General features: G+C 40.9%; 1 protein-coding gene and 1 non-coding gene across 3 annotated transcripts; one reads left to right on the forward strand and one right to left on the reverse strand.

Annotated features, from left to right (window-relative positions):
• Nucleotides 1-15,295: 15,295 nt before the first annotated feature.
• TRNAI-UAU lies at nucleotides 15,296-15,389 on the reverse strand. The gene is made up of 2 exons: nucleotides 15,352-15,389; nucleotides 15,296-15,331 (listed from the first exon to the last, which is right to left on the reverse strand). It is a non-coding gene; the product is annotated as a tRNA-Ile (tRNA).
• Nucleotides 15,390-20,852: 5,463 nt separating this feature from the next.
• HAAO (3-hydroxyanthranilate 3,4-dioxygenase) lies at nucleotides 20,853-41,588 on the forward strand. Of its 2 annotated transcripts, XM_042463231.1 has the most exons (10): nucleotides 20,858-21,030; nucleotides 24,047-24,125; nucleotides 28,250-28,333; nucleotides 30,533-30,639; nucleotides 31,426-31,515; nucleotides 32,378-32,421; nucleotides 33,095-33,240; nucleotides 36,297-36,365; nucleotides 38,653-38,735; nucleotides 41,358-41,588. In XM_042463231.1, the coding sequence occupies exons 1-10, from the start codon at nucleotides 20,948-20,950 to the stop codon at nucleotides 41,434-41,436; spliced, it is 864 nt and encodes a 287-aa protein (XP_042319165.1). In that variant the 5' UTR covers nucleotides 20,858-20,947; the 3' UTR covers nucleotides 41,437-41,588. The 2 variants fall into 2 exon arrangements, with proteins under 2 accessions (XP_042319171.1, XP_042319165.1); XM_042463237.1 differs by lacking the exon at nucleotides 28,250-28,333 and having other exon boundaries at nucleotides 20,853-21,030.
• The last annotated feature ends 30,501 nt before the right edge of the window (nucleotides 41,589-72,089 follow it).

Here is a 72,089-nt window from a genome sequence, read left to right on the forward strand (position 1 = left end):
CAGCCCCGGCAGACTCCGCCCCCCCCAGCCAAGCCGGGGTAGAAGCCGCCACCACCCCGGAGGAAGCAGGAGGTAAGCAGGGAAGGAGGAAGGGAGGGAAGGAGACAGGGAGGGAACAAAGGAGTGTGGGAGGGAGGGAAGGAAGAAGGAGGGAAGGGAGGAGAGGAGGGAGAAATCTGAATTATCTGACATTTTTGGTTATCCAACTATCAGCCGGCCCGTTTATGTCAGATAATCGAGACTCTACTGTAATTGCATTTGCAACTCTGTATTTACTCCCTGGTTGTTGTGGTTACTTTAATTGTTTTCACCTCAATCTGGATGTGATGATTCTATGTAGCAGAGAAGTTTCAACTCATTTGAATTTTAAAATGGATATCAAATGAGAATTCCTTTCCAAATGCTGTATTCTGTGTGCAGGATTTTTCTATTGGAATGAAATTCAAACATTCAACATCCATACCTACAATCTTAAATGATCCAGATTTATTACTCAATACTGCTGAATATGTAAATTCAGTTTAACTGTCCACATAGTACTGGAAGTGCCAGTTCTAAGCAGTATTGGGTTGCTACAATCCACACACCCTCCCTTTATCCAAACAGACTACTCTGGTGTAAACAGCTTGTGTCAATTTAATCCCGTCTGGTTCTCACTGCAAGGAAAAACCATAAAATCTAATGCATGAAGTGACTTGCAGTCTTTCACATATGATCTTTATTTTGGATATTCAAATCTTTTAAGAAAGTGAGGCTGAGGGAAGGTTAATGCATTGCAGATGAGAGCACTCTATCTAAATCTGCTATCTCCTATAGTTTCCTGTGCTCAGAGCAATTTTTCAAACATTTCAGGCACACAGCTTTGTTCTCAATTTAGCTGTGTGGCTTTGACTTGAAGACATTTTTAATGCCCCAAATGATAAATTTCCAGGAATGACAATTGGGAGTTTCCCCCTCCTCTTTCCAAAAACACAATTAGCATAATCTGCTAAAATCTGTTTTGTACAACATTTTCCAAAAGGGTTTGGATTATTACTTTTTGACAGACTGTTGCTTTTAGAAGGGCCATAGAGGAGTTAAAAAGAGGCTGTGGTTTGGTTTGTTCAAGAGGGGAAACACTGGGAGATGATACAGAATGCAATACTGCCATCTATTGGGTTCTTGCCTTTTTTCTACAAGGAACCGAATTTCCAGATTTTCTTAAAAGAGATATGAAGATATGATAGCTGCCTACTTCAGTCTCTTATCACTTTCATACATATCCCTTGTACCATCTAGTAAAAGCAGTGAGTGATGTGATGTTGTCATGTATGGCATTTTCCCACTTCCAGTAAAAGGCAACAATCAATTGCAGCTGAAAACAAGCATGCCTCCTCTCGCATTTGTTTTGCTAGATGTCAGCTCAAAGACATGTCAGGAAGACATGGGCTGGGATAACCATCCATTCCCTTGTAGCATCAGGGATCTTTTCACACTACATAATTGTAGCACTGTCATTCCACTTCAGTTGTCATGGTTCCATCCTATGGAATCCTAAAATTTGCTGTTTAGGGAGGGGAGAATTTTGTAAGCACCTTGGGATATAAATTGAGAAGAAGGAGAATTTTCTAGACATGTTCAAATTAAAAAGCTAAAGATGTCTTAAAGAGAGCAGGAATCAAAGAGTTACAGTAGGCCCTCTACATTCACTAGGGTTAGGTACACAAGACCCCTGTGAATGTTGAGGCAGGGAGGGGCCACACAAATAAAAAAAAAAAAACCCCTGAGAAACATCTCTCCAGGAATCTCTAGGACCTCCAGAGCAATTCTGTGGTCAACATCCTCCTGATGTTAACCATAGAATTGTGCTGGAGAACCTACAAATGCCTACAGAAGTATTCTCTCTAAAAATCTTTAGGTCCTCCAGCGCAAAATCTGGTGAAAGTTGGCCATAAAGTCACACTGGAGTACCTAGAGATTTCTAGCGTGAAAGTCTTGATCAAATCTGCAAATAATCAAATCCACAAAAGTCAAAGCTGCAAACGTGGATGGCTGACTGTACATAGTTTGAGTGATGCAAAGTCCCCTCATGACCACTTCACCTTACTTTTGTGTGATGTAAATTGATATTCATAGGTGCGGTACAAACCGCCATAAAGCAGTGTACATGCTCCAATACTAGGGTTAGGGAGCACGCACCAACTGCATTCTTCCTAGCCCTAGTGTGTGTGGACGGCGCCATTGTTACGCAGCACCATCCACACGGGGCACGTGATGATGACGACATCATGCACGCGCCGCATCCAAACAGACGATACATGTGTGATGTCTCCGCATCGCTTCAGGCACAGAAATGAGCTCTAAAACACAGCTCCTTTTCATCATGTGCATCATTCCCACGGCAACCAAATAGCCGCGGGAACAATGCCAAGGAGAAAGGGGCCGGGCGGCTCCTTTCTCCCATGGCTGCAGCTCCCAGGGTGTCCGGGGACATGAAGCCCCAAGGACACCCCTTTTCCGGACCATGGAGAAGCAGCATTTTGCCACTTCTTTGTGGCCCAGAAAAATGGCAGATTGGGGCTGCAGGGCTGCCAGTGAGGGTGCCCTGGCCCCACTCCGGAGTGAAAAGGGGCAGGTGCAGGCCACTCCTTTGGGGCAGTCTGTACCGTGCCTTAGACATCTTTCCACTGCTTTTCTCCATATTTTCTCACGTCCACCAAAAGTGAAACTAGCTTAGTTCAGTGTTAGTTTAGCATCCTTAGAGATGCTTTCCTATCTTTAATGGAATTTTTCCATTAAAGCCATAGTGTGTTTCTTAATCACCATTGCTAACCACTGCACACTTGCACTCTCCATCAATGGGAATCTCAGCTTAAGAAGACAAGGAGATTCCAACAAATGCAGGCAAGAGTTTCTTGGTTGTGTTGGGGTACAACACAGGTGTACAGTCAGACCTGGAAGAAGCACTGGAAGGCCATGTCTACACTGAAAAACAGAAGCATGGACTGGATCAGAAATGTAATGGACTGAGAGTCTATATAAATACTGTTTCAGAAAAGATGGAACTACAGGGAAAGAAGGGGACACAAGGAAGTTAATTTGTTTATTTCTTTTTGACCATGGAAACATTTGGATATATTAAATTGATTTTCTTGATTAAAATGTTTATGCAGAGTCCTCCAGCATGATCAGTGATAATGAGAAGGAGAGGCATGGGGGGGGGGGGCAGGGAATGCTCTCATCCACAGTACTGTTTGTCACTTTATTTTAAATAAATAAATACATAAACTTAAAGTCAGGAAGTGATGTGAATTCTGGACCCTAGCCCTGGCCATTGGAGAAGAATCCAATAGGTTTGCCTTCTCTTGCTGTCCAAAGGGCATTGCTCTGAGACTTTCTTTGGCTGAGTTAAAACACATGATTCTGGGGGGGGGGGGAGAGAGAAGGCATGGAATTATAACCAACCCACAGATCCAACCTACCATTTAGGCACCAGAAACATAGAATTCATTTCAAATGTGATGACTATTCCCAAGGAGTTGCAGCCAGTCTCTTTCTGGCATGCCTACATTTTAGGAAATCACAAATACTGGAAATGGAACACACAGTTAGATCATCTATACTAAATTAGCTTAAAGGTTGGTCTGTGCTGATTCCAGCCCAACTTTGGCACTATGTTTGATCTCTTGTAGAGGTCCTGGCTGCCAAAGGGGGGTGAGTTAGGGGGGGAAGAAACTTGAAGAATGTCTGTCTTAGTGTATTCAAACACTGAAAGACAGAAAGCCTTTTTGTGTCAGTTTCTGGGGCAACGAATGCAGTTTAGTCAATGAAACAATCCCATTTGAACCTATTTCTCCATCACAGGGTATGTGTACTACTTCACAGAGGACAGCCCTCTATTTGAAGGGCTATCTTACAGTCCTCTATGTGCAAGCTTTTAGCGGTAGGGGAAAATATTAGACAGCAACTCAGCTCAACCTCTGCCTTCATGGTTATGCTGGATATGGCTGATGGAAGTTGCAGTGCAGCAACATTTAACAGTGACAAGTTCCCCATCCCTGTTCTGTTTGAAGTTTAAAAGACAAATAACTTAAGGACAGAAAGAGGAGAAAGGAGGAATCTTGAACAGGGATGAGAATACAAAAATAGTTAACACAACTACCCACGTTTCTCAAGTGCTAAGTATTCAGGACTGACAAGAATCTTTGTGATTTGGGGCTTATTCTCTGCAAAATTCTCAAATGTTTTGCCCACAAAACAGCATTTTTGACACACAAAAACCTGAAAATGCTGTTTTCTGCACATAAAGATATGTAGATTTTGCACAGTAAGTCCCTAACAGCAAATAGTCTTTGAAAATCCTACAATTTTTGAAGACCTTCTCAAAGTAAGTAGTAAATTACTAAAATTACTTCTTGCTTCCTTTGAGAATTAATTTGACAAATAATTACATCCATAAGAAGGCATCCATCAACAGACAGCATTTGGACAACAGATTAAACAGGCACACAAATCAGCTAGTCACATTCTACCCCACTGTAGAGGTGTTCTCTGTCTGGTAAATCATTGATTATTCTTGGTGATAGGTAAGTCTCTCTATTTCTTTAAGTGCTCAGGCAAAGCATATGGACCATTCCCATTTATGTGTGTTAAGAACCCTACGCTATCTCTCTAAAAACCACATAGACTTTGAAAAATCACAGTTTCATCACACTCAGTAATGTTCCAAGTTTCCTTCCACATTAGAAAAAACTCTCCAATGCCACAGAAAGCTGCCATAGTTATTGCCAGCTAATTTAGTAAAACTGCGAAAGCAGCATTCTGGTAGACACCATGGTATGGGCAGGGCACAGGAGGCAATATCCAACAACAGCCCTAGCTTAGTTACCCATTGAAATCAGTGGGAAATCTGTGGGATTTAAGTTAGTCGTGGCTAATTTTACACTTATTCATTTCAATGGGTCTAATGTAATGGCTAAATCTCTCTAGATAGACAGACAAACAGACAGACAGACAGACAGACAGACAGAGGTATTTGTGAGTGTGCATATGTCAGTTTGTCTAAGCAACGTGTGGAACAACATGTAATGTCACACCACCCTGGGGGTGGAGCTGGGGTATGCGGCATGTGGACACCACACCCCAACTGTGCCCCCAAGCTGGTCTTTAAGGCTGGTCTGCACAATCCCTGAGAAGGGCAAGATTCCACCCCGTTCTCTCCTCTCCTCCACATGCATGGGTTAACTGAGTGCACACTACTTTGACTCTTTGAAGTCAGTTTGCATCAACTGAAGTAAGCTGAAGACAAAGGAGGACAGTGGATAGAGGAAAGAGAAACAGACATTTTAAAGGCTGCTGAGCAAGTAGACAGCAGATATTAAACAGAGCTGTCCTTGCCAAATTGGGACCGTTGTGGGGGATGTGACTGTATTGTGAATGGGCCCTTTGAGAGTGTACTGTGCCCATAGTTAAACCATACTAGATTGTAATATAGTGTGAAAAGCCCCTATAACTGCACTCACTTTATCATGGCCTAACGGTATAACACAGAAAATCTATACTAGATGTTGATCAAACCTGACTTGGAGTGTTTAAAAAGTCAGAGGCATGCACACACACACACACACACACATACATGCAAGCACACGTTCTTTGAAAAATAACATAACCTCCAAAATCCTCCAAAATCCCATTCCCAATACAGCTAACAAATATGTCCAACAGCAGCAGGTCTCTCCAGCACCATTCAGTTTCCATTGTTGTTCAGTTTCACTGGTTAAAACCCAGACTTCAGGCAAAGGGAGTCTTTCTCCAAGCCTATCAACATGTGCCCATTGAATAATGCTAAAGTCATACTGAAACAAATAAAAATGCCATTCACAATTAACAAAGTTTCCATCTGTCTAGTATTTGCATTTTTACAAGACACATAGCAATCAATCGGTTTGGTTGGACAATCTTGATTTTTAAGTCTCTCTCTCACACACACACATACACCATGCTCCATTTATTGCTCTGGCTTTCTTTCTGACCACTGGAATGTAGGCCTATTGTTTCTAAGGAACAAACATTGCAGTACTTGGCAAGAGGCCTTGATTATTTTTAGAAAGCTTGGAATGGCTCTCTCCCTATATTTTGCAGGATGAGCAGCCTAATGCCATACGATTATGTGGTCACAGTGCCATCTATTGTCAAACTTTTAGACAGCAGGTGATTTGCAACAACAAATACCATGTGATTCTGAAAAGTTTCATAACTCAATTGCACTCCCTGCCTTTGTAATAGGCACTCAACCCATCATAACAGTTGCTGTTGCTCTTGTTGTTGTGTGCCTTCAAGTCGTTTCCAACTTATGGCAACCCTAAGACCCATATCATAAGTTTTTCTTTCAAAATTTGTTCAGAGGCAAGCACATTAAATATATTTCAGTTAATGCATATCCAGGAGTAGCCATATTGGCCATATTGCAAAGTACAGTATCATCCAAAGTCAACAAAACAGTGGCACGGTACAGACCGTGCAAATGCGCTGTGCTGGTGCCAATTTTAGGGTTAGGGAACACGCAGCAACCGCATGGTGCCTAACCCTAACATGGCGCGGCAGTGTGACAATGGTGGTGTCCTGTGTATACGGGCACCGCCATCATGATGTAAGAGCCATGCGGTGTCCACATGGCATCTGCATGCGCTTCCATCACAAGTGTGTCATTGGTGCACTTGTGACGTTCAACCTGCAGCACAAAAAGAACCCAGTTTTTCCGGGTTCTTTTTCCTCCAGGGGGAAGCCACGCAAGTTTGGTGTCTGTGGCTTCCGTCTGGAGGGAATTAGGCAACCAGCAGGCCGCCCCTTTAGGGCAGTCTGTCCCACTCAGGTGATTTCTTTGTTGGACCAATCAAAATGCACATGATACATGTAAACTTTCAAAGCTCCACTGGCTTCCTCATCAGGCAAAGGTGTGAAAGAAAGAAAAATTAATGATGTTAGTCATAGTCCTACATTTGGTCAAAGCATTGTGGTTGTCCTCAGTTCAGATGGTACAGAAAAGTATTCTTCCTTCTGTCCTTGTGGGTACTGAGAGATTCAGTCTAGGAAATAAACTTTACATTAGCAATACAAAAAGATATTGCCTTTGAGATCCAATTTGTCTTGTATCCTTCGTGAGGCTACAAAACCCTTGTTAGGAAGAGAGAACTGAATTTCTCAGGAAACCTCCATGCTTTTGCATCAAGGAAATGTTTAGGTCTTGTTAAATTAATGCAGTTAGGGGTTGTTAAGATAATGCTGTTAAGTTTACCTGTTAATGCAGTATGTGTGTTCCTGGTCTTTACTTCTTTAATAGGAAATTTGGTACCAGAGGCAGAAATATCATGGAAAGAAGAGGGATAAGTTCCTACAGCAGAAGCAAAGAGCAATAAGGCTCGGTACATACCTGTAAAATGGTCCGGGTTGACGGTGGCCTTTTTTCCGCCAGAGGGAAGCTGCAGCCACCAAATTGTGTGGCTTCCTGCTGGTGGAAAAATAACCCACAAAAAGTGGGTTCTTCTCAAGCCACGGTGGTGGCGTAACAAGTGCACAGTGGCACACTCGTTATGTAAGCGTCGCATGACACCATGTGGAAGCCATGCAGCGCTTACATAACAATGCCAGCGCCCATGTATACAGGGCGCCGTTATTGTTATGCCCTTGTCACGTGCGAGGGTTGCAGGGTGTGTGGGCGCTCCACCCCCCAGGCAACAATCATACGTGATGAGGGTGTCAGAAAGGCCCATCTGTTCCGGGCCTTTGACAATTTTAATCAGGTTTTTGTTGTTGTTGTTCAAAACTAACCATATGTACACATGTGAAATGAATCAACCAGGTGTTATCAAGTCTGGAATTTTATAAAAATACCCCCACAAATCCCTATCCCAAAATGCATCTGTGGAGGTAATCAGGTGGCCCCTATTCCCTGGCATCACTTGATCACAGAGGCCTCTAAGCAAGTCCTGCATCTATAGGGTGAAGTATGTCTCCTTATGATCCTAATGGAAAGGCATTGTGGGAGCTGCCCCTTGGCTGCCATGATCTGAAAGCGGAGAGACCACGTAGGCAGCAAGCCTTCCTAGGAGTTACATACAGGCAGATTCCTTCACACCTTTGAGACAGATTTATGCCTGGGAGATGTTTCACAGACACAAGCCATTCTGGCAACAATCATTTTCCCATGGCAGAGGATGCCTGTGGATCAAGTGATGTGTAAATTTGGTTTTGCTTTGATGTAGGACAACAGCCTCCACTGACTATGTGACTAGGAACCTATTTAAGGTCCAGTTTTTCCTTTGTTCGAAGCACCACGTCGGTGGCAGGCAGGTCAGTCTGCTCCTCCTTGGCATGGTTCCACACTCCCCTTTCCCCGTTTCCCTTCAGTGTTGCTGAATCTACCTGGATTCCGAGGGAAACCATCTCAGGCGAGTATTTCCATTAGAAGGCCTTGTGTTCTCTTTCCATTTTTCCTCCCTTTCTTCTATTAGCCTTAAGTGATTGCATGAGTGAATGTATGTGTATGAGTGTGTCCCCCTGTGCATCAATAAACTAGCATAAAATTCAAAGACTTTGCCTTTGCATCAGTTCCTGGAAGTCCTGGTCCCTTGGTAAACACTGCTGGGATTCAGTCTGAAAAGGGTACTTGTAAGGAGCCCTATATTGGTGTGGTGAGCTAATTAATATTCCCCAAAATTTGATCAGATATCCTTACACGGGTCAAGTAAAATATTTTGAACCTTCTAAAGATCACTTGAAAACTTCTTCAAAATGCACAGAAGGATGATTTCTCTCCCCTTTCCCCCCCCCTCAACAGTCTTTGCTTCTCTTCTTATTTCCATTCTGGTAGTCAAACCTATACATCCATGTATCTTTAATATGTTGGAAATAGCAGGTAAGGCAAGTTTAACTGCTCTCCCTTTGGAGTTTATCACACAGGAGGAATTACTCTTAATTTCAAATGAAAAGAAAGTGGGGCCAAAACACATTCACGTGAATTCATTAGTTCAGCAAATTTACATGAATTTGAATTGCGTTTGGACTGACTTCCCATTGCCTGAAATTGCATGTGGTAATCTATCACACAATAATGTTAAACCCCATGATTGCATTCGGATTGTCATTGGATTATACTTCCAATTTCCCTCGTCTGATAATGTCCTTTTTCTTTCTCTCCATTCATGCTCTGTAAGGAATTCTGGAGACATCTGCTATTTACTTTGTCTGTTGTAGGCAAGCACACACAGTTATAGTATGATGGTCTAGAGCAGAACCCTATTATTCCTCCCTCAAAACTTAATTAGATTGTTTACTGCAGATAAATTGCTGCAAACTATCACCAGAAATCTGTTTCTCCAGCCCTCCTTCATTATCTACTTAGTGTAGATATGCTTAAAAAATCAAGCTAGATTGACAAAAGGGAGCAGAAGAGTGCTGGGAGGCATGAAAAGACTGTAAAAAGGAGGTTCTTTATAAAGTGCTGTTAAATGTGGTAGATCTCCATGCCTAGTTTTAGAAAGGCCTGTGATCAACATCATAACTGGTGTTTTTTTTTATCCTCCTGTATGATTTTTAAGACCTTTCTCATGAAGAAGCCAATGGAGTTTCAAAAGCGTGCATCATGTATTTTGTGCATTTTGATTGATCGAATAAATTTATCACTGTTTTGTGGATTTTGTATGTTATTGAACTTTGCTACATAGCCAACACGGCTACCCCTGAATATGTTTCCTGTTCTAGAAATGTACTAGCAGCAAAGCTTTGCTCTTGGGGAACCACACTAGTTTTGGTAAATTATGCATGTGCGCTGTATTGCTATGCAAATGTAGTGATAATTTCCCACACTAAAATGATACAAAGAATAAAATCACCACATTATGTGTATTCACTCTCTTTTTTAAAAAGTACTTGGGCACTTCTTAGCTAGAACAAAGGAGCATATTTGTCTCCAATTCTTTTTTTCTTCTTCAAATTTCTGACATAAATAAATGTAAAGGGGTATTCTGCAAATGCACTGTTAGTTTTGTTTCTATTTTCAAAAATGAGTAAATAAATAGATGGCTCCCTCTCCTGGGAAAAGAAATGCATCGCATCCAGATGAAAACATATACTTAGGAGGAGTTAAAACCAAACAAACCTTATAGCAAAACTTCAAGAGACGGAAGTAACATAGACTTTTTGTTTTGTTTAAGACAATGACTTAATTTTGTCTTTTCCAGATGAAGCACGTGATAGTGCTATCTGGAGAGGAAATGGAAAACTACCCAAGAATGATATATTTTTCAAAAATATAAATAATAATAATGAAAAGGGTTTTTTTTAAAAAATCCAAATAGTGCCTGGATCAAAAGAACTGTGTTGATTCTTCTTCTTAGTGATGACATGAACTCTAAATCATAGAGAGGGAACAAGAGGGAAGAGCCCATGTGTCTTGTAAAAATGAAACTCAGAGCCAAAATTTTTCAGTAAATTCGACTGATGAGGACATCTTAAGGCTAGTCTTAAGGATGTCTTAAGGCCAGAGGACATCTTAAGGCCATGGGGTGGTGGTGCCAGTGGTGGTGGTGTAGACTGCACCAGGTTACTCCCCAGAGGTGGAGGGGGTTCACCAGTGGGGTAGTATAACCCTGGGGAAGCAAAGGGCTTCCTTCTGGGTCCTGTGTGCCCATGGGCATTCAGGACTTGTAAGGCTGGGGGTCTAGTGAGAAAGCCGAGAGGGCCCCTCTTGCTGCCGCTGCACCAGTCTATATGCCACAGTACTGAGGTGGGGGGAGTGCCCTTTTCGCCGTGCCCTCAGAAGTCCCACCCCCAAAAGCCCCACTCACCACCCCCCACATTTAACCTCCATTTGCAAAACAGAAAGGTACTTCCTTTGCAATCCAATATGTCTCCATCCTTTGTGAGGCCACAGACCCCTTTCTTAGGCAAATTTCACTGAATGTCAGATGACACTGAAGACTTCTTGGGATGCAGACACATTGGATTGCAAAGGAAGTATCTTTTTGTTTTTGCAAATCATTAAGGGACTAGGGTTGCCATATCCCGCCTGGGGGCGGGACTTTCCCGGTTTGGGGCAGGGCCACACAGTCCCACCCCAGTTTAGCCCCTCCCCCAGGACCTCCCCCCCAGCAAGGCCCTGGAGGCAGCTCCACCCCTCCCTCCCCATGGCTGTGTGCCACCCTCCCCACCTCCCTGCCTGGCTTAGCCTAGAGAGCAGGTCTTCAAGACATCTGCCACTCAGAGCTCTTGCCAGCCCACTTGGTATATATACCCTGCAAGAGGCCTTACTTTCCAGGTTACAGTGAGAAAAGAAAAAAAGGCCATAAATCATTCATGTTTCACTGGGAGCCTAAATGCCTCCTCTTTTCAATGTCTACCACTCAGTATTGTTGTAATTCTTTATCACAGGATCGTTTTTGAGGCCTTAAACACCTTTCCTTGTAATATGCAAATTTCTCCCGAAGCTGACCAATGGGAAAGAAGCAATCAGCCCTCCATTTGGGTTGGTTTTCAATGGCTTGGTGAAGGAAGAGATTTTGCCTTGCAAGTTGCTGGTAAATAATAGAAGGCTTTGGGGTAGCAAAAGGCTGCAGAAATAGTTTGACCCCCCCCCCCTTAAACATCCATGGCTCAGTGCTATGGGATTCTGGGAATTGTAGTTTCTTGTGGCACCAGAGCTCTTGTGACAAAAGGAAGCTGAATGGTCCACAGAGGAGGTGTTGCCTGGGGGGTGGAAGAGAGGAGGCTGATGGTCCTGGCCACTTCCCTTGGCTCCCTCCCTCCCTCCCTCCCTCCTCCTCCTCCTCCTCCTCCTCTCAGAGTAGTCACAGCCAAGATGAGCTTCTCATTCACTCTCCCTGGCTTTTCTCCCCCCCCCCCTCTGCACTTTGAGACCCCTTTAACTGCCAAAGCTCAATGCTCTGGAATTCTGGGTCTGTGAGGCATATGGCCTCTCTGTCAGAGAGCTCTGGTGCCACAATAAACTCCCAGGATTCCATAGCACTGAGCCCTGGCAGTCCAAGCAGTGTGTTTTGGACACAGAGATCCTCCAAATGAATCCAGTCCCTAGCTTTTATATCTCTCTCACACACTGCAGGAATAATAACCCACTTTGAGACTGCTTTAACTCAGTGCTAGGGAATCCTGGGAATGCTAGTGTTTGGGAGACATTGAGACTTCTCTGTCAGTGATGGCTCTGAGGCCACAATAGACTACAATTCCCAGCATTCCCCAACACTAACCCAGGACAGTTAAGTCACTCTCAAACTGGATTATTTCCTCAGTGTGGATGCAGCTTTGGTGAGGAACTCTGGGCATTTCAGTCCAGCATTGTTTTATTTCTGCAGTGTATTTTGGACCAGAGACAAGGTGACCAGGCATCCTCCTCCTTTTCCAGGATATGCCCTCTTCTGTCAAATTTCAAAATGTCCTCCATTTGGATCATGGCTAAGAAGCATGGATTTATAATTACATGGGTGTTTTTTAGCTTTTATTTTTGGCCATGTCCTACATATTTTTGCTTGGGTGCCCTACATTTTGGGGTGAGGGCATTGGTCACCTTGGTCAGAGAGCTTTCCAGGGGTTAACTGGCCATTCTGCTGTGGTGCTGGAACAAACCACCATTCCCAGAATTCCATAGCATTCAGCCAAGACAGTTAAAGTGGTCTCAAACCAGATTATTTCTCCAGTGTAGATGCAGCCCAAGCCTTTTGCCTCTCTTATGCCTGAGATTTCAAAGCCCAGCCTTGGCACCACAACAAACTACAAATCCCAGGATTCCACAGGATGGAGTGATGAGAGTGAAAGCAGTGTGGCAGCAGCCTAAGTGTGCTTAATGCAGTTCTTAACATGGTGCACCTCTTGCCTACAGAGTCTCATAAGACTTTTTTGTTTAACAACTTGTACCCATTAACTCCATTTCATGTCTCCTTTATTTAGTGGGGAGGAATACAGACAAAACAAGCCAAAATGAAGAAAAAACCAAAGTCCCTTGACCAAAGGGTTTGGTTGTGGAATAAGCCTCTGAAATATGCAAGAGGCAATGTTAAAATAAAGCCATGTTCAATGCTCAAATGTGCTGTTTGGAATGGGGAGAGGGGGGGGTGGCCAGAAAGGGAAGTACATTTCCGTGATCTGTCTAGGAATAATGTCAAAATGGCCTCCATTTTGATCATGCCTAAGAAACATGCATTTATATTAACATTTCTAAAAAAGCCTCAATTTTTTGCGTGTCCTCCATTTTTAAAAAATGTGTCCTACATTTGAAAATGTTGTCCTGCATTTGTCCTACATTTGTCCCGGTTTGGAGGTCCTCACGTATGGCAACCCTACCCCAAGGCAAACCTAATATGGGGTTGTCTTGGCAAGATTTGGTTAGAGGAGGTTTGCCATTGCCTTCCCCCATCGAGGCTGAAAGAGTGAGACTTTTCTAATGTCACCAACTGGGTTTCCATGGCCAAGCAGGGAATCAAACTCAGGGTCTGTAGTGCAACATTCAAACCATTATGCCATACTGGTTCTTATCACCTTTAATTTCATTTTTTTTAAAAATGGCAAAAAAGTCCAGAAGTTCAAAAAGCAAGTGGAAAAATGCACAAAGGTATTACTTAGGAGGGAAACCTTTTCAAATTATCTACTCTTGCATGTGTGAATAAAATAAACAATTTTACATTTCTAATGGGTGCGTGTGCTTATTAAATTCAAAATCACGAGTTTTAATAAGTGCAGATGAATATTCGAATCTTTGTTTATTCTAGGACATGATTAGATGACCATGATTACTTAGAAATTAGTTAGAAATATAGGAAGATAGTTAAGATAGTTAATACATGGATTAAATTGACTCTTAAAATTCTTGATAGCCTGAAATGTGATACATAATATTTTATGCATTTTTATACATAATATTTTAAATATTTTTGTTCATGAAACAAAAGTTTATGCACACTAAACTACCTCCACCATCCATGTGGACAGCTTTTTGTATTTTGGAATATGTTCTATTTCGGAATTCCTGATAAGGGATACTCAAGGTGTAGTATTCAAAGATATAGCCATGTTAGTCTGTAGAATCAGTATGTAGAGAGATCTCGTAGCAAATTTGTGATTAAGGTCCAAAACACACTGTAAATAACCCAGTTTGAAACTGCTTTAACTGCCCTGGCTCAGTGCTAGGGAATTCTGGGAACTGTAGTTTTGTGAGACGTTGAGACTGGTAGGGTTGCCATAATTGTCCACTTTTACTAGGGACAAAATGTGGAACAAATTCGAGACCAAACTGTAGGACAACTGCAGGGCAAAACTCAGCCCAAAATGTAGGACATATAAACAACAATTCTCAGGATTATCTAGCACTGAGCCAGGACAGTTAAAGCAGTCTCAAACTGGATTATTTATACTGGATTATTCATTTGGACCTTAAAATGGATTGTTTCTGCAGTGTGTTTTGGACCTTAACTAAACAAAAAAGGCAGCATGAGCTTTTGTAGACTAAAGTCAACTTCCTCAGATTCATAGTATAGTGGTAGTAGTAGCAAGAGTATCATAGTGTTATGCATCTGAGGAAGTAGATTTAAACCGAAAGCTCATGCTGCCAACTTCTTTCAGTTAGGGACAAAACACACTGCAGGAATAACCCAGTTTGAGACTGCTTTAACTTCCCCGGCTCAATGCTAAGGAATTCTGGGAAGTGTAGTTTTATGAGGCGTTCAGCCTTCCTTGTCAGAGAGCTCAGGGGCCACAATAAACTACAATTCCCAGGATCCCCTAGTACTGAGCCAGGGCAGTTAAAGCGGTTTCAAACAGGATTACTTCTGCAGTGTGTTTTGGACCTCACTGAAACTACAATTCCCAGGATTCCCTAACAGTGAGCCAGGGGGCAGTTAAAGCGGTCTCAAACTGGGTTATTTCTGCAATGCGTTTCAGACCTACAAGATCTCTCAACTTGTAGTATTGTTTTTTAAAAAGAGGATTATTAAAGAATTATTATTAGTAGTATTATCAAGAAAAGAAACTCTAATCCCCTGTGTTTACATATTTGTTATTATTTGCTTGCAACCTCACAGCTTGGGTCATAAAGATTGCATCCACAGTGAAGGCAAAGAGGTTATGTAGTGGGCTCTCGCTTCTTTCCCCATTTTCCTTTTTATATTGTAAGGTCCACAGCCCTGCTGCAACCCCAAAGCGGAGCAACTCTTCCTTCGGAACAATGATGACTCAGCAGGCGTTTCTATTTCTTTCTTTTATTTATTTAGCCTCCAAAGCCTCCCCTCAAAAGCGAGGGGTCCCAAAAGACATGTGCTCCAGGTGAGGCTCGAACTCACAACCTCGGCATCGCTCTGCTGTGTACTGCTGTATAAGTACCGCGCGCTAACCGATTGCGCCACTGGAGCCCTGACACCAACTCCTCCCGAACGCTTTATGAAGGGCTGAGGCGACGCCATTTTGAACCTCCTTTCTCCCTTTAGAAAAAAAATTCCTTTTTCTTCATTTCTGCTGCGAAGTTCATGTTGAAGGGGCTAACATAAATAAATAAAAATACACAGAGGAGGAAGGAGGCCAAAAGAGAACGAGTTTTTATTTCCTTCCCTCGCTTTGGGGTAGGGCCTAGGAGGAGGAATGACGGCGACGCGACGCCATTGTGGGGATGAGATGAGGGAAAAGGCGTCGGCGCTTTTTTACCTCAGAAAACAAGAGAGTCGTTTGTTATTATTAACTGTTTACTCATTTTCCTCTCAGGGGGAAAGCAGGAGAAACAAGTTGGAGATGGAGAGAAAGTGGGGGGGAAAGGACGAAAATAAACGCATATAGCCGTGTTAGTCTGTAGAATCAGTATGTAGGGAGATCTCCAAAACATACTGCGTGATTAATCCAGTTTGAGACCGCTTTAACAGCACTGGCTCAATGCTAGGGAATTCTGGGAACTGTAGTATTGGGAGACATTGAGCTTTCTCTGCCAGAGAGGTCCATAGCCATCACAAACTACATTTCCCAGAATTCCCTAGCACTGAGCCAGGGCAGTTAGAGCAGTCTCAAGCTGGATTATTTCTGCAGTGTGTTTTGGACCTTAAAACCACTTTCAACCGCCGTGGCTCAAGGCTGTGGAATTCTGGGAGCTGTAGTTTGTTGTGGCACCAGAGTGCTTCCTTCAGCTCATTTCTCCTGCTTCTCCCTGAAAGGAAAATTAAGTAAACAGAGCTCTGATACACCTCTGAGAAACCTCAGGAATCCTTTGATCTCACTTGAACACCATTTTTCAGTCCATCCACACTACAGAAATAATCCGGTTTGACACCGCTTTTAACTGCTGTGGCTCCATGCTTTGGAATTCTGGGAAGTATAGTTTTATGAGGCATTTGGCCTTCTCTGTTAGAGAGAGCTCTGGTGTGTCACCACAAACTACACTTCCCAGGGTTCCCTAGCACTGAGACAGAACAGTTAAAGCAGTCTCAAAGTGGATTATTTCTGCTGCGTGTTTTGGACCTATGAATTCACCCACACTGCAGAAATAATCCAGTTTGACACTGCTTTTAACTGCCACGGCTCCATGCTATGGAATTCTGGGAAGTGGAGTTTGTTGCGGTGCCAGAGCTCTCTGACAAAGAAAGCTAAATGTCTCACAAAACTGCAGAATTCCCAGAATTCCCTAGCATGGATCTAGGGCAGTTAAAGTGGTTTGAAACTGGATTGATTCTGCAGTGTGTTTTGGACCTAACAGAAAGAAGTTGGCAGCATGAGATTTCGACTTAAATCTACTTCCTCAGATGCATAAGATACTACTAGGGCAGCAACAAACTACACTTCCCAGAATTCCATAAAATGGAGCCACAGCAGTTAAACGTGGTGTCACACCGGATTATTTCTGCAATGCAGACGTAGCCCTAGAGAATGAAGGGCTGCCTGAGGGAAGGGGGCGAAAAAAGGCTGACTAGAAGCGCCTCACGGGTGGAAAGGCCAAAGCAGTTGCGTTCGTGGAAAGAAGACACTCAGTACCCATGACATCCACATTCACGTCAGTGTAAGTGCAATGGCCTCAGTTGCATCCGCACTGCAGAAATAATCTGGTGTCACAACAAACTCCGATTATGGTGGGATTCAATGATGGCTTTTTCATCCAAGGTCTTACAACTGCCTCTTTTAGAAACTTTGGGACTCTGTCTTGTTGTAGAGAAGCACTCACTACTTCCTTCACCCATTCAGCAGTTCGAAAGCGTGCAAATGCTAGTAGATAAATAGGTACTACTTTGGTAGGAAGGTAACAGAGTACAGTGCAGTGCTGGCTACATGACCACCAGAGCAGTCTTCAGACAATGATGGCTCTTCAGCTTAGTAATGGAAATGAGCACTACCCCCTACAGTCAGCTGTGACTTGAAATTCATGTCAAGGGACTACCTTTACCTTTACCATCTCTGCCATAAATTTACTTGACTCCAGAAGTTTGAACAGCTTTGTAAAAAAAATGACACAAGCTTGGGCCCGAGTTACTTGAGGGGCCGCATCTCCCCCTACGAGCCGCCCCACACACTCAGAACATCCGGGAAGAACTTATTGGAAACTCCATCGTCCAAATACGTCTCCTCTTCCCAAAGGGCCTTTACAATAACAGCCCCGCGGATCTGGAACAGCCTTCCAGAGGAGCTCCATCTCACGACCTCTTTGGAAACATTTAAAAAGAGATTGAAAACCACACTCTTTTGCCAAGTGTCCCCCCCCCCCGAGGAGTGATGTCTACATGACCAATATGCCTGCCAATAATGAGATTCTGTCTTACCCCTGGATGTTGGATGCTGTTGGATTGTTGTATTTTACTGATGTTTGTATAGATGTACCATTTTGTGTTTTTATAGTTTATTGTACTGCATTGTATGTATTGATTTTAGTAGTCTGTAACCCCACTTCGATCCTTGGGAGAGGCGGGGAAACACAAATAAATTTTTATTATATTATTATTCTTCAACCTATGTCTACCAAACTAACAAGCAAAAAATCCCCACAACCATTTCTTTTTTGACTTCAAATCAAGACATGGCTTTTTATTAAAGCCTTTGGATCCGAATTTACATTGAAACCTGCTCATAGTTGCAACTTCTTAAAAAGCCTTTTAAAGCTCTTTTAACTTGTTTGAGAATATGGTTTTATCTTCTTTACGTTATTTATTTTTAATATGGAATCATTTATATTGTTTATAATGTTTTGTCTGTTTGCCATCCTGACATTTCACAGAAGAATGATACAAATATTTTAATTAATAAATAAAAACACGGCATTCCTTAGATTCACTGAGGCAGCACTCACTGTCATTTAATTTCATGGTACTAGTTGTGGGAAGAAATTATCAAGGAAGACCTGTACAAGAAAAGAAGGGGTACAATAACAGGAATGGAAATCTTTGGCCTTCTATACATTGGTCAAATGGCCCATTCTCCTCTCCTTCTGGTATCATCCTGTTCAGACAACACACAGTTCAAACCCTGGATCTGGTACAGACAATCTGGATGACTTCCCACACCAGAACCAGGTCATAAGAAGGTGTTGTGTTAGCTGGCGGGAGTGTGTTGCACTGTTGAACAGCTCTTACTGTCAGGAAGTTCATCCTAATGTTAAGGTGTAATCTTTTTCCCTGTAGCTTGCATCCATTGTTCTAGGTCCTAGTCTCTGGAGCAGCAGAAAACATGCTTGCCCCATTCTCAACATGATGACACCTCTTCAAATATTTAGCTGCAGAGCCAGGATATTCCAGGCTGCCCCTGGAGTATCTTGGCCACTGCAGTGTCTGCCTCTTTCTGGTGAGTGATCAGGGGGAAGATACTTCTCCTCATTTCAGGTCTGCATATTATTAACCAATGTAATTATTTGCAAAGGAACCTTGAACTGCAGAAACAACCCCAGTCGGCCCTGTTGGACACCAGCCAGGATGATAGGGAGAGGACACTCCACTGACCAGATCACTGGAAAAATGCTGCAGTATGCCACTTTTTCCTTCTGTTTTCTGTATGGCTCTTCAGATGTGTGTGCAATGCTATAAGGTACTCAAAATGTCAGGAGAGTGTGTTGCTATTGACTGAATTAATTTCTTCCAGCAATAAAAGACAACTGTAAACAATCTGTTGCTTCCTTCTTCAGGAGCAATAAGTTGTAGCAGGCATGGCAGTGGAGAGAGAGAGAGATTCCAGTTCAAAAGTGTATTTTAATTCAAAAATAATATAAAGGAAACAAATAAAAATGGAGGAAAACAATAAAGAAATTTGTTACGTTTTGGCTTTTGACAGAAAACAGTGGCTTTACAATATGTTTCCCTGCTTATCAGTTATACAAATAAAATCTACTGGTACTTCAGAAATTGTCTACATAATTCTTTATGTTACCCAATCATGTTTAATTTCTTGAGCCATATGAGGAGAAGCTTGGATAAATATCTATCTCCCTTATTTGTATATGATTGGAACAATACTGTATGGTGGGAAAATAAAATATTTTAGATGTATCTTCAGTGTACTTATATATACAGTACTTATATATGTCAAGTGTTCTGCCATGTTTTGTTAGAGTGCTGGGTATCGGGTATTTAACCTTGAAAACTCTGCACTTTTCCAACTTTTGCTTAACATCCTAAAAGCTAATGGGGAAAGTGGTAGCATTGTTTAAATTTACTTTGCTAAGAAGCCCAGTTGGTTGTTCACAGGTTGCAGGTGTAGTGATGGTGGAATCAAAAGAAGAACGGATAGGCACACCCAGCTCAGCAATGTTGCAGCACCTGTTAGTATTACACTAAAATCTTCCATTCAAGATCATAGGTATTAGGCATGTATACCAACAGAGACTGTAAAGCCCCAAACAGGCCAGCTCTGTTGGAGTTGCTTGTCCCACAACCTGCAATCAACTAGCCTTGTCAAAAACCCAGTAGACATTCATGGCTTAGACTGAGCAGGGAGCCAAGACATCAGGTAAGGAAATAGTATCCCAATCTAGTTTGACAGAAATAGGTTTTAAATGGTCAATGATTGCCACAAAGAACTCTGTCTAGTAAGCATTTCCCCAAATACACATACCTACACACACACCAACCACATATGCTTTTACAGTATAGATAAAGAACAGAACTTGGAAATGTTAGTTTGGGATGTTCCAGTTCCTAGAAATCCACAGCCAGTATGGCCACTGACCAGATTGACTTCAGAATTCTGGAGATTGCAGCCCCTGCCCTCAAAACATACTCAACCTCTGAGGAGATGATGTATACGTTCCCACAGTGTAGTCATGTTCATTTGAGTGCAAGAAAAACAAGAAGAATCGTTTGGCGCTGTGAAGATTTAACACTACTATTATGATATTTGCATGTTATACGTATGTCATTATCTTATAACACACAGGGGGACAAAGTGGGTCTTACTAAAGGAGTAGGCCAGTGATGGCGAACCTATGGCATGCATGCCAGAGGTGGCACTCTGAGCCCTCTCTGTGGGCACATGTGCCGTTGCCCCAGCACAGAGTTTGCCAGAGTGTGTTAATAGAAAGCCAGGGGGACATGGCACTTTGCAATAAATAAGTGGGTTTTGGGTTACAGTTTGTGCACTCGGCCTCTAAAAGGTTCACCATCAGTGGAGTAGGCCATGAAAATCATGCGTTATGCTTCCACGTGTGCATTGTTACGTTGGACAAGCTTCTGTGAGAATGAGGTTTCAGACAAGCATTTTCAGGGGTTTTTTTTTCTCACAGGTTGATCATTGTCTAAGCTACTGAGATACCCTTTCTTGAACTAAGTAACCTTTGGAAGATCAAATGTAGCAAGATTATTTGGCCTTCTACCAAAGAAGGGTACAGTGTTATAAACCAATCATTTTGTGTATATAGAAGGAGGAACTTTCAGCCTCATAAAGACCTAACTAGCACTTTGCAAGGCTCAGTAAATTTGCACAGTATATCATCTGAAACGCTTTGCTATCAAGAATCATGGAAACAATGCTTGTGAATATCAAGAAATGGGTAGAAGAAAACAGAGCTGCTTTTCTGCCTCCAGTATGCAATAAGCTTATGTAAGTAAATGGTATTCCTTTAGTTTCCTACCCAATCTTCTATGTAAATATTAAAATGTCTATTGTAAAGCTCTGTGCTAATGCAAGAGTAAAATACTTCTCTTCAATGTCCTTCTCTTTGGCCATGAACATTTTTTACAAGACTGAAACAAACAAGCTTCATAGCCACCTGCAGGTATAAGGTTCCAATTGTCAAAAACACATACTCAATAATTCTTGATTGAGAATGTTTTCTACAAGTAGTTGAAAAAATAAATCTTAAAGTACCTTTGTATTACAAGTCACATGAACAGATGATGCTCCTGGATTCTGTGTGTTTCAGTCTACGGATTGTCTGCTTGTTGTTGTTGTTTACATCTTAAAATAATGTCCAGGTTTACAAGTATATATCTGCATGACACAATGCATTTGTTCAGCTACCATGACTCTAACTGATTAAATCTTGGGTTTTACAGTTTAGTAAAGAAGTTTGAGTTCTCTGTAGATAGACTTTAGAGTTCGATAGGAGATAATTCTACATCTCTCACCAAAGGACAAATCCCAGGTTTCGATAGGATAGAGTCATGGTATGAAAGTGGTATAAGTATATAGTGCAGATACTCTACAAGAATTAAGTTACAACACTAGAAAATATAATGAACTGTTTCAGTTATCAAGGTGGGAATCTAGTCAAATTAGAGGAAATTTTTAAAAAGAAGGATTTGAACACTTTGTAGCAATCTTTGAATTGTATTCTATGCAGTAGAAGTATGCATTAAGGAGCCCTGGTGGTGTAGTGCTTGAATGCCTGTACTGCATCCACTCATCCCAAAACCACAAGGTTGTGAGTTCAATCCCAGCCAGGGGCTCAAGGTCGAATCAGCCTGGTATCCTTCTGAAATGAATAACCAGCTTCTTGGGGGCAATTCGCTTACACATTGTAAATGGCTTAGCAAGTGCTTAAGTGCACTGATAAGCAGTACTGAAATGTACTTCCTACTTGCTATGGCTATGAAGTAACATACATGTCCTTCTCATAGCTCTCCACTCCAATTTAGGAAATATATATTTTATGGCTGCTTGCCAACCATTCTATTTGAATGATTATTGGAATAGTCCAGGATGGTTGATGATTATCTCAGCAATGGAAAAAGAGGTAATACTGAGCAGAAGAGAGAGAATGTTTGTTTGAAAGGCCAAATCATATTGGACTGCATTTCAGATTGGAGGGAAGTCATGAGCAGGATGTTTAGGGTTCTGTCCTGATGCTATCACTCTTTAACAGTTTTATCAATGGCTTAGATGATGGGACAGAAGGAATCCTTATCAAGTTTGCAGAAAATACAAAACTGGGTGGGATAGCTAACACACTGGTAGATAAGCAAATAATTCAAAAGAATCTTGATAAACTAGAAAATTGGGCTGAAACTAATACAATGAAATTCAACAAAAAGAATTGCAAAATTCTATACTGTGGCCACAAAAACCAAATGCACAGTATAGGAGGGGGGATTCTTGATTTAGCAAATATACACGTGAAAAGGGCCTTGGGATTATTATTCATCATAAACTGTACGTAAAACAGTAGTGTGATATTGCAGAAAGGAAAGCAAATACAGTGGTACCCCGGGTTACGAAAGTAATCCGTTCCACGGAGCCCTTCGTAACCCGAAATCTTTCGCAAGCCGAAATTGCCATAGGCGCTAGCGCTGGAAGCCGCGATTCCGTGTGAAAAAGCGCCGAAAAGCACCAAAATTTTTTTCGTAACCCGAAAAAAAAAAAACGTAACCCGAAACAGTTTTTTCTAATGGATTTTTTTCGTAACCCGGAAATTTCGTAAGGCGGTGATTTCGTATCCCGGGGTACCACTGTAATAGTTTAGCCTGCATTAATGGAAACTTAGGCCCGGTACAGACCGGTGCTTTGTGCCGGCCTGGGGATGAAATTAAGGTTAGGTAGGTCTGGGCATCCACATATGCCCAGGTCTACTATTGGTGTGCGGGAGCCATCTTGATGCGCCCCCATCCACACAGTGTGTGTGATGATGATGTCCGCATGGCGCAGCACCCAAACAGCGCCGCACCGCACAGATGTCATGATTGCACCAATGGTACCCCATGCGTGGTGTAAAAAGAACCTGCTGGGAGCGGGTTCTTTTTAGGCCTCCTGGAGGCCACACCATTTATCTGCTGTGGCCTCCATACTTAGTTTCCACACCTAGTTTCCAAGACCAGAGAAGTAATAATGCCAATATTTTCTATGCTAGTCAGGCCTCATCTGGAATAATGCATTCAATTCTGGGCACTTTTTAAGGAAGGATATAAGAATGGGTTCAGAGAAAGGTATCAAGGACAATAAGAGGTATGGAGAACAAAACATATGAGACAAGACTTGAGGAAGTTTGGTATGTTCAGCCTTTTTAAGAAAAGGCCAGAGGTGTGACATGATAGAATATCTCTCTTTAAATATCTCCTTAAATATCTAAACAACTGTCACTGAGAGGAGGGTATGTTTGTTCTCTGCAATCTAGAGGGTAGGACCAGGTCTACTGGTTTTAAGTTACAGCAGAACAGAATTTGACTGAGCATTAGATGGAAATTCTTGGCAATAAGAGTAGTTCAGCAATGGAACCAATTACCTGTCTTCAAAAAGAGGTTGAACAGCTACCTGCTGAGGATGCTTGAGTTAAGTTCCTGCTTTGAGTTGCGAGGGTGAGGTTGGCAAAAACAAGGTTTGTTTTTTGGAATTAAAAAAAAATCAAGTTGTGGATGGTTGAATCTATGGATGCAGAATCTGTGGATATGGAGGGCTAACTATATAACAAAAATCTCTACTTTGCCAAGCTTTTGTAATTTCATAATTTTTAACATCTGATTTATATTTTATGTCAGTTTTTTATGCTTTTCTGGTTATACTGTTTATTTACTTTAAAAACATTTAATTGTTGTGTACTATTCTTTGTATTAAAAAAAGAATGACAATGTACAAATTGTTTAGATGAGCTCTTTCAAAGATATGGGTTAAAAAATTTCTGCAGGCATCGCCATCAGCTCAATGTAATGTTTGTTGGAGGGCCAAATCAAAGGAAGGATTATCATATTGAAGAAGGAGAAGAGGTAACTCATTAAGTTCTTAATTTCTTAGCTTTGATTTACTTTGCAGATAAGCATAATGTTCGGAGGAGTGTTTCTCTTCCTTAGACTATTAGAATAGTGTTTTTGCACAAATAGTGTGTTTCCTTAGTGGCACACGATCCATGAGTGCCTCTCCAATGTGCTCTCTTCCAACTGTTTACTACAAGTTCACATCATCCCTAGACAACATGGCTCAAAGATTGCTAAAGAGATGAGGATTGTAGTCAAACACATTTGGAAGGCTCTGGATCAGGAAAGTTGATCCATAATGGTAATTTCTTTCCTTTTGTCTCTACCTCATCTCCACCATTCTCTCACCCAGGGTGGGGGGGGGGGGGTTCCCAGCAAACAATGGAACAGGCACAAATCCTCTTTGCATATCTTCCCGCCCTGAGGCCTTGCTATTCAACAATAGAACAATACAGATTAACATGGAAGTCACTCCTCCCAATCCAGGGTCATACAGTATACATATATACCCCACTCACTTCCATGCCAACATTCTCTAAAGATGCCAGCCACAGATGCTGGTGAAACGTCAGAAACAAACTCTTCTAGAACATTGCCATATATCCCGAAAAACCCACAAAAATTTATGGATGCTGGCCATGAGAGCCTTTGACTTCACAGTCTGCCTAAGGCTGGTTTGTGGAAGCAACTTGACTGGATATTATCTCACATTCTGTAACCTGTCTTTCTCCTAACAAGATACATGCATATTTAAGTGCCAAGACGGGTCTTACCGCACACTCACCCATGACTGGGCATATGGAGCCCATCTGCTGCCTGGGCTTATCCCATGGGTTTTCAAGGATGGGAAATGGTAAATCCCATTTTTGAAAAGCCATGGAATAAGCTTGGGTTGCAGATGGGCCGCATACACCTGGCCAAGGGTGACTATGGTAAGACCCATCTTCGGCACTTAAACACGCATGTGTACCATCAAGAGAAAGATGGGACACAGTGTGTGCGCTAATCTCCTCTGTTTCTTTGCCTGCATTCCTATGTCCAGACTCCTGTCACCGGACTTTAGACATACAGTAAATAGACCAAGTCTATGGAAGCTTATCCTACAACCTCTTTCACATAGTTAAATCTCAAAGGTGCTACAAGATCTCTTTGCAATCTGTGTTGTTGTATAATTTGTTGTTAATTATTGCACATTCATAATTGTGGTCTCATATTATTGAAAGAACAAATTTTTTTTCAAGTCAGCAGTATGTTATCCTGGCTATCCAGAGTGTGAGCTGTTATATGAAAGTCAGAAACATTAACACACACACATACACACACACACAAGCAAGTCAGAAACCCACCACATCAGTGGTTCTCAAACTGTGGGGCAAGACCCCCCCGGGGGGCAAGAGTTACCAAGGGGAGCATCAGACTTGGAAGCCCTGATTGCCTTCTTCTTACCAAATATTTTCTGTCCTAGAGGAGAAGAGAAAGAGGCAAGAAGGCCGCTTGGATCAAATGAATATATGCATATACATAATCATATACATCATATACATATACATAAATGTAGGAACAAAAATATACACACTAAACAAACAAAATATTTTGATTCATACACTATGTTGAAGGAGGGCAAAGTCCACATGTAGGTGTAAAGGGTGTCAGAAGGGCAAAAAGTTTGAGAACCATTGCCCTACCTGGTTAGCCTACAATTTTTCATATATCCTGTAGGTGTCACTGCATCTCCTTATAATTGAATTGGTTTTAAAAATTATGTTAAAAATGCAGTTTAATACAGTAATAAAAGATAAATGTAAAATTAATTTAAATGTTATATTGACACTGCTTATTTGTAATAAATACAGGGTTTTAATAGCTACAGAAATTAATTCCTAGACTGAATTAATTTCAATATGAACAGGTCAATCCTTTTATGAATTTTTTATAAGCAGAAAAATGTAGTCCTGTTTTAGGACTGAAATTTGCAAAGTGCCAGCTTCATTTGATTGCATTTGGCATACCTTGTAATGCCACCAGTATTCTCACCCTGTCCAAGTTTCACACAATGTTGTGAGTCTCCATCCACTTTCTACACAGACATTTAAGTAGGTTTCGTAGGCACTTTTCTTAATGTAGATATTTTGTTATAGTGTTCCCCCTAAATTTAGATCTATTTTTCTCATTACTGAAAGCACATTTGTGCACATTTTTAAACACTTCATTTTTTCCAGTTATCAAAATTCACTTCCATATAATTTGAGAAGAAGAACAAAAAATTAGGTGCTGCAAGTGAGGAGGGTGAAGGTATCCAGAGATGCTTCTTTTTTTCCACATTACAAAAAAAGCAACTAGGCTGGCTGGGCATTTTGGTAAGAAAACAGCCTGAGATAAAAGGCATCTCACCCCAATTCTTTTGTTGCATTGTGAAGGCTGCAGTTTCCTTTTTTAATTTTTGTTTTGAGAATGTGGTATTTAGAAAGTGTCTGAAGAAAAACATTCACCCAGCATCATATTGTGTAGGATTGATGTTGCATACCTTCAAGTACTTTCTGACTTACAGTGACCCTAAGACAAACTTATCATGGGGTTTTCCTGGCAAGATTTGTTCAGAGGGGGGTTGCCTTTACCTTCCTCTAAGGCTGAGAGAGTATGACTTGCCCAAGGTAATCCAGTGGGCTTCTGTGGCTGAGTGGGCATTCAAACCTGGTCTCCAGAGTCATAGTCCAGTGCTGAAACCACTACACCACAATGGCTCTAATTTTACATGTTACAGCAGGTTTTCCCCCACCCAAAGTTCGTGTAAGAAAAGAAAACAAGGAACACACGTGATCAGGTGTTGGCATTGAATAATCATGTTTATTTATTCCCTAGTTATGGTAGTGAAGGAAGAAGGGAGGGTAAAAAAGGAAAGTGAAACTCTGTATGGAATGCAATTGTTTTATTTATTTGTTTATTATTTATTATAAAGTTTTAAACCATTCTTGATATCAGGGTGACTGCCGTTCCTCTCTCCCTGAGGCAAGGGTAGCGGCCGATGGGATGGAGCGAAGAACCTCTTGACAGTAAGAGCTGTTTGACAGTGGAACACACTCCTTCAGAGAGTTATTGAGTCGCCTTTTTTGGAGGTCTTTAAACAGAGGCTGGATGGCCATCTGTTGAGGATGCTTTGAATGTGAGTTCCTGCATGGCAGGAGGTTGGGATGGATGGCCCTTGTGGTCTCTTCCAACTCTATGGCCTGTTACAGACAGCCAAAATAAAGCTGCTTCGAGTCACAGTGGAGGTATGGTGTTTCAATGATGCATGCATCCTAAGAGTCCAGAAGTCGCACCAAGCCACGCTCCAGTCCTTAGGGCTGAGCATGGCTTTGGTGCAACTTCTGGACTCTTAGGACGCATGCATCATTGAAACACCATACCTCACTGTGACTTGAAGCTTTATTTTGGCTGTCTGTAACAGGCCTATGATTCTGTGAGGACCTGTCATCTGCTTCTGGACTTAAGCATGACGGAGCTGTGTCTGCCTCTTCTTACAAGGGCAATGGCAGTAGGAATGGAAGGTGTTGGAATGGTTACCTTTTACCTTTCCCATTTCTGAAAAATTTCTCAGCAAATTGTTTTAATTACAATACTTTAAAAAGACACATCTGAAAGCCTATCAAATAAAAAAAGTCTTTGCCTTCTGCCAGAAAGACACTATAGAAGGTGTCCATCTAGCCTCTCTACAAAGGAAATTCTAGACATAACTTCCAAAGGGCAAACATCCAGCCATTTGCAAGGAAATTAGTGGGATGCCCCCCACATGAATTTTGCATATACCATCAAACCTAGCTTTTAAGTCATATCATCTCAAATATATCTTCCAAATTTGATGGACATCTGTCCAGTTATTTGCAGGTGAGATGATAACAAGTATACAGATAGAAACAGTTTTATTTATATGAAAGATGACATAGAATGCAGGGATGCAATGTGGATGTTCAAGTTCATATGATGCTTCCATGTTATTAAACTGAGCCAAGAAACTTGCTGATGATTTTGCAGTCTCCCAGAAGGGATTGTGTGAGAATGACAGGCTAGAGGTGCACAAGGCATATTCACATGTATTTTTCATTGCCTTTTTCTTCCCTCCCCACCTCCTCATCCTGTAGTTATTTTACCAGCTGGAGGGAGACATGTGCCTGAAGATAATAGAAAATGGAAAACACAAGGATATTCAAATTAAAGAAGGAGAGGTAAATACAGGTTTGAATCAGGGATAGTATTTGGATGGTTGGGAAAGAATTGCACATATATAATGGGGATTGGTTGTTGCTGAAAAGACATCACATTCTTAGCACTGACTTGTGGCTTGGCTGTTCATTTGCTAGATGTTGTGTAGCAAACAAACATAACCTTGGATACACACATAGCTCTTCCCTGCTCATGAATATAACCTCTTGAGAATCTAGTCTTATTTTATAGGTCTGGCAGTTCAGTAGCAGCCACACTTGTAAAAAAATTTCAGCAGCATACACTGCAAAGAGAAAATAAAACTTAAAAACGCTCTACAAAATATAAATTACCAGTGAGTAGAGACTTTAAAGATGCTTTTAGTCTCATTTCTTTCCTGATAGAAGAATATTTTTGAAACACATTAAAATAATCTTTAAAAACTCCTAAAAGCAGTCTAAAAACAATCCTAGCATCCCATTTTAAAACAGTTAAACAACACAGTTGAGGTGCTAATACAGAGAAAGTCTGTTATGTGTAACCACCAAATGAAAATCACAAGGTGTTGGGACATGCAACAGGGCCTCCTCTGAAGATTTCAAATTTCTGACAAGCTCATATGGGTGGAGGTGGTCTTTCAGATATCATGGACCCAAGTCATTTAGGGCTTTGTAGGCCAACAACAGCACCTTGAATTGGGCTTGGAAGCAACTTGGAAGCCAGTGCCATTCTTGCAGGACCAGGGTAATGCAGTCTTTAAAGTGCATACTTGACACCAGTCTTGCTGCGGCATTTTGCACTAACTGCAGCTTTCAAACACTTTTCAAGAACAGCTCCACATAGAGCACTTTGCAATAGTCTAATCAGGAAGTGACTAAGGGACTATACAAACAGCCCATTCAGGGGTAGCTCTGTGCCACCCCTGGAAGCACTGGGTTGAGAATGCAGCAGCTGCATGCCACATCCCCAACCCAGAAGCCATGAAACATGACTCCTATTTGAGCCCTAGAAGAGGCGCCATAAAGGCTGTGGCGGGGCCTTATGATGCCCTTTGTGGGCACCGCTGTTTGGACACTGTGCACGATGGATATCATCATGGTGTGCACTGTCTGAATGGGTGCATGCCAAGATGGCAGACAGGCGTCAGACTAGGGTTTCTGAGCATGTAAACACTCAGCCCTTGTCTAGCCTTAGTCCGTGCACAGGCCGGCATAAAGTGCCAGTCTGTATTGGCCCTAAGACATGAACAACTGTGGCCAGATCTGACCCAGTTCTAATGTCTTTGCCACAGGATGGCTTCTCCACATGTGTGCAATACTAGCATTGGCTGTTCTAGTTAAATATTTAATTTTTCCTGCTTTATATCATCTGATAGGACTGAAACAGGTGGTACAGAATTCATCCCACAGTATAAAATCCAATGGGTGTCTTCTAATAGTAGAATGGACAACATGGACTTAGTGGATTTATCCTCCTCCCTGTGCATCCCATCCCCATAGTTTGCTCTGGAAGGTTGCCAGAGGGAAGGTCCTATTGGGTATAAACAGAAGCATAGTCATTCAGTGTTGGATGCAATTTACATTTACCTTGTCTCGTTTGTAAAATTTTGATCATAAGCCTGGATTTCTCTGGCAACTATACTTGATTTTATGTATTTATTTTTCTCCAGTTTCATGGTTCTAACATGCACCTATGTCTAAACGTTTATATGGTACAAAACAATGTCATCCTGCTCATTCAACCCAAAATCTAACAAGTACATGCAATGATGAAGAAATATAATTATCTTTGAAATCTCCTTGTGTGAGCAACATCTTTCCCTTTAGTTTATGTTACTGGAAGACAAATTATATCAGCTTCCAGTGTGTTCCACAGTGCAGAGATAACATGCTTGGCTTTTCCACTTAATTGTGTCTAACTGCAGTTATGTCTTTTAACTATAGTGGAACATTGATATATCCATATGCAATCTGTCTACTGAATCTGGGAGTTTCATTAACAGGCTGGGAAAAGCAGCAGTGAGAATGTCTACTTTGTTGGTAGTGTTAATGAGAGCATAGTTGCCAAGAAATACACATATGTCTGCAACAGCTGAGAAAAAGCAAGCTAAAACAAGAGATGATCTAAAGTGGTGGGAGGAGAGGAGAGTAAAATTCCAACTATTGTTTTCTGTACTGTTTTCTTTTTTTCTTCTCCCTCACCCCACTTTTTCTTCTGGGCAGATGTTCCTCTTACCAGCCAGGATACCACATTCTCCTCAAAGATATGAAAATACTGTGGGGTTGGTTATTGAGAGGAAACGATTAAAGACGGAAACTGATGGGCTGAGGTGAAAACATCATTTGCCTGTGTATCTGGTCCTCTTACTATAAGCTACTTTGGAAATGACTGGACTGGGAAGCAGTAAACAAATTGTTTAATAAATAAATGTGATGAAGACATGGAAAGTGATGTGTGGTAGGAAATGCTATCGCTTCCACACAGAGACCTGTGTTTGCCTGTATACAAATTTTAGTGCATTTTGTTTATCTAGTTCAATTCAGTGTATGAAGTTACCTGTTCCCAGTGAAATTGCTCAAGTTAGACCTAGGGATAGAATAAATATTAGGAAAAGCATTGAAAATGTGTTTCTTGAGTGTCAGGAAACCCTGTGCACAAAATAGAATTTTCTGTTCAGGAATTGTTGTTTTCTGCACAAAACATGGAAATTTTGTATAGAATAACCCCAGAACTGCAAATAGTTTTCAAAAATTGTGTTTAAAAGTTCTCAAAAATATTCTCACATCAGGAAGAAAATTGCTAAAATTACATAATACTTCATCTTTAGTTAGGCCATTGATCCCTTACATTCATTATTATCATCAACCTGCATGTGAACACATGGTTCTGCTACCATATAGTTCTGTGCTAAGAGTAAACTAAATGCATTCTAATGTGAATTCAGATTCCTAAATCTGTAGTAAGTGATGAATTTTTCTATTCTTCCAAGTACAAATATTTAAATCAAGTTCAAAACATAATGTATTTGATTTTAAGACATAATACTCAATACAAAATCCAGATAGCCTACTATATGACAGAACTATTTAATAATAGATTTTTTTTCCTTTGTCAGATACTATGTTGGGGAATCAGCTGATGTCCTTTTTGAAAGATGGTTTTACTGTGATGACCTTGGTACCCAACTTAGCCCAATAATGCAAGAGTAAGTCCTCTTTAATTTTGTTCACATGGAATGCAAACTGATAGAATTAATATATAATTTTTCATGGTTTTGATTGGTTTTAGTTCAGAAGTGTGATTGTAGTGTGATTTTAGTGGTTTTAATTCAGAAGTGTGATTGTAGTCTTTTACCAAAGCAGACTGGAAACCAACTGTCCCATGAATTGCATGGGGCCTTTAGGGCCTATGGAATGCATGATGAACCCTCCCCCCTCCCCTGCAAGCTTTCAGAACTGTCTCAACATTTTAGCTGGGGAAAAAGGTCAGCCAACCTTCCCACTTCTTTATGCTAACAAAACGTTTAAAAGCATGCTGGAGGACATACTCCCCAATAGCCAAAACCGCTCCATACTGAAATCCCTGAAGGCAACCATGTGTGGCATGGCATTACTTGTGGTCATCCAGAATGGCAAGCATAGCATCCCAGTGTGGCCCTTCAGAGCTGAAGAGGCAGTCAAGTGGCATAGTGCATGCCTCCAGGATCCAGAATATGCCATACCATATAAAATAGGCATACACAATGTGTGGTTCTTTGGATTTGGTTGGCTTGCAGTTCCCATCCGGTGTAAGAAAATTCTAGGTATAGAATGTTAATTGACTCTTGGGAAAAGTGAAAAAGAGCAAGAAAAAAGAATGGAATGGAGTATATTGGAGGTGCCCATCGGTGGTTAGCTTGATTTCTGAACAGGAGCAGCCTAGGCAATATATCAAGTATCACTTGTAGCAATCAGGTATCCATAATTACCATCTCTCAAATAGTCTACACTGTAATTCTGTTAGTATCATAAACTCTGGCAGTAGTGGGAAAGATGGGTGTTAGATATGCTTAATGTTTGTTATTTCAGATTTTTCAGCTCAAAGCAGTATCAAACTGGAGAGCCCAATCCAGGTAATATAAAATCAACAAGCACTAATTATTTTCTTTTTTTGGCTGCTGAAGGAAAGACAACTAGGAGGGAGTCAGGCTAGACTCTCTCTGTGTGGAATACCATAGAATGGGATCAGCTTTCCAAAAAGTCATCCTCTCACCCATCAGGCACATAGTATTGGCCAGTCAGGTTACTTTAGCATCTGAGAAGGTGTTTCCACAGGCAATTATTGATCTCACTAACAGAAAAAAATGCACAATAGCTTCAATGACTGTTTACTTCCATTTCATTTTATCCAGAATCTGCTTCCCAAATTGCCTCATCCTGAATAAGAACAGGACCCGTCCTGCAAATTAGCAGTCATCTCAATGCAAATCTCCAGAGACTTAATACTCCAATTTTTCATACTGTTCTTTCTAATGTTTGCTGAATTATTCTGCTCTGCTTTACTCATTCTGTTATAACAAGACAAGACAATTGTTAGGTTGTTGCAGATTGGTTCATCGATTAAATTTTAATTCTTTTGAATTAGAATAATGTTCCAATCTTCTAAAATATAACACTGTATCAATAATATCGGGCTTAACTTTTTTGATTAGCTTTCTGATAAGCAAATGTCAATACTAACATATGAAACAAATAGGGTATATTGCTCTCTTCATCACCACCCTGTTTCCCTTCCTGTGTTTGTAGATGAACTTTTAAAAGAAACTCCTTTCCCACTAAATGACACCAAGGTTATGAATCCCTTTTCCTTGCAAGTGTGGTTGAACAATCATCAAGAAGATCTAGTTCAGAAGAAGTCCTTGAGGCTATTTGAGGAAAACTTTGAAACTGAGGTAAAATCATTTCATTATTCAGGCTTGATTCCTTTTCAAGTGAACACATAGTCCCCAGTTCAGAGAGAGCTCTTGTGTTTTATCTAAGGGTGCATCTACACCAGGGGTAGGCAACCTTTTTGAGCCGGGGGCCGGGTTGCTGTCCCTCAGACAACTGGGGGGGGGGGGGGGCGAATCCAAAAAATAAATAATTAAATATTTTTTTAAAAATTAAAGAAATAAATAAACCAGGACAAACGTAGGACAAAATTTTCAAATGGAGGAGACATTTTTTAAAAAATGGAGGACATGTGAAAAAATTTGCTGATTTTTTAAAAAAATGTTAATATAAATGCATGTTTCTGAGTCTTCTATAGACAATTGCCCCCCTTGCCCACCGCTTGCCCCCCCTTGCCCGCCTCCTCCTGATAGGCCAAAGGCCCCACACCCTCATGCGAGAGGCCAAAGGCTCCGGCGGCAATTGGCGGCAGGACCAGGCTGGGGCCGGTCTCAAGGCCTTGCTGGGCCACATCCGGCCCGCGGGCCGCAGGTTGCCTAACCCTGATCTACACTGTAGAAATAATGCAGTTTGACGCCACTTTAACTGCTGTGGCTCCCAGAATCCTGGGATCTGTAGTTTTGTAAGGCACTAGTATTCCTTGGCAGAGAAGGCTACAGACCTTGTAAAACTACAAACCTCAATTTCCCATAGGATGGAACTACAGCACTTAAAGTCTACATTCCTACTATAACTTAAAGCGAATTGCTGATCAGGTTATAATTGTCATTCCCATTTGAAACCGGTTCCAATCCTATTGTGATCGATTTCAATTGCGATGGAGCAATGCAAACGTAAAAAACCCTGTGCTTTTCTGACTCTTTCTTTGGCAGTTCTTTTGGGGGGGAAATGATTCCAAAGTGTGTTCAACAAGTGGGAACAACAGATCAAAATCGCATCATTCTGGAGGGGAGGGACTAATGGCAGAGGGATATTTACCATCCCTCCTCAATTTTTGGTAGATCCACCATTTCCCCCCCACTCTCAGTGCTGCCTTTGTACTTGTGGCGTGACCTATGAGTGTATGATTTTTAAAAAAAACTGATAGAAGATTCGATTAATTGATTTTGCAACTACTTGTAATTACTCAGGCGGCAAGCCAGGCAATCAGCAGCTCAGTGAGGCAAGTAGTTGCAAAATCAATGAATCGAATCTTCTATCAATTTTTTTAAATTAAAAAAAAAAATTCCAAGCCGGGCTGCTGCTTACGTCACCGATGATGTGCAGATGACTGACATGCATTTTGAATTGGCACAAACAAGTGGGGATGACAACTGTGCCAAAAAAGAAGCGATTACAAGGGGATAATGAAAACATCCACTTTCAAAGTGGGAACGACAGTCCTTTTGGAACTGATTCACCGACACTGAGCAAAGGCAAATCGCAAACCGATTTAAATATAAGTGGGAATGGGGCTGAAGTGACATCAAACTGCATTATTTCTACAGTGTAGATGCACTGTAACACACAAACAACCCAAGTTATTTTGCTGCCCAAGATGGGAGGACAGCAAATGCTACTCCCGCTCCCACCCCAGACTCTAAAGCCCTATTACTTTGCAGAAAACTTCATGAGCTCCTCTCCCTGGAAATAAGACCAAAATTAAATTAATTAAATTAAGAAATTTATATCCTCCCCCAAATCACCTCACCCTAGTCAACAGCAAAAGTGTTCCCATGGGAATGAATTTTCGGCACTGTCCCATTAAGCACAATCTAAACTCTAGATCACAGCTTTGAAAGGTTATTTGTTTGAATTACAGTTTGAAGAACTATGTAGCAAGGAATTCTGGGAACTGTAGTCTAAAAGTAAGGTTTCCAAGCTCTGCTCAAGAGTCTCAACTCTTCCAACCATCTAGGAGAAACTTGTCAGCTCCTTTGCAAACGGGAGTCTTATCAAAAAGCTATACAGAAGCTTTCTATTTTTTACTAAATCCATGGTGTCCCAATACATTTGTGCAGCCTGAATTCAGCCATCAAGATTTACTAGGCAATACAAGGCCTACAGGAAGAAGCTTTGGTTACTTTGTGTGAGAAGAGGTTTTTGGCATAATGAAACAGTATCAAGAAGTAAAATGTGTACCAACAACAACAACAACAAAATCATCATTTATTGTCCACTCTGTTTTATGTTACACAGTCCCCTTGCATCCCACCAATGGCTGAAACAGTTTTTGTGAAGGAATAGTCAACAAGAATTTGCCAAGAAATTATTTGCTGCATCTTTAGCTCTCTTTTCCCCTTTCTCCTGTATTTGGTTCATCATCTAGCTCAGTGTTGTTAGGCAATCCCATATTGCTACCTGAGACATGGAAATGCATTGGGTGAGCCTAGGCAAGACACATTCTTTCAGTCTAAAAGGAAGGCAGTAGCAAACTTCTTCTGAATAAATCCCACCAGTAGGTATCTGTAAATCAGAGTCAACTTGAAGGCACATAACAACAAACCCTGCATCCCCTCAACTGAAGATGGAAAGTAGATGAAACCGGGACATTTTACATGGTCATGTATGCTATCCTATTGAGCTATGGGTCCATACATGTTGGAGGAGCAATTAATACAATCTCCAGAACTGGATAGAAATATGCAGAGTGTTTTTCTAAAGACCATTTCTAGAAATTTTTCACCCAGCTTCCAGAATGCAGTAGCTTCTGGAAGAAGATGGGGGAGAATTCATAGTGTTATACATCAAAACATTTATTCCATTACAGTTCAGATTGCAAGCCTATAGTTAATGCTAAGTGCACTCATATCCCAAGAGTGGTATGAAACAAGGATAAAGGTATAATGCATTGAGTGGAAAGATCAGAAGAATAGAGGATGAGAGAATGTTAAGGTAAAAAAGAAGTATGTGCTCTATTATAGGTTTTATTTTTTACATTCTTATAGGAATTCTATTAGATGCACATTCTTCCAGTTTATGTAAAATAATGTTGCATTGCAGAAAATTATTTCACAGTAACATATACTAAAAATCACAGGCATAAAAATTTATTGTGTGACTTTGGTTTGTTTCCCAGGTTATAATTTGGGGACCAGGAATAAGCAAAGAGGAAGGAAAGAATGCAGATATATGGATATGGCAGATGGTATGTAATGTTTGTTCTACGTCTCACCAACTAGGCACAGTATTGTACTGTGATCTTATCTGAAACAAATCCACAAAACCAGAAATTCAAGTAAAGAAAACTCATTCAGATTTTGATTCTTCTCTGAGGCGGCATCCGCACTGCAGAAATATTCCAGTTTGACACCATAGCAGAATGCTATGGAATTCTGGGATAGTAGTTTTGTAAAACATTTAAACTTCTCTATCAGAGAACTTTGGTGCCACAAGAAACTACAAATGCAAGAATTCCATAGCATGTTTAAGATGAGCTAAATAGACACACCTACCTTTTCAGGACTGTATTGTCCTTGTGAAATGGTTCAGGAGGTAGAGTGTTCTATCCCTTTCAGTGTGGCCAGGCAATTTTAAAGGGACTTTTTAAAAAACCTTTAAATATAAAGTAGCAAGAGAGATGTTCTCCTATTCCTTTCTTTTTTCCTCCACTCTTCAGAAGAAGTGTGAGCACGTTCATGTGCTAGTGTTAGTGGCTTGTACAATATTCCTAGCATAGATTAGAACTAAGAACAGTGTTATATCATGAAGTAATGCCTGCTTTCAGAACAGGCAAAGCAGCAGAAAATCTCACTGGTTCAGTTTCATTAAAGGAAATCTTGACTACCTTTTATTTAAAACACCACATATTCTTAAAATATACCTTGATGATTGCTGAAAAAAATCCCTGCAGAAGAAACAGGTGAATAGGTAGTGACAGGGGTGAGCAGGAAGTGTAATGTACACATATATAATAACTCATAGATGGATTCTAAGGGTAATCCATTCATAACAGGATGCAACACATAAGATACCCATCTTTGTTGGTGAAACTGTTCCCTCTATTTATTTCTCTTTTTTAAAAAGTACAAGCCCCTCAAAAGAGGAATGGAGGAAGCAAAGCCACTTCAAAATGACACTGGAAAGAATTAAAGAAGGATAATTATCATAACATATAGGCATGATGTTAATATTCCAAAACAGGTATCTAAGGAATCTGCTAACATTTAGATGTAAGGGATCAGATATTTATTATATACTAGGCTCCTAAACCAAAAACAGGCCACAAACCATATCTGGTTCCTAGAAAAGGTTCCTGCTTTTGCACATACACCCCAAAAGCAAATAAAACCAGGAGAAAGTAAGCAGACCAATATATCTAATGGATGACTTGTAAATTACATGGAAAATGTATCTGGTTTGATGGGACCCAAGGCAGCTTCCAAAGAGGATATGTTAAAAATAAAACTTAATTTAAAAAAACACAATTAAAAACCTCTACATTATATGATATAAAATCATTTTAAAACCATACAAAAGTTAATAAATAAAATACATCTCAATAATAACTTCCCCTGTTTACCCATTAAAAGTCTGTTTGAACAAAAAATGTCTTTGCCTCTTGGCAAAAGGGAAACAAAGAGGGGACCAATGTAGCCTCCCAGGGAAGGGAGCACCAGAGAATGGGAGAAGTCATTGAGAAGGCTCACTCTCATGTCCTCACCAAGAGAGCGTGTGGTGGTGGCTCGACAAAGAGGAAGCCTGCCCCTGAAGATCTTAAAATTCTGGCCAGTTCATATGGGCATATATGTGTGGACCTAAGCTGTATAGGGCTTTAAAGATCATGACCAGCACTTTATATGTCTAAGCAACATCAGCATGTGGTCAAGATGATAAAATTTATAAATGCGGAAAAACAAGTTAGGAGAGGCTAAAGTAGTTTGCTTTGGCCTAAGCCTACAGGGAAGGGCATGGTTTCACTCCCTCTTGTAGTCTCCCCTCCCCACTGAACTAAGTGAATGTGAACTACCTTTGCACACTGATATTTATTTATTTAAATTGCATCTTTCTTTTGGAATAGAACCTAGCATGGGAAATTAGTATGAACACATCAAAATGGAAGAAAGTGGAAGAAAGAGAACAGAACAAGGACATTTTAAAACCAGCTGAAAAAATGGGATGACAGAGGATTCATCAGGATTGTCCCTGGTAAACAGATAGTGGGACAGGGCAGTTAGTGGGTACACATGAGAGAAAATGCACCTTGAATCTGACACTCTCCAGCAGCTGACATATGGATGCATACTGCCTCTGATATTGGAGGTGAATCTTACAGAATAGTCTTTCTAAGCTCATGAGACTTTTGAAGTTTAGATTGGCTTGTTTGACTAGTTCATTATGATTTCTTTTGCACTTTGTGGCTACTCTTCCTTTGTTACTGCAAATGGCAGTCTAGGAGGATTTATAAGCCTGCCTGTATTTTGCTGCCATTTCAGGAAGGCACATCTGTTGTTACGGCAAACAGTAAAACCCTGACTCTAATGAATGGAGACAGTCTTCTCATCCCAACACAGAAAAAGTAAGTACCACAGACTTTCCATAGTTGTTCATTTTTTACTAATGACCTAATTCTCTCAGAATATAGAAAACAATAATGAGGCATAAACCTGTGTTGACTAGAGTCAGGTCAGGTTTTACCAATAGGTTGGATGAGGCAACTACCACAGAAAGGGAGAGACATATGAAGGCCAACAAGTTACTAGTTGGAAGACATGAAGGGACAACATATAGCTAGTTATTTAATTGGTTATTGTTGGTTAATGCATGGGAAGGAGAGAGATGCTTGAGTGACTTTCTGCTTCCTGTGACCAAATACCTTATGTGGTTTGAGGTACTGTGCACCTTGAGTGGAGCAGGCAGGGAGTCCCATTGCTGTCTGTTCTGCCTCAGACAGCAATGTATCTTTGGCCAGTCCTGATTAGTTCACAAAACGTATCCCATCATATATGCATTAATCTTCCAGGTGGGACAAGACTCTTTCTTGTTTTCAGTACTATACTAACAGAAAACAGAAGGGACAATGACAAACAAACATATGTGAGAGAACAGAAGATAAAAAGTCTAGAAGGACCCAAAAAGTTTATGATAGTGTATTCTCCTCTGCACTAGATTCTAAGCAAAAGAGCAGAAAAGACCCAAAAGCAAGCTGATGCTATCCTAAATCTGTTTCTCTTTCAGGTGCCATAAGATATTCTTTTCTTTTTTTGTTGCTGCAACAGACTAACACAACTCCCTTCTGGAAACTATTATATCATTAAAACAATTGTTCAGTTTTGGATTTCCCCCCTCCAGAACAGTGGTAGTGAAATGTGTTCAGTACATGTATTCAAGTACTTCAGAATATCATATTCTATTTGCAATTGTATCAAAACTTTGGTCTTCTCTGCATTGTCTGGGGGCAGTCTGGTGTATCCTGGCCCCACAGCTGCCCCAACCTGTTCCCATTATCTTGGCCTCCATTCTTGCACCACAGTGGCTGTCTGCATGGCTGTCTTGCTAAGCTGCCCACTATGTCCACAACTGCCATGGGTCGCTCACTTCTGAAGTCAGAATGAAACATTTAACAATTGTCACATGCTGAGCGCCTTGTTCTGAACTTAAAATGAGTAACCTATGGCGGTAGCTGATGATCCAGTTAGTCCAGTGGGATGACAGTGCAGACAGGTGCCATGGTACAAGGAATGGAGGGATTTGGATCTTCCCAGAAGATTTGCAAAGACATGTAATTTTTGGTTTACTCCATTGCAGCCTTGTTATGACCTGGTTCTGGTGTAGAACATGCTGGACGTTATCCAGATGGTTTGCATTAGAATTTGGGTTTGGGATGTATGTCATCCAAATAGAGCAATGCCAGAATGGTGATGGAGAAAAACAGGTCTTTTGCCCCATGCAGATAAGGCCTTATGCTGCATCTGCACTGCAGTATCAATGCCACTTGACACCACTTTAACTGTCATGGTTCAGTTCTGTGGTCTTATGGGATTTGTAGTTTTGTGAAATGTTTAGCCTTCTCTGTCAGAGAGCACTATTGACACAACAGGCTACATATCCAAGGATTCCATACTGTTGAGCCATGGCAGTTAAAGTGATGTCAAGCTGCATTAATTCTGCAGCATGGCAGCAAGCTTACCTGAAAGTCAGTTTCATTTCAGTCAATTGGGGCTTACTCCTGAATAGACATAAATTCTAAAGTACCCTCAATAACATAATTAATACTTAATACTGAACTAGGAAGGAAGCAGTGATATAACTCTGGGAAGAGGCAGGGCTAACACTATGCTATGAGGGGTCTGTGCACTCCATGTGTCTGCAAGCTTCTTTTTTTGTTTAGTTTGGGGTTTGGTGTGGGGCGAACTGCAGGCCTTGTACCCTTGCAACTGCTTCTGAAGTCAGTGGCATGCTGAATTTGACTCTGCAGCAGTCATTAAAAAAAGTAGGAGCACATTTTTAGCACAAAAACACAGTTCAAGGAAGTACAAAGGATGTTCTTTCCATTCCCCCTTCCCAAATTTTGTGAGCTGCCAGATTTTGATGGCACATCTGCTGCTAGATCTGAGGTCTGACTTTGACAGCACATGGTGGAAGCATGTGGTGGAGCCTACAGTGACTTCTTTGCACTCACTGAAATTATCCAGACCTACTCTATTCTATATTAAAAACTACCAGTTCTCCAGCTCCTGTGCCATGCTAATTCCATGTAACAAATTGCTCGAGGTCCTACATTATGTCTTGAGTTTGTTAGAGGTTACTTCATTGATGAGGAACTAACATCTGAGGTCTTGTTTGTATTAACTATGTTTGAAATAAGCCATATGTTTAATCCATCCCAGCTGCTGACAATATGTTCATTCTCAATCAAGGCAACCTAATCTAATTATAACAAGTGAATGATTCTATGTATTTTGGCAATTTTCTGTAAAGCTGATTGCTCAATTAAACAATGCCATTTTCCCTAAACTTCTGTACTATTGTCCCTGTTATAGCAGTTATTAGTAGTGAAGTTTTGAGCAGGAGGGGGCAGTATTTGGTTATACTTTAAAAATGCTTAGCATCCTTGAAAGCTCTTGTGACAGTGCTTGTGTTATATTAAGGTTATTCCAACAATGATGTCAGTATTCTTCTCTCTTTCTCTGTTTTTAAGATTTGAGTGGAAGAGATCTAAAGGATCAACTGCTCTCTACATTGTTCAGGACCCAAAGAAGAAAAGACCTTATGCCTGAGTCCTGTTGAACACAAACTATACTGATTACTTTTGTTGTTGTTGTTAACCACCTTCGAGTCAATCTCAGCTCAGGACAACCCTGTGGATGAGACACCTCCAAGATTTCCTATCCCCCACTGCTCTGCTTAGATCCTATAAATTCATAATTGACTTCTTTAATAGAGTCCATCCATCTAGCATGTGGTCTTTCTCCCCTTCTACTTCCCTCCACATTTCCTACTATTATTGTTTTTTCCCAGTGACTCATGCATCCTTATGACATGGCCAAAGTACAACAGCCTCAGTTTAATCATTTTGTCTTCCAAGGAAATTTATGACTTTTTTTGTTCTAGGACCCATTTGTTTGTCTTTTTAGCTGTCCACGTATCCTCAGCACTCTTCACCAGCACCACATCTCAAATGAGTTGATTTTCTTCTTATCCGCTTTCTTAATTTCTTAATCTACTGATGACTGCTTAATAAAATTATAATGAGAAGTATAATATTTGTAATTTCATAAAATAAGATAAACTTTAAAAAGCCAAGTGTAGAAGATATTAAAATTTTTTAAATAAGTTATGTAACTAACCATTAAATATGTGGTGGAGTTTTGTTTGTTTGTTTTTTGTAATTAAACAGCTGAGAGATGGGCATCTGAGCAGTTATTTGCTAGCAACTCTTTAACCTACCTCACAGGATGTTTTCAGTATAACAGTAAAAAATGGTGTATTATGTTTAGCACTTTTTGCTCCTTAGATAAAAGGAGGCATTCTCTGAAAAGTGGGCATACATGTAAAACTAAAAGTGAACTTATGTCAGCTATGGGGAATGTTTGGATGTTGAACGACTGCAGCTCCCATCAGCTCTTGTCAACATATTCAAAGGTGAAGGATGATAAGGACACGATAACATTTGGAGGGACTTGTGCACTCCAACCCAACACTATTTGTTACATTTGTTTGTTTGTTTTGTTATTTGTTAAAATACGTATTTCCCAACTTTTAGCCAAAGATCTCAGGGCAGCTTGCAATAAAATTAAGTTAAAACAATAAATAATTAGGAAAGTTTAAAAGATTAATAAATATTAAATGGTTTTCCAATTTAAAAACAGTTTAAAATGTGTTAAAACTATCTTAAATGGTATAACAATAAAACATGTGCATCCTAGGTAAAATCAGTTTGGCCCAAAGTTGTTGTTGTTGTTGTGTGGTACCTTCAAGTCATTTCTGACTTATGGCAACCCTAAGGCCAACCTATCATGGGATTTTCATAGTAAAAATTTTTCAGAGGGAATTTGCCTTTGCCTTTTTCTGAGGATGAGAGAGTATGACTTGCCCATGGTCACTCAATGGATTTCAACAGCTGAGTAGGGATTCAGACTCTGGTCTCTAGAGTCATATTCCAACACTTAAACCACTACGCTTTGCTGATTCCCAAAGGCTTTAATAAAAAGGGAGGTTTTAACTTGGTAGCAAAATGATACTAACATTGGCACAAATCAGGTCTCCAGGGGGAAATTCACAATAGGGGTGCCACCTCATAAAAGGCCTTCTCCTATGTCCTTCCACAATGTATTTCCCCGAATGATGGGATACAGAGGAAGTCCCATCCAATAGATTTCACTTCTTGAGCAGACATATGTGTCTGCTTTCTCATATCGAGATCTCAAGCCATTTAGGGCTTTAAATGTTATTGCCAGCTTCATGAAGTCAGAAGACAAAAAATATTGGCTGCTAGCACAATTCCTTCAAAACAATTCTTTCAGTGAATGGAATTCTAGTGAGCAGTCCAGCTACTACTAGTTTCCAAGTCATCTTCAAGGGCAGCCCCACATAGAGTGCATTGCAGTGGTCTAATGGGGAAATTACCAGTGCATGGAGTACTGTGGCTAAGTTATCTCTGTCCAGGAAAGGATGTAGCTGGCACACCAGTTAATGATCAGATAGACAGACAGACAGACAGACAGACAGACAGACAGACAATGTGAAAGAGACTATCACAAGTTAGATTTAAGGTCAAAACATTTTATGTTTCAATGTCCCACTAGGAATTATTTCTTACAATATAAAAAAAAACCTAGCTTTTTATATGCAATATGTATAATACAAAGTCAAAACTTTTGGAACAAACATGGCATCATCAACAATACTAGGTTTAATTTTAACAGTTCACAGATTTTGTTATAGTTTGAAAGCTTCCTTTTAGAAGCTCATAGTCCTCCTGATATTTATGAAAGGTCTCTCCCACTATTTCTTACAATTGCCTATGCTGCCTAGGAGTGCAGGGAGTTGCAGTTCAACAGCATCTGGAGGGCCCTGGCATACTGAGGTATGATGATAAACATAACTATGCCACAGGCAGTTTGTGAAACAAATAATGTGAGCAAAGGAAGATTGTTAAAGCCTTTTGCCTTTGAATAAATGGAGGATTTGAGTAACCAATCAGAATCCCCAAAGACTTCCAAGGCTGACATATAGGAACATTTCCAGAACAGTCTATTCAGCCATTTTCACTTGGGAACTCTCAACTTCATCCTAACAAACCAAAATGTGGCCTTGCCGCTGTTGAAAATAATCAGTGTCTTGTCTGTGAAGTTAATAATAGTAATAAAAATAAAGCCAGAGGGCAGCTTTAAAATTATTCTCATGAAAAACTGGTTTCATAGCAGCCCAACTATCTAGGGCTGTTCTAATTAATATGTTGAAGATGTATAAAATAAAGAAAAAAGTGAAGAAACTACAGTGGAACATTGGAGGGAGAGCAGGAAATAGGAACCACCTGATATCTTAGTCGAAAAGAGCATGGAAAATGGAAAAGAGAGTAGTTACAATTTTAATGTCTTGTCAAAGGAAGATGCTAAAGTGATCACATCATGGATAACAAAAGGTTGAATTTGAAGTATGTTTCACATTTGCCCAAATCATGAACCAAATTGAGTTGATGAGGAGAGTTTCAGGAGACAACTGAATCAAAGTGGGAACACTTCAAAGAAGATTTTTTAAAAAATGCATGATAGGTTTGCCTTAGGATCACCATGAGAGAGGTGCAGAGAGAGGTTTGTCATGGTCATGGCCTGCCCCTGAGGTGGAGAGAATGTGACCCTCACAAAAGAGAAGAAGGGCTGGGGTGGGGTGAAATGGCAAATCCTAGTATTGGAAGGGATTCCCAAGGGTCACCCAGTGGATTTCTATGGTATTCTAATCCCAGCTCGGCCATGTAAATCCACAGGGTAACCTTGGACAAGTCACACTCTCAGACTCAGGGACATTCTGAACTCTTCTTGCCCAAAAGCAAACCAATAATAGATTAAATAAATAAATAAATAAATAAATAAATAAATAAATTGTAATTTTACCTTTTAAAGAGGCTTTCCTTAAATGAAACAAAACCAAACATTCTCCCCTTTGCAAGGGGCAGAACCATCACCATTCATGATCATGACAAAGCAACAGGATAAAAGGAGACAAAGCACTCTGGCCTGTGATTGCTCACAAACTTCTCTCAGCACCTCTCTCATGGTGATCCTAAGGCAAACCTATCATGCATTTCTTTTTGGCAAGGAGAGGAAGAAACTAACAAAGGAAATAGCCTCTGGTAAAACCCAGTATGAATGGAGCTTGGCTTATGCAAAATACTCAAATCCTGGCCATCGGATTGTCAGCTGATTCTTGTTGATCGAGAAGGGCTAATAATTTCTTCTCTTTAAAATCTTCGAATAACAGATATTTCTTAGGTTTATCAAATTTTGACGAGAATTCTTTACATCACTAATTCAGTATTTATTTTTCTCTCCAGAAAGCTACATTCATTTCTATATTACAACTAATGCAATTTCTTTTGCATACTTTTCTACAAATGCCCCCTTTATGGTTATTTGTTAAAAGTGATTTCTGGCATGAGCTAAGAATTAAAAATGAGATTGAAAAAAATTACTATATAATAGGAAGAAAACACTGACATCTGTTAGTAGCAAAGTTAAATGCAGACTTCATCAGGTCAATAAAAGGGGACAATATAGTAGAAGGATAAATGATTGTTTGACTATGCTCTCTTTTTAAAAGCACAGGGAGAGCCATGTGGACTTCAAGACAAATAACAAAATTCCATATTGTGGAAACATCATTATTAGAGCAGTTTAAAAAGCACAAAAATATTTGAAATGCACTTAAAACAGACATACTGCTAATTCAGTAATCTTTACAAAATTTCACATTTTACCAAACCATTCTTTCAGGATAGTAATGACTTTCCCAGTTTCACACAGTATTGTGGTTATTAACAAGCCTCAGATTTAAGTACAAATTAGGGAACACAATATTCTGAACTAGTTTCCTTTAATCTTTCCCCATGACAGCAACTAAGGAAGGGATATGCACACAAAATGCTACATTTGTATACATATAATTTTAACTTGTGGCAGGTGGTATGCATATATATTTCAGTTATGCATGCATGAGCAATATGATGCAGGGTGTTACATGTTTATATTTAAAAAGAATTAAAAGATATTCTTTCTAATTCTTTGTAAATGAAAATACAGTGTGCCTGCGTCATACGGGGGTACATTATATGCCATTATATGCCATGCATCAGAAGAAACAATGGTGCACATGCCTATGGCGCATGCGCACCCCATTACTTGTGATGTGGCTTAAGCATACACGTTTTTTTGTTTTTCACGGGGGGGTCCAGAACAGATCCCCTGCGTAAAACAAGGGCACACTGTAATACTTTGCACCATGTTGCTTGTGAAAGCATGTCCCTACACACAGCCATGATTTTCACTGAGACACTCAGGAAATGAAAGTTGGAGAAGTAATAGTTAATAGTTAAAAAGAAGAAAATACATGTGTGTTGCTATATGGAAAACCTCCAGGTTGCTTTAACTGTAACCTCTATAAAGTCTCATTGCAGAAGTCATCACCTTCACAGCAGTGGAATTCAGCCCACTGGTCTGGAAATTGAGAAATCTTTTTAGTGCCACATCTTGCATTTTCTTTGGCCACACAGCTTAGTGTTGTCATCTGAATCTCGCCATCTGTGATGGTTGCAGGTAGAATGAATTGAATGAGGAAAAAAGATTTTTCATTATGTTGTATTTATAGGTAGTTACTAATTGTTGTTGTGTGCCTTCAAGTTATTTCTGAATTATGATGACCCTAAGGGTTTTATGGCGCTGAGAATATATCTCTCCCAAGGTCACCCAGTAGGTTTCAATGGCTGAGTGGGGAATTAAATTCTGATCTCCAGAGTCATAGTCCAACTCTTAACCATTACAATACTTAACCCCAAATGTTCAACTATCTTTCCATTCAATCATCAATTCAGTTCTCACTACAACAGACTAGACTTATTCTCATCTCATAAAAAGTAAAATAAAATCCACTGCTGAGGAAGGCATATATAGTGGACCTAAGCATACTATGCACTGGATAAGGGATTGAAAGTATATTAAACAGTGCTCAAAAATGGCTAAAAGCATGTTTCTTGAGCATTGGAGAACCTGGATGAGGAGAATCCTGAACTGAATGAGATTAGTGCTAAGCTAATTGCACAAAATTCACACATGGGATGTGTGCATAGAAAACAACATTTGCTGAGCATGCTTCAGCAGGAAACAGAAAATGTTGTCTTCTGTGGAAAAAAAAACTGTGTGTGAATTTTGCACTGTAGATGTCCTCAATTACAACATTTTTTGCACAGGAAACAATATCTTCTTCACATAAAATAATATTTCAGAACATTGTTACAGAAAATAATTTTTTTCTGTCCAGAAATATTATTTTTTGCATAGAAAAGACTGTTTCCTTTGCAGAAAAATGCTGTTTTCTGTACAAAAATATCATGGGTGAATTTTGAGCAGAATGAGTCCAAAACTGGGAATAGTCTTCAAAACAGTCTTCTTTCTTGCAGCTGGACAAAAAGGTAAAATCTCTTGTTGCTTCCTTTGAAAACTAAATTAGAGAAGAAATGCATCATTACACTGGATTAAGAGAGGATGTGACATATCAGTTTGACACTAAAGACCGAGCGTGCAATGAGAGATGCACAGAATTCAAAGAACTGATTTATAGATCTTTGACCATTAGCAATAGATCTTTTGAAATCCTTTAAGTCACTAGTGGGCAACTTTCCGGGTTCTGTGGCCACATAGCCATCTATTTGACGTAAAATCAGCAGACCTTCCCCCATCTTCCCCATATTATATATTAATTTTTACTGTCCTCTCCAAACCCTCTAGAAACTATGGGAGGAGGAAAACTTGCCAGGTTTCCAGGAGTGATGGCCAATTTGGGGGACTAGAAGAGGGACTAATACAGACCAATCTTAAGTCATTATCAGATTTGGAAATCCACTCACTGCTGCCTAAAACAGACCAGGGTGGAGAACCTGTGGAATTGCTTTCTGTGACCCCCCCCCAGAGGGTGCCCTTTTCAGTAAAAAATAAGGGAGAACAAAGGAATTGATGGTAGTGGTGTGTTGCATTAGGGACCCTGAAGGAGGTAGAGACAGGCCACAGCCTACACTTTGTCCAGCCACACTTCTGATAACAGATGCCCTTGCATGATCCATTATTTGGACATATTGTCACAGAGAGATGTGCATATTCCTCTACAGGATATAAAATTCAAGGGAGGAGAGGGGAACTATGAGCCTTAGCAAGTTATGCTCCTGAAATTAACACAGCCAACATTAATTCCATAATCAAACCCAAGGAAGGTGTATCTTAGAGCCCTCTACAATAAATTAATCCATGGAACTAGGAACTTACTCTGTGCTGACATGCCAGTAAAAATATGTTGCATGATGTGGGGGCAGGGAGCTGATACATGTTAGTAACTTAAGCCCATTCCCAACTGTGGGTACAATTAATAAATGCCTGAATATAGTGCAGGCCTCTTACGTTACCTTTGTAAATTTTGGTGGCATGGCAGATCTGTGTATTGGAATCTGCTTCACAGACTTCGGGCTCCAAAAATACTGTCCATGGGCTGAAGGACGACAGCCGACATACTAAGGCATCTATTCCAAAAGAGAAATCCTCTTGATTATTAGCAAGTTGATTGATTATTTGTTTGTTTGTTTGTTTGTTTGTTTTCTCTGTCACCCTTCTTCAGAGTGGAACCCAAGGCAGCTTACAAGAGGCCCTATTCAGATCATGTATTTGTTTCCGGGCTCAATACAAGGTGTTGGTAATGACCTATAAAGCCCTAAATGGCTTGGGCCCAGGGTACTTGTAGGACCGCCTCTCTCCATATAATCCGCCCCGCACACTCAGGTCGGCAGGGAAGAATTTATTGGAGGTCCCAACAGTACGATATGTTAGGACCTCACAACGGGCCTTCTCTATCTCGGCCCCAAAAACATGGCTCCCGGATGAGCTCCGCTCCACCACATCTTTAGATCTGTTTAAGAAGAATCTTAAGACCTTCTTCTTTTCTCAAGCCTTCCCCCCATGAGATGTTACTCTATGGTTCACCCCTTCTGTTAATGACCTTGCAATGTTTATGGATCCCCCACTCAGCTGGCCCTGTTATTGTATTGTTACTGTTTTTAAATGCTGTTTTTATCGCTTTTTACTTTGATGTATTTTTGTCTAATCTGTGCGCTGCTTTGATCATTGGAAAAGCGGGATAAAAATATATTATTATTATTATTATTATTATTATTATTATTATTACCAAAGAAATAATAATAATAAATAAACTCTACTATTTAACACATGTGCCAACCTAGGGTTACAACTTATTCAGATATTTAAAGACAGCTACCATGTCACCTTTCTTTTCATGGCTGAACCAGGGAGCCCTAGTGGCACAGTGGTTAAATGTCAGTACTGCAGCCATAGCACTGTGAGTTCGATCCCAGAGGGCTTCAGGTTGACACAGCCTTCCATCCTTTCATAGGTCAGTAAAATGAGTACCCAGCTTGTTGGGGGCAATTGACTGTAAATCGCTTACAGAGTGCTGAGTTCACTGTGAAGCAGTATGGAAATGGAAATGCTATTGCTATTGCTAGACCCAGCTTCCTAGACCATTCTGCATAATCCTTGGTTTTCATATCTTTGATCATCTGGAGCCTTGTCCACACTGATGGGAAAAGCTAGCTTACTGTCAAGGTCTTCAGATCCACAGAGAGGACAAGCTGTCCATCCAACCAGCACCCATACGGGTCAATACAAGCAGCAATGTCTGCAAAATTCCCAGGCAATGGCCATCCTATATGAAGTCGAAGGCTTCCATGGCCAGCATCCATAGTTTTTTATGGGTTTTTTCAGGCTATGTGGCCATGTTCTAGAAGAGTTTCTTCCTGACGTTTTGCCAGCATCTGTGGCTAGCATCTTCAGAGAATACTTGCCTAGAAAGGACTTGGGTATATATATTGTGTGACCTGAAAAGGCAGGAGTGATTTGCATGTGTATTGTTCTGTTGCTGATGGCAGGCCTCAGGGTGGGAGGGTCTGCAAAAGAGGATTAGTGTCTCCTTGATAGCACTCATTGTCTGCTGGGAGATTTCTCATTTGCATTTGTTGAGTCTTTATCTTGCTATTTTTCAGAAGCAGTAGCCAAACCTTGTTTACTTTAAGGGTTTCCTCTTTCCTATTGAAATTGTGCAGGTGTTTGTAGATTTTAATGGCTTCCCTGTGCATCCTGACATGGTAGTGGTTGGCATGGCCCAGAATTTCCGTATTTTCAAACAGTATTTTATGGCCAGGATGGTTTATGGCATGTTCTGCTACTGCTGATTTTTCTGGCTGGCCCAGTCTTCAGTGTCTCTCATGTTCCTTGATTCTTGTTTGCACACTGCGTTTGGTGGTCCCTATGTAGACTTGTCCGCAGCTGCATGGTATGTGGTAAACTGGACATCCTATTGATTGTTGGCACACTGTACTCATATTACAGTCATCCCTTCCTATCTGTGAGGTATCCATTCTGGACTCTGCCCTATGGATGTCAAAAACTGTGGGACTTCAAGTCCCACTGGTTTTAATGGCAGTGGCTTTGTATGCACACACAGCCATGCAGTGCATGCACAGACTGCCATTGGGCAAAATGGGATGGGGCCATCTGTGGATGCTCAGATCCGTGGATGTCAAACCTATGGTTAAGGCGGGCAGGGTGTATTGTTGTGCTAATGTGCACTTGTGTGATCAAGTTGCATGTCTGCAAAAATGAATGGCACCAGAACCACATGAACTGGAAAATGAAAGTGCTATGGCAAGGAGTTGGGAGCTTTGGGTAGAAAGAGGTCAGTGGCTCACTGGCCTGCTAACACTTCTCTCCCTGCCCCCCTCCAACAAACAGTCCACTCACTTGGGGGATTCACCAGAGTTTCTGCCTGATTCAGAACAAATAGGGACTCTTTTGACTCCAGAGAATCACCCTGGAGCATAAATTAGCCCCATGATTTGCCCATATTGGCACCATGCATAATCTAAACATGCCAGTGCAGGAACAGGGTAGGAATGTTTCTTTTCCTCAGTGGAGACATGGTCTGAATTGCCTTTCCCTGGATGAGTAGCAGCTTGTCAATATCCTTTTTCTTTGGTTGTGTCCAGGTGAGACCTGATCAAAGCAGAATAGAGTGCTGTTTCCCTCAGCCTGGGCACTGTACACCTGTTGGTACAGCCCAGAATTGCACTGGCCTTTTCTGGCCACCATATCACATTGCTGATTCATGTTTAGCCTGTAATCTGCTAAGAACTCTAGGTCCATTTCAAATGTACTTTCAAGCCTGGTGTCACCCACCTTATATATATTTGGGCATAATTTAAGAATCAAAGCCCTGTCTAAGATTTTTTTAAATCTTTGCTTGCTGACCGAAAGAGAACAAAGAGGGCCCAACCAGACTGTCCATGAAGGGAATGCCATAGCTTTGGAGCAGACACAGAGAAAGATGTTTCTTGTGTCCTCATTAAATGTGTCTGCAATGGGATCAAATGAAAGCCCCCTTTCACATGGGGTCAGCTTTCCCTATACCTTTTTAGGCACTTAAATGATTATATAAAATGACTCTCATTTTCCCCCTGGGAATTTCTATTCTCTTCTAATGATTTTCTGTGATCTATTCTCAGACATTTCAACTTTCTGCTGAAGGATTCTGCGCTGAAAAGACCCTTTTCCCAGTAACTTACCTCCCGGTTTGAGACAGAGAAGAACATATGTAGCAAGGAGCAAGATCTCAAACAAAGGAGACATCTTGGGATGAATAATATTCTGTTCGAGCTCTAGATTACAGAAGACAGTGTGCTATTCTCCACTCTGTTTGAACAACATAAGCAAACTGCTTCTTTTATTTTGTTTACAACATGCATGCAAGAAAGGTTTTCATGTCATTCTGTTCCTATTATGTTCATGAACAGAGGTTGCAGTAGGTCATGAAATTATAATATCTTATGTATTTTTGTTTTGATGTTGTTAAATGCTGGAGCTTATTGCATGAATTTTAAAACCAGCTCCAGCTTCCCGGGCTGGAGCCGGGATGTGGGATGAAGGTGGGAATTATTGCATGCTAAATCATCACTTGCCACCTGCCATCAGCTTGGGTCCAAGCCGGGTCCCAGCTGCGCTCCATCAGCACTTTTTTTGAAGTCAGAAGTTTTCCAGCTTCTAAAAAGTGTTGGCAGAGTGCAGCTTGGATCCAGGCTGGTGGCAGGCGGTGATTTAGCATGTGATAATCCCGGCCGCCATCCTGCATCCCAGCTCCAGTCTGGGAGGCTGGAGACGGTTTTAAATAATATTTTTTATAATTTTTATTTATATTTCCCACCTCTCCTTTTGGATTGAGGTGGGATTACAGCAATAAAACAATTCCATATAAAATACAATTGATAAAACAATGACATTACTATTAATTCACTAAAATAACAGATCATCAACTAACAGTCACACTAACATTCATACAATCAGATCAGAAGCAGAGTATTTAAGATCTCTTATAAAAGATCAGGTGAGTATAAAGTTCATGTTATAAACTCTGCTGTCAAGTCAATTTTGACTTATGGTGACCCCATGAATGAGAGACCTCCAAATTTTACTATCAACAGTCCTATTGAGGTCTTGCAGATTCCAGGCTGTGGCTTCCTTGATTGAGTCTATCTGGAATGTAGTCTTCTCCTTTTCCTGTTGCCTTCTAACTTACCAAGCCTCATTGTTATTTTAGTGAATCATGTCTTCTCCTGATGTGCCCCAAATACAACAGGCCCATCTTAATCATTTTGGTTTCTAGGGAGAGTTCAGGCTTGATGTGCTCTAGCAACCATTTATTTGTCTTTTTGGCAGTTCATCATATCCACTGAAATCTCCTCCAGCCTGGCATTTCAAATGAGTTGATTCTCTTCTAGTAAGCTTTCTTCACTGTCCAGCTTTCACAAGCATACATAGCAACTGGAAACACAATGACACAGATAATCCTGACTGTGGTATTCAAGATATATCTTTGAATATATCTTGAAAATTTTTGTCTAGTTCCTTCATAGCTGCCCTTCCAAGTCCTAGGCTGCATCTGCATGGCAGAAAACTGCAGAAATTGTGCTGTTTGACACCGCTTTAACCACATTAACTGCCATGACTTACTGTTATGGAATTCTGGGAGTTTTTGTTTTGTGAACTATTCAAGCTTCTCTGTCAGAGAGCTCTGGTGGCCCATCAAACTTCAGATTCTAGGATTTCATAGCACCAAGCCATGGCACTTAAAGTGGTATGAAACTGCTATGTCAATATGGCGGCGGCTGTGTAGAACGGCCGCCGCCATTTGTCACGGACTCTGTCCATGATAGAGTTAGGGGCGTCAGGAAGAGACGCCCCTTTTTCAAAACGGGATGTCCTCAGGCGTCCCCCCCTAATGGGTTTTTTTGGGGGTTTTTTTTTTTCCCTTGGCGTTAACCCGCCAAGGGCTCATTGAAGCCCTTGGCGGGTTTTACAGACCGGCCCTAGGGACATTCCTGAGCCCCAGTTTGAAAAAGGGGCGTCTCTTCCAGACGCCCCTAACCCTATCATGGACAGAGTCCGTGACAAATGGCGGCAGCCGTTCCACACGCATGTCATGCCCCAGAAGTGACGCCGCGAGTGCGCGACTAGCGCCTTGCGGCATCTCTTTCGGGGCCCAGGAAGGAGAGCGATTTCCACGCTCCTTCCTTGGAGCGTCTGGGAGCTGCGCGGTTTGGCCGCTGCGGCTCCTGGACGCTGCAAGTGGAGGCGGAGCCAGACCACCGCAATCTGGTGGTCTGTAACGTGCCCTTAATCTTCTGATTTCTTCGTGGCAGTCTCCATTTTCATTATTGACTACAGTTGACCCTCCATATTCGCTAGGGTTAGGGGAACAAGACCCCCGTGAATATGGAAAAACCGCAAATAACAAAAACACTGTTTTTACCTGAGAGGACACCTCTCTAGGGATCTCTAGGTCCTCCAGTGCAACTCTGTGGTCAATGTCCAATGTACACTGACCATAGAATGGCACTGGAGTAGCTACAAATGGTCTTTCAGTGCAACTTTTAGTTAAAGTTGACCACAGAGTTGCACTGGAGGACCTAGACAGTCCTAGAGAGAACATATTAATGAAATCCGTGACTAATCAAATCCGCAAATATCAAATCCGCAAATATGGAGGGTTGACTGTTATCTATTGATCTTCACTGTTTCAATGTCTTCATTACTTTAATGTAAATCATCTATGGTCATTTTTTGTTTTATTTAACATTCACCTATGCCTTTATACTTTCTTCATCAGTCATACCTCTGAGGATGAGAGAATATGACTTGTCTAAGGTCACCAAGTGTGTTTCTATGGTTGACCGGGGATTTGAATCCTGGTCTCCAGTCATTGTCCAACACTCAAACCATAACACAGTGCTGGCTTCCTTGTTGAAAATTTTCAGAATAGGATCAAATGATTCCACTATTTAGATGTTCTTGTTGCTGTTGTGTGGGTGGGTGCATTTGTTGTCCTGTAAAATGTGTTTGACAGTGATTGAAAGTTACCATCAGAAAACATATGCTTTGAAAGGTAACATATAAATAAATACAAATTTGCCTCAAAGATTCCTACTGTTATAGAAGAAATTTTATTTTGGTATGGAGGAAAATTTATTTTGGTGACATACTGTATATTTTTGTTGCTAACCACCTTCAAGTTGATCTCAACTCGTGGGCCTATGGTAGAAAAATGGAGTGTTTGAAATAGAAACATGTAGAGCAATTACTAAGAAGTTGATATTTAAACTGTTCTCCCAATCTTCCTAGCAGCAACATATTTATCAAATGTTCATAGTTTAAAATTATTTAGCATTTATGATGAGACATCTCCAAGACTCCCTATCCTTCACTAATCTGCTTAGTTTCTGTAAAGTCATACCCATACATACAGTACTCATCTATAAGTCGAAAAATGTATGCCAAAAATTTACTCCCAAAAAACCTGGGTAGACTTATAAGTCGGCCAGTAACACTGCTTGAAAAAAATGATGATGGTGACTTTACTATGTCAGAGGAAATAGAAGGGACCCTAAAAGAAGTGCCAAACCCTCTGCCATCCTTCTCACTGTAGCAGGGAAATCTCAAACATGTGCTAAAGCAGCAGGGAAAATAAGAAGAGTTCAGTACTTCTTTTATTACCTCCTCTGCACTCCCCATGATGGCAGGGAAATCCCAAAGAGGCATCACAGCAGTGGGGAGTATGGAGAGTATCCAGTACTTTTACCGGAGACTTTCCATAGATCAGTGATTCCTAAACTCTGTTCTTCCAGATGTTTGGACTTTGGCTCCCAGGATCCCAGAACATTGGCCAAGATGGCTTAGACTTCTAGGAGCTGAAGTCCAAAATACTTAGAAGACTAGAGTTTGGAAATCATTGCCCTAGATGGACTTGCTGAAGTCTCTCTAGTGAGAGCCACCTATAAAAAAAGTGTTGACTCCTCCTTCCTCCAGTCACTCTGCCTTCCTCAGTAGATAAATCTTTGGGATCTGCTCTGTTTTTGTTTTTGTTTGTTTTTTTGCAGGGACAGAAAGGCTCCCTTCCATTCCTCCTCAGTCTGGGCTCCGTTGAGCTTGAGGAGCAAGCATTAGGTTTTAATCATGTTCACTCTTTCTTCTCAAAAAAATAAAAAGGGTGGGGGTAGGGGGAAGAACAGATAAACAGATCTGTTTATCTGAATAATGGGGGAAACCTTTGAAGCTGGGCCCGAGCACTTCCATTCTTTATGTCTCAGGCCGGGAGGACCTACAAAGGTTTCCTTTATCAAGGAATAGGTGGCCTCTCCGACAAGCTATCTTGATATGTCTGGGAAGAAATCAGGACCTCAGTTACAGACCCATGGCATTGCTACAGAAGTGATCTTATAATATTCATTTCTTGGCATCAGCTCGCGCACGTTCAAGCTCTTTTTATACATCTGTTCTAAAGGCTCTGCAGATCTGGTGTTTTACTCCTTTTGTGGTCCTTTGAAGGATCAATTTAATGCTTGTAATAAGAATGGAAAGCTTTTAAGGCTGAACCTAAGTGGTCTCCTGTCCCAGCTGGCAAAATGGAGGCAGAACAGATTTCAGCCATGCTCAGACAATGAAAAAAAGAAAAAGGAAAGGAAGGAAGAAAGGAAGAAAGAGAAAGAAAGAAAGAAAAAAAGAAAGAAAGAAAGATGTAGAGTTTCCCTTTTTGTGGGAATAGGGCATTTTCACATTTATGTTTTCCTCAGTTCTACTGATTGCTGGATGCAGTTACTATGGTACACTTCCCAGAACACAGTGGAACAATATAGTCCTTGTATTTATGGAGATGTAGAAACACTGTCACCTATAACACCTGGATATGTTGGGCTACTCTATGTCCCAAATGTACCTATTAGTTATGAACAGTAGTCACTTATGAACAGCAGTTCTTTGTGCAATTTGGTTCTGTCCCAGTACATATAAAGCTTTGTGTTCCTATTTGAATGGTACAATAGTTTATTTCATTTGGGGACTGGGTCTTAATAACAATGTGTTTTGCACAAATAAGTTAGAAAGTGGGAATATGGTAAGAAGAAGGCATTCTGAACAATACACGTTTGGACAGCAGAAGGAGGGTAAACACTGTGACAAAACACAAGACCTGACAACATTCTTGATATATCTTAAATTAGTGAAGGGAGTGAACTTTTCTTGAATTGGTTCAGTCCATTGTTTTGCTTCTTATCCCCTTTTCTATTTACTCTGCTTAAAGTGGGCTTCCACAACGTGTTATGGAACTTATGCAAAATGCCAAGAAATGCAGTACCTTGTAGGTAATGTCTTATTATCTAATTAAGAGCCAAAACACACTGCAGAAATAATGCAGTTTGAGACCGATTTAACTGCCCTGGCTCAATGCTGTGGAATTCTGGGAACTGTAGTTTTGTGAGACATTTAGCATTCTCTGTCACAGAGCTCTGGTGTCACAACAAACTACAGTTCTCAGAATTCCCTGGCACTGAGCCAGGGCAGTTAAAGTGGTCTCAAACTGGATTATTACTGCAGTGTGTTCTGACTCTAAGTTTTCCCTCTGATTATTTTATAGTATCATGAGCATACTATAAAATCAAGTGTCATGAGCATCTAAAAATCTTCTAAAGTAGGAACAGAAGAATTAAGCAACATTTTAAAAGAAGTGTTACTGAAAGTTATTGGCCACACCAAAGCCTTAGTAGTAAATGCAAAGTTCATCATGTCATAGTTCATAAAATCACTTTTAAACATTTATCACAGTTCCATTCTTGCTGCAAAACACACACAAAAAAGAAAAGTTTGCTGCTGTCATCCCATTGCCATATTCATTTTTCTTTAAAGCTTTGCATTTCTAACTCTGGACACAACTTTCTATTTGCAATTACAAAAAAAACCCCTCTTTTTTAAACTGGAGAAAACAACTCTCTAGGAATCTCTAGGTCCTATAGTACAACAGTGTAGTCAACATCTGCCTGAAGTTGACCAAAGAATTGAGCTGGAGGAGCTACAAATGCCTAGACAAATCTTCTCTCTAAGACTCTCTAGGTCCCTCAATACAACTTCTGGCAGATGTTGCCCATACAGTAGTGACAGGGGACCTAGAGATTCATAGAGAGAACATATGAATCAAATCCATGAAGAATCAAATCCGCAAAAGTCAAAACAGCAAATGCATAGGGCTGACTGCAGAGGCAACTGAAGCTAACTCTCTTAACTCTCTGGTGAGATATTAGCTTACAGTATATGGGCCAGAGGAGGACCTGAGTGAAGCTTTCACTTGTTCCTCAGCCCTCCCCAACCTTCCTGATTAGCTGCCCTTCCTGGTTTAAACAAGGGATGGGGAAACTGTGTGGACCTCTGGGGGAAAGCAACAGCTTTGCTCTTGTGGGCAAAGCAAGGATGGGTGCTTTTCCCCAGGAACATGATACTCATCCTCACTTTGCTATCAGCTGCAATCCACAAATTAGCATTTCTGGTAAGCTGGAAAAGATACTCATATAGAAGGATGTTTGACAGTGCTACAGTATGGAGCCAGCATGGTATAGTGTTTGCAATCATAGATTAGAATAATAGAATCATAGAGTTGGAAGAGAACACAAGGGCCATCCAGGAATACACAATCAAAGAAACTTCACAGGTGACCTTTGTCTCCCTCTGCTTAAAAAAATCCAAAGAAGAAAAGATCACCATACTCCAAGGGAGTGTGCTCCACTTTTAAACAGCTATTATTCAGGAAGTCCCTCCTAATATTTAGGTGAAATACTGTGCATCCATCATCCAGAGGGAGACAAAAGCAAGCCAGTTCCACCAGGCCTTGCCTGAAAGAAGAGCTCCCTGCCCTCCATCCACCCTAAATTTGTAAGCAATTACCTAACCATACATGTACTAGGAACATAATAAAATTTAGGGAGCTTCTACATGATGTTCTTAAGATGATAAAAGGATGCAACTTGTCTACTCTATTGGGACTGAGTGGTAGTCGGTATCTTTTCCTCTGCAAATCTGAGCTCTGCTGTGGCAACTAGTATCCTCCTCCATCAAAGATCCTTTGGTTCAGATGTGATCCTGGCTACCTCTCCTTTCCTCTGCCTCACACCTAGAAGTGAATTGCTTTTCAGTAGGACTAAAGAAGAGGTGTTTCATAAAGGGCTGTACATCAACTTGTGAACACCACCTTTGACAGAAACAGAAATGTTTGGAACTGGAGATAAGAATCTCAGAAGGATAAGAAAAGAATAGTGAGGGTCACACACTCATTTCTTAACATGGAAATACCTCTGATAACCACCCTGAAATAAGATATTATACCTATATAACAGTAGCATTCAGTACAGTTGATTTTATACACACATTTCCCCATCCTTCCAATCGATTGGACATTTTGTGTCCAGCAGTTATTCTCATATAGGAAATATTTTACTATCTATTATCTTAAATTTGCCAGAGCTGTGCGGGCAGTATTAGCAGTATATTAGCAGTATTGATTTTATGGCAATATGAAATAATTGCCATGCCTTGGCAATGACCCACTGCCATTATTCTACAGCCCATTTTGGCCATCCTCCTCTGGATATGTTCCACTGCCCAGTCTGTCTACTCCTCTGATATGTTCCACTTTTTTTGAACTGCAGTGCCCAGAACTGAAATGTATTCCTGGTGAAATCTGACCAAAGTAGCATAGAATGGGGTTATTACTTCTCTTCATCTCTACATTATATCCCACATCAAATTATTGACTCATATTTATTTTTTAGTTTGCTAAAACCCTCAGAATATTTTCATATGTACTGTTGTCAAGCCAGGTATCACCCATACTATATATGCACATTAGATTTTTCTTGTGTAAAGGTGGTTTATAATAATTTTTGAAAGATCCAATTAAAACATTAATTTTGAAAAGCTAAAAAGTTAATTTACAAAAGTTAAAAAGGAATTAAATATCAACATGATTAAGACATGATTAAAACTATAGGAAATGAAATCAAAGCAGCCCTTTCTACAGATAACACATAGCCACACCATTATATTATTTCTTCTTTAAAGTAACTTTCCCTGCTCTGCATATCCAAGTATCCTCCAAGACGATTGTCAGTAGCTATAATACATTGTTCCTAGACTAGTTATTCCCACGGACCTAGACCTGGACCACAATGGGCTGTCTTAAATATTAGAACATGTAAGGAGAAGAGTGGAGAATATGGTGAGTAATAAAATAAGATTTAGCAAATTGAAGAAGGTATGTGTAGGTGTTAATACTGGAAGCTAAGAAAGTAGCAGCCAAACTGGAAGGAAAGTTGGGGAGTAGTAAGTAGAAGTATAGTAGATCAGAGTGGAGGAGAAAAGAAAGGAAAGGAAGGGAAAGTAAGGGAATAGAAAGAAAAAGAAAGGGAATTAGATAGGAAGGTTGAGGGAGAAGATAATAGAGAATAAAAGATAGGAAGGATGGAAGTTAATAGGAAGATAGAACTTGTGTGTATGTACGGGAAGGGATACAATATCAATAAATTGGAATGGAAAAATGAAAAGATATATAGAATATCAGAAATGTGGTAGTAATTGTAACAAAGCAATAATACAGTATAGGGGAAAAGGAATATTGTAACAGTTTTAATCAAAGCAATGTTACTGGGGAAAAGGTTAGGGTAAGAGGGACTCGACAGACATGCAGCTCCATGCCGCCCCTTTTAGCCCCGCATCGTTATCGCAGCAACCAAATGCCGTGGCGCAGCTTCCTGGACGGAGTGCGATTGGCACGTGCATATGCCCCAATCACATCACTTCCTGCCAGCACAGTTTGGGCACTGCACAACACTCACACCATCATGGTGGCACCCGTGTGAAGGGCGACAAGGTATGATGGTGGCATCCTCGCAGACTAGGGCTGCTGGACATCTAAATGCCCAGCCTCATCTAGCCCTAGTTCTCAGTGAGGATGCCACAAATTGCCTGTCTGTACCGGGCCAGAGTTACAATAAAGGAATAGAGAGAGGAAGGTTATGATGTATGATTATGCGAGGATTATAGTTATTTACTAATTGGTGAAAACAGAAATAATGTCAAATATGTGGTAAATAATTATGGTTTGAATATTATATGTAAAGCATGATTATTATATTGAGAATAGAAATATTCAAAATATTAATAAAATATATTTTTTTAGAAAATAAAATATGGGAACATGGATGGGAAATATTATTGTCTTTCAATAATTAACATATGGGAAACAGCTTACATATACAGAAAGCCACTTTGTTCCTTTTACTGTCTTCTCCTTTTTGCCTCAGTATTTCTGGGGCCATTTGCTCTTCTTGTTGTTCTTGTGTGCCTTCAAGTCATTTCCAACTTATGGCAACCCCTAAGGTGAGCCTATCACAGGGTGTTTTGTGGCTAAGGTCACCCAGTGGGTTTCCATGGCTGAGCAGGAATTTGAACCTTCGTCTCCAGATTCATAGTCCAACATTCAAACCGCTACACCATGCTGACTCACTATTACTTCTTGCATTATTTTTTTAAAAACTCGCTAAATTTATGAGCAATTGTGCTATACCACAGATGAGTGACCAGGTTAAGCTTCATTAGATTCTCTATCCATGCATGTAACAGGAACAGAATAATACCAAGAGAGCTTGTACGTGTATCTCTGAAGGGGATAAAAGGAAGCAACTTCTCCTTTGCAACTTGGTGTTCTACTGTGACAAACAGAATTTTCCTCAATCTAAGATGTTTATGCTGGTTCAGATCCTACTCTTGGCTACCTCTGCTTTCCTCTGCCTCACACCTGTAGGTAAGTTGCTTTTCCTTAGGAGTCAAAAGGGGAGGGGTACCAGGAGGGGTTGTACACATCAATTTGTAAACACCTCTTTCAACAGAAAACAAAAATGTCTGGGACTGGAGAGAATAACCCCAAAAGGGTAAAAGAAAAATGAAAAGAAAAGGGAGGCCCACATCATGTACCCATTTCTTCTTCTTTACTGGGGAAATGTAATCTGCAAATTCCAACTGGGACATGTGCCATTTTCATTATAAAGGCGTACAGTATTGTCTCAGCTAGATTTCCTTTCCTCCTTTTCTATCTATATTTTTTCCCCTTTGCGTCAAGATTATATTTGAGAGTGGAATAAAATTGCTGTAAATAATAATGTAATATTTTAATCTTCAATTTTACCACTTTTGCCTCCTCTTCTCATCCAGTTTTCCTAAGCTCATTTTCCTTTTCTCACTTGTTAAATAATTACTCCCCCCCCCCCGAATCTGGAGATGGCCTTTCACTTGCCTCTCACAAGATTGTTTCTGACATCCCAACAGTTCTCCCAGTCTCATAAGGTGGAAAGGTCTGTGTCTTTTCAGTTTACCAACTTGTAAACTGACAACTAAGACTGTGAACATTACTACACGCAGCTTTTGAACTGCAATTAGATTGAAAAAAAAAACAGTTTTGGTGATATTATTGCACAATGATGCTTCTGAACCATGGCTGCCCAAAGGGTGCTCAACAATGGCTCCTTTTCATCCTGGAGAGAAGTGACCAGTGGAGTCCCATAGGGCTCTGTCCTGGGACCAGTGCTATTCAACATCTTTATCAGTGACTTGGATGACAGAATTGGGGGCATACTCATCAAATTTGCAGATTACACTAAACTAGGAGGAGTAGCTAATACCCCAGAGGACAGGATTAAAATTCAAAATGACCTTACTAGATTACAAAACTGGGCCAAACCTAACAAAATATATTTGAACACAGAGAAATGTAAGGCTACTGCACTTAGGGAAGAAAAATGAAATGCACAGATATAGGATGGTTGACACCTGGCTGAACGAGACTACATGTGAAAAGGATCTTGGAGTCCAAGTAGAGCACAAGTTGAAAGATGCAGCAGCTGACAAGGCCAATGCAATTTTAAGCTGCATCAATAGAAGTACAGTGTCTAGATCAAGGGCAGTAATAGTGCCACTCTATTCTGCTCTGATCAAGCGCCACCTGGAATATTGTGTCCAGCTCTGGGCACCACAATTTAAAAAGGATGTTGAAAAACTGGAGCGTGTCCAAAGGAGGGCGACTAAAATGGTGAAGAGTCTGGAAACCATGCCCTATGAGGAACAACTTAGGGAGCTGAGTATGTTTAGCCTAGAGAAGAGAAGATTAAGAGGTGATATAATAGCCATGTTTTAATATTTTTAGGGATGTCATGTTGAAGATGGAGCAAGCTTGTTTCCTGCTGCTCCAGAGAATAGGACCCAGAACAATGGATGCAAGTTACAGGAAAAGAGATTCCACCTCAACATTAGGAGGCACGTCCTGACAGTAATGGCTGTTCGACAGTGAAACACACCCCCTCGGAGAGTGGTAGAGTCTCCTTCCTTGGATGTTTTTAAACAGAGGCTGGATGGCCATCTGTCGGGATGCTTTGATTGAGAGTTCCTGCATGGCAGGGGGTTGGACTGGATGGCCCTTGTGGTCTCTTCCAACTCTATGATTCTATGATTCTATGGTATGCTTTGTCCTGACCCTTAGCCGTTGCATCCTTTCTCATTGATGAGGAAAACTTGTCAATCACCTCACAATTGCGCAAGTTCCTAGCTGTGAAAAGTTGAAGCCAGGGCAGTTGTGAGATTGGCAGTCACATAGTAGCAGTCATTGTCCCTTCCTCTTCCCATGTCCCCCCTCACAGTCGCTATTCCTAAGCAGCCCGAGTCCCTTTATTTTTTCCTTCCTTCCTTCCTTCCCTTTCTAAACTTGTCATATATGCTTGACTATAAATCGACCTCTTGCAAGGGGCCATGTCAAAGGCATGTTTTGAGGCCAAAATTATGTATTTTGATATGACCTATGGGTAAGCCAAGGATAAATATCTGTGGGTATGTAACAAAGAATCTAAAGGAAAGCAATGCCAAGGAATTTACAAAATCCCAGCAGGCATAACTGTTTGTGCTCATACTAAAGGCTGGATGAATAAGAGAGTAGAGAGGGGTCAATGCTTGCAAAACAGATTACACTCCTGCCTTTATTCAGGGGTTATTTCCTTTTTAAAAAGAAAGGTTAAAGTACAGTACTTACATTGACTCAGGAATAAGTTGACTCAGGGGCTATGCAGACCACCACTAAGAAGTTTATCATGTGCAAGGGCTGTGATGGGAGCTTTCTGGTGGGATCGTGCCTGTTGCTATTAAAGTGGAATTCTTCCATTTTCATCATAGAAGCGTTCTCGTAATTGTTAGGAAAATGGCCCTTTTTTAATAACGATTTGATCCGTTATTAAAAAGGGCCCTTTTTCTAACAATTACACTGATGCTTCCATGACGAAAACGGAAGCATAGCACCATGAGCGATCCCACCAGGAGGCTCCCGTCACAGTTTGGTGATATTTGGTGACAGGAGCATGATGGGAGCCCTTGCGTGTGATAAACTCCTAAGGGGCAGCCTGCAGCTGCCCCTTTTGCAGCCAGATGTGGACTACGGTCTCGATCTGGCCTTTGCAGGGCACAAAAAGGAGCTGGAAAAAGCTGCTCCTTTGTCAGCCCTGCAAAGGGTGTGATAGCTGCAGTGCCGCGGCTTTACAGAACTCCTTTGGCGCTGCAACATGTGGACACAGCACCAGAGGAGTGCCATGATGCCACGCACCATGTGGCACATCATATGGATGGTACACCTGACTCCACCCCCAGGCCAGCTTTTCCCGCTGGTGTACACTGCCCCTGAGTTATTAGGGGTCAGTTTTTTTACTAACATTTCTAGACTTATACATGAGTATAGACAGTCACTCATAGTAACAGAGGTCTGAAATTGCATGAAAAATGTGAAAAATAAAATAAAATAACTGAAAGGCATTCTGAGTAGGACATTGGGCAAGAGGTGGGGTTCAGGGAGAGTCAGGAACAATGCTCAATGCAGCATTTCCAGTTACATGATTGAGGAGATATGCGGTCATGGCTCCTTTGAAACCAATATGCTTCTATTTTTAAAAAAAACCTGATGTGATCACTGTGAGAGTGTGGCATTCGTGCCAATGTCCTGGGATATAAAGTATAGATCACTAGTCTATTCTCATGTAGGTTTTTGGACCATTATTGTTATAACAACAAGGCTCATTCTTTTGAAGCAGATGCTGTGAAATGTAAAGATGACAGCCATGTGTTTACCTTTTCTACTGCTAACATTAGTTATTGTGAAGTTGATCCTGCCACAGGAACATGCCATACTGTAAAGACATACTATGAGGAAGGTAAATGATTGATCTTTTTTTTTACTTTGGGCATCATTACATATCACCAACATTCATTTATACTGCAAGAAGGGAGGGGTGGGTAATTTTGACGCATCCATAGGGTCTTTGAGAACTGCACCCCCACTGTGCTCAATAGGGATCCTAGGACAGTTTTCATTTTCTTGGGGAAAAATAATTAAAAGAAATTCTCTGCATTCATTTGAGGCAAAAGGGACAATTTTTCCATGTTTCATGTTCCAACCACCTTGATTCCCACTCTGGGAGAAAGGCAGCATATAAACAAATAAAATAAGATGAAATTTTAACCTTTCTAGGTTAAAAGAGCCTTTTAAAAAACAGAAAGTGAACTAGAAGTTGGGGAAAGGCCTCCACTGGTGGGAATGCAGTGAAATTGCAACCCACATCCCTTGCAGGAACATTCTTAGTTTAAAAAATAAAAAAAAATTAATCCAAATCATGTTTTGGGTTGCTTCAGGTTTAACAATCACCTTGGGTCCTTCATGCAGCCTGTCAAACACATTTTTCCCATTTTTAAAGTACAGCATTACAGAGTGTCTGGCTGGAATCCTGTTTTATAGCAGGAGGGTATAACCCATACTGGTGGAGAAAAAGGCTGCAACCATGATGATCATAATGAAAGTTAAGGTATTCGAGAAAAGGGCTGTCTGTCGTCCTTTGCCACTGCCACGCAAGTCTGGGGGAAATATCAGTACAAGCTTACTGTACCACAGGATTCTGGCCTATGACCTCTTCCCCAGACATTAAACATGGAAGCAGTGCTGAAAGCATGTGATTGTTTATTATTTACCCACATGTTTTGCTTCCTGAAAAAGAAACCATAGGGATCTGTATGCCCTGATCTTCATACTTACAGCCTACAGGTGGGCAATGCTTTCTGTTTGTGACTGGCAGAGACTCTTCAAACCATTACATAGGACTCTTTCACATCACCCACCAGCACATCATTTTTTTTAAACACATGCACAAACACACACACAACTAATTCTTTGATTCCAACCTCTGGCCTTCTATTAACGTTATCCACTCTACCAAGTATACGCCCTACAACAGACATAGCAATGTGTTCTCAATTATTGCTATCAAATATCTACATTTCAGAGGGCCAGCATGCTGTAGAAGTTTGGGCACTGGACTATGAAGATTTTCATACCTGGTCCCAATGTCACTGCAGTGTGGCTCAATTGTCCTGAAAAGGTGAAGAAAGCGTGCATGTCTGAAAGCCAGGCACACTTTCTTAATCGTTATGAAAATGTGACTCCCTCTAGTGTCCCTGATCGTCACAAGGAAAGTGGATTTCCTATGAATGCAATCTTTGCGTTCATAGGAAATCCACTCCCCAGGAACGATTCAGGGATGCTAAGGAGGGAGCCACGTTTCCATGACAATTAAGGAAGTACTGTACACCTGGCTTTCCTCCACCTCTTCAGAAGGATTGAGCCACATTGCAGCGATGTTGGAGCCAGGTATGAAAATCTTCATCGACCCTGGAGACCAGAGTTTGAATGCCCATTCAGCCACAGAAGACTGGCTGACCTTAGGCAATAATAATAATAATTTGTTTTATTTATATACTGCTATTCCAAAGATCATAGCGGTGAACAGCAAGTAAGCTAATTAGCAAGTAAGCTAATTTGCCCCCAACAGTCTGGGTACTCATTTTAGCGACCTCGGAAGGATGCAAGCCTGAGTCGAGCTTGGGCCCTTTGCTGGTCTAACTTGCAACCTTGTGGTCTTGAGTGAATGGCTGCAGTACAGGCATTTAACCACTGCGCCACCAGGGCTCCATTTCATGGCAAGTCACACTCTCTCCGATGAAGACAAAGGCAAAGCCCTCTCTGAACAAATCATGCCATGAAAACCCCATGATAGGTTTGTGTTAGGGTTGCCATGAATTGGAAATGACTTGAAGGCATACACAACAGCAACACCTACACCATATTGTTTTTGAACACATTGCACACTCTCCTTCTCTGTTGCTTAGTGTGTCGGCCCTCAAGTTCTTCATTAAAAACTCTTTTTCTTTTTGATGACATTAAAATGTCATCAGTGGACATTATTTTCCCTACTGCTTGAAATATACATTTTTGTGCTAACCATGGACAAGATTGAACACAAAGGGGTTGTATTTTGAAGTAAATGTTGCCATTCGATACTGAACAAAGAGGCAGACAGAGATTTTCAGTCAACAATTTACTCAAAAGGAGCCACACTACAAAACTCTTTAGTGTATGTCCCCTCCATATTACAAACATTTCAACTCTAGAAAAGACCATTTATAAAATGTATTCCTTGAACACTTGACCAACTCACTCCTGTCCCTAAAGCATTTGCTGCCTTTTCTGTCTCTAGAGGACAAGACCACAGTTCATCTTCTCACGAGTCACAATACTGCAGTGGAATCACTTTGGAATAAACTGGGTGTGTGTGTGTGTGTGTGTGTGTGTGTGTGTGTGTGGAAACTTTAACTCATTTTTTTCTGTTTCTATTTACTCTACACACCATTATTCTAGGGGATTTTACACAGATATTTCGATCATGCGAACAAAAAGAAAATGCAAAATGTGGCTTTACAGCTCCTAACCCCCAAAAGGGATGGATTAAACATTTGTGCTGTGCTAATAAAGACTTCTGCAATGAAAAATTGTAGACCAGGCAGAAAGTATGTAATGAAGACTTGAAGACCAAGCTGAAAGCAATCTATGGATCCTTTGGGCACCAAAATATGCTCTTCTGTGTTTGGTAATCTAGGTTTTATCAGAGAAGTGAGGCAGAGCCCCCCCTCTCCATGCACATTTAGACCATGGACTGAACCTGCTTGTTTTCAGCTTCCTGCCACTTGCAAAGAAGTTAAAATCAAAGCTGAGTATGGCATTCCAGATTTCTATATGAAAGGAAATCATTACCTGGCAAACAATGCCATGTGTTGTCGTTCAAAAGAAAAGAAAAGAGAAATGATTTTTCTTTCTGTTAAGCCAATTGCTTTCTAAAATTCATTTCTTTCTGTCCTCATGAAACTGGGTATAATGTTTCTTGAATCTGTAATGTTCATTAAAACTTATGTCATAATAAATATTACATTAATGAATATCAGTGCTTGTTTTAACTGCTCCCTAATAACTATTGTTCTCTTTGTTCTCAATATGATTACTATCCTGCTTTCCCCAAAAAAATTTGGACTTAAGGTTTCAGCCATTGTAGCTCACATAAACTGCATCCACACTGCAGAAATACTCCAGATTGATGCCACTAACTGCCATGGCTCAGTGCTATGGAATTCTAGGATTTGTAATTTTGTGATACATTGAGCCTTCTCTATGAGAGGGCTCTGGTGCCATAACAAACTACAGTTTTCAGATTTCCATAGCCTTGAGTTATGGCAGTTAAAGTGGTGTCAACCTGGATTATTTCTGCAGTGTAGATGCAGTTTACGCGAACTAAATGACAGTAACTTTGAATCTTACATCTTAGAGAAAGAAACCGGTTGTTTACACTCTAAAGTGAATGTGGGAATCAAGTATCATACACACAAACCTGTCAATTATGGTGCAGACAGTAGTTAGCTTCTTATGTCATCTAGTTTTCAGTTGCCCATTAGCTCTGCATTTATAAAATGAAACGAACCATCACACTAGTATTAGATAGATGCACAGAATATTCAAAAATATTCAACAAATGCTCCAAAAATGTGCTTCTTTACTTTCAGGAAACCCTGATGAGAATCTTTGCAGTTCAGGATTTATTGTTCCTATTGCCACCCCCCCCCAGGGTTGCCATTAGTCAGGACCTCCAAACCGGGACAAATGTAGGACAAAATTTTCAAATGTAGGACATTTTGGGGGGTCCTACGTTTGAAAAGGAGCCTTGCTGAGGGGTAGATTCCTTCTCCACCTGGGCTCCGTTCTCGGCAAGGACGGAGCCCAGGCGGAGAAGGAATCCTCCCCTCAGGGAGACTTTTTTTCCCCCGCCTGCTCTTCGTTTTTGCCGGTGGAGCTCAGGCGGGGAAAGAAGTCTGGCCTCGGCAGGCGAGGCTTCTTTCCCTCCCTTGGCTCCAGCGGAGCCAAAGAGGGGAGTGAAGCCCCCCCCCCCCACCAAAGGAGAGAGGCCTACAGAGGCCCCTCTCTTTCCCCGGCCACCACTGTTGCAGACTTTGCAACAAAGCCTGGGGGGCGGGGGCAACCCGGGGCGGGACCGTGTGGACCCGCCCAAAACTGGGAAAGTCCCGCCCACAGGCGGGATATGGCAACCCTACCCCCCCTTTTTTGCACAGCAAACAATATTTTCTGTGCAGAAATTAACAGTTCTGTGAATAAAATGATGTTTTCAGTGTGAAAAGCTGCATGGGAAAGTTGCACAGAATAAGTCTGTACAAAGACTCTACCACAGTGGGGGAAAATGTAATAATTTCTAGCTGCTTCCTTTGATAATATCACATTGTACACTTAAACAGCCACAAATATCTCATCAGCAACCTGCACTTGATGCCCCCTTATGGTTAAAACCTTTTCACTGACCTTGTTATCTATAAAAAGTGGGATTAATAGCTTCAGAGTCTACAAAACATCTGACTTGCTAAGGATGGATGTCATGTGAAACAGAAAGTCAGCATGGTATAATGATTTAAGCATTAGACTAGGTCTCCAGAGACCGGGGTTCAAATCTTCACTCAGTCATGGAAACCAATTGGGTGACATTGATCATGTCACACGCACTCAGCCTTAGAAACCCCCATGATAGGTTTGCCTTAGGGTCACCATAAGTTGGAAATAAGTGGAAGACAAACAACAACAATAACAACATTGTTATTTTCTCATATCCCACCTTTCTGCCAACATATGGACTCAAACCATCACAGCAAATTTGAAAACTATACAATTTAAAACAGTACAACATTAACATATATAAATATAAAATAAAAAACCAATAAAACAATTTTAAAAGTTAAAACAGCCATGAATTAAAATGCAACATGTTAAAAATACAAATCTTAAAGTTTCAAATGCACAGCCTTTAAATCCCAGCCGTTATCAGCTTGAAAAGGCCTGACAGCAAAACAAAAGGAAATCTACTTATAATACCTTTCATACCATTATATTCACCTTTCCCAAAGATAATGCCCTATCCATACTCCAGGGGGTTTGGCTGGGACTATAGTACAGTCATCTCCAAACTGGTGTTCCCTCAAAGCCCAGATCACACCTTCCATTTTAATGTGTGGAGCATTAATGTGAAATATATAATTTATTTTCCAAAATCTTATATAGTGATGCCCACCCAGAAAGTTTCTTTTCCCTATGGATCTTTCACATCTTGTTTTTTTTTTTTTCCCCTCTTGAGCCACTAAATGCCATTACAAACAATGTACCATACAGGAATCCACTTGATATTCCATGGCCTGTTGGACTCTCTATCCATGCAAGTAATGGGAACAGAATGACATCCAGGGATAATGCATATATGTATTGGAGGTGATAAAAGGAAGCAGCTGGTCCACTTTCCAGCAAGGAGTGGAGATCAGCATTGCTTCCTCTTCAGCTTTTAGGTCTGCTGTGAAAATTAGAATCCTCCACAGAGCAAGATGTATTTTCAGTGCTTGCTACTGGCTGCCTCTGTTTTCCTCTGCATCATATCTGAAAGTGAGTTGCTTTTCACTAGAAATGAAATAAAGCTTTTCAGTAAAAGAGAAGGTGCACATATCAACTTATCAAAAAGCTGAAATATTAGGGAATGGAGGCAAGAAAGTCATCAAGGATAAAGGCTAATAGTGCGTGTTTGTGTGTGTGTGGACTACGAAGGTGACATGATGTAACAATTTCAGCATTGCAATACTGACAGTGACCATGTGTAGACTGTGCTAGTTATAATGTCACAGTGAGGAGATGAAGGTTATCGCAAGGGGGCAAAAACGTCCCCCGATGTGTTCTAACGAGCACGAGCGCAGGAGCGCACGGAGCCTGATGGGAACCCGATGGGGCCCAGAACACTAGTTTACCGCACGGTGGAATTCCGCCGCTGCCGCTGGGCGTTCCCATCAGGTTCCCAATGTGTTCCAGGAGGCGCCATTTCTGGGAACGGTTTCAAAAGCGTTCCCAGAAATGGCGCCTCCTGGAACACATTGGGAACCCGATGGGAACGCCCGGCAGCAGCGGCGGCGTTCCACCATGCGGTAAACTAGCATTCTGGGCCCCATCGGGTTCCCATCACGCTCCGTGCGCGCCCGCGCTTGTGCTCGTTAGAACACATCGGGGGACGTTTTTGCCCCCTTGCGATAACCTTCGATGATTAGGGTTTGTTTTGATATTATTGTTATTATTCTTGGTATAGCCAGATACTGCTTTCCACCTGCATTCAATAGGCAAGCTTTCATTTGCCTCTCAGAAGCTGCACCATTTGTGGCATTATTCCAAGCATCTCCTCCAGTCTCAGAGGACAGGGATGGACTTTGCTTTAACTGGTTCTGGTTTGCAGGATTCTGTAGTAACAGAAATGCAGAACAATGCTATGGAAGAAGTTACTAAACAGATATCACGTTGTTGTTGTTCTTGAATACAAAAGTGAAACATATCACTAAACTAGCCATAAATTAAAAACAGTTAAAAACATAGGCATTAAAAATAATAGCAAATAAACAAAATACAGACAGACAGCAGAGCACAATTCTGCAAGGTCCAGTTCTCTTGATTAGTCAGTCTTTGACTGATTCTACACTCCAGAATTAATGCAGCTTGACACCACTTTAACTGCCATGGTTCAGTGTTATGAAATGCTGGTATTTATATATGATATTTAGCCTTCTCATAGTCAGAGAGCTCTGGTGCCAGAACAAACTACAAATCCCAGGATTCCATAGGATGGAGCCATGACCGTCCCAACGCCAATGCCGGGAGAGGAGGAAAAACATCAGTAGAGCCAGCAAGGGTGGCACCTACAAAGGTGGCCAGCCAGGAACATCTCTCCCCGCAATGCCAGCGCTGACTAGGGAGGAGAAAAGGGTGACCTTTCCTTCTAACCTGGTCACAATGGCTGTTACAAGGATTTTAGGCTGGGATACCAAGTATGGGGTCTCTCAGATTTGGTAAGCAGGCAAGAAAGGAACACAAGAGCTAGAGAAACCTGCGATAGAAGCTGATGTGATTGTTGCCAGCACATAGGCTGCGGTTTGTAAAGGGCTCACTAGCACATAGTAACCTTATGCTAGTAAAAGGTTCTTCCATTAAGGAAGATCCAAAAAGATACTTGTAGGAGGCCCAGATTGACTTTCCAAGGAGAGGGGAGTAAGATAAAGATAATTTTGTCTTGCTGCACCCAGAAGAGTCACGGGGGCCGCAGAGTAAAAGAGCCCTTTACCAACATCTGATTTAGATCTTGGTCTGGATCAGATATAGTGGGGATATCAGCGCTTAGTAAAAAGATACAGGGGGGAAAATATCTATGTGTGGAAATAACTGTTTTGTATAAAAAAATATTACAACC

Source organism: Sceloporus undulatus, chromosome 1 (genome assembly GCF_019175285.1).
Source record: "Sceloporus undulatus isolate JIND9_A2432 ecotype Alabama chromosome 1, SceUnd_v1.1, whole genome shotgun sequence".
Classification (NCBI taxonomy): Eukaryota; Metazoa; Chordata; class Lepidosauria; order Squamata; family Phrynosomatidae; genus Sceloporus; species Sceloporus undulatus.

What these genes read in the sequence shown, in the direction of transcription:
- HAAO (XM_042463231.1), top strand. Translation starts at nt 20,948, where the DNA reads ATGGAAACAATGCTTGTGAATATCAAGAAATGGGTAGAAGAAAACAGA. An exon ending in AACTGGAGAGCCCAATCCAG is followed by an intron (nt 32,422 to 33,094) that starts GTAATATAAAAT and finishes CTGTGTTTGTAG; the next exon opens with ATGAACTTTTAAAAGAAACT. An exon ending in AGGAAAACTTTGAAACTGAG is followed by an intron (nt 33,241 to 36,296) that starts GTAAAATCATTT and finishes TTTGTTTCCCAG; the next exon opens with GTTATAATTTGGGGACCAGG.